Genomic DNA, 72,089 nt, shown 5'->3' with positions numbered 1-72,089 from the left:
CTACTCACGCATCATCGGAGAGGTCATGGTGTTGATGAAGAAGCCCTCCCTGTCCGAATCCCCCCTCCAGTAGGGCACCAGAACGTGCCCCAGATGGGATCTTGCGGGGACAGAAGCTTGCGGCGGCGGAAAAGTACTTTCGATGATCTCCTGATTTTTTGGGGATTTTTAGGGAATATATAGGCGCAACCCCTAGGGCAGAGGGTGCCCAGGGGGCCCACAAGCCTGTGGGCCGCGGCCTCCCCCCTGGCCGCGGGGTGGGGGCTTGTGGGGCCCCTGGGGCCCCCTTCCTTGGCTCTCAAGCTTCCCGATCTTCTTCCGTTACGAAAAAAATCTTTTCGGGGATTTTGTTCCGTTTGGACTCTGTTTCAAAATCTCCTCTGAAGGGGGTCAAAAACATGGAAAAAACAGGAACTGGCACTTGACACTGAGTTAATAAGTTAGTCCCAAAAAATATATATAAGGCATGCATAACATCCAAAGTTTGACAAGATAATAGCATGAAACCATCAAAAATTATAGATACGTTGGAGACGTATCAAGTATCCCCAAGCTTAACTCCTGCTCGTCCTCGAGTAGGGAAGTGATAAAGAATGAATTTTTGATGTGGAATGCTACCTAGCATAGTTGTCCTTTGCAACTTCTTTCACGTGACATGAATGTTCAGATCCGTAAGATTCGAAACAATAGTTTGCTATTGACATGAAAACAATAATACTTCAAGCAAACTAGCAAAGTAATCATGAACTTTCAAAATAACAAGGCCAAAGAAAGTTATCCCTACAAAATCATATAGTCTGGCTATGCTCCATCATCCTCACACAACTAATGTAAATCGTGCACAACCACGGTATTGGCCAAGTAATTGTTTTCGCACTCTTACTTTCTCAAACTTTTTATAACTATCACGCAATACATGAGAACGAGCCATGGATATAGAACTATAGGTGGAATAGAGCATAGTGGTGGATGTGAGACAAAAAGGAGGAGATCGTCACATTGACTCGGCGTATCAAAGGGCTATTGGGATGCCCATTAATAGATATCAATGTGAATGAGTAGGGATTGCCATACAAGAGATGCACTAGAGCTATAAGTATGTGAAAGCTCGAAAGGAGAACTAGTGGGTGTGCATCCAACTTGCTTGCTCACGAAGACCTAGGGCAATTTGAGGAAGTCCATCATTGGAATATACAAGCCAGGTTATATAATGAAGATTCCCACTAGCATATGGTAGTGACAAAGCAAGAAGCTCTCAGTCATGAAGAACATGGTGCTATTATGAAGCACAAGTGTGGAAAAAGATAGTAGCATTGTCCCTTCTCTCTTTTTCTCTCTTTTTTATTTGGGCTCTTAGGCCTCTTTTTTCTATTTTTTTTTCTTTTCTCTTTTTTTATTATTTTTGACCTCTTTGCCCTCCTTTTTTTCCTCACATGGGACAATGCTCTAATAATGATGATCATCACACTTTTATTTACTCACAGCTCAAAGCTCAAAATGATGATGACTCTATAGGAAATGCCTCCGACGGTGTACCAGGATGTGCAACGATCTAGCTTGGCGTATGACGTTGAAACATCTCTCTAGCTATCTTACGATAATGCAATGGCAATATGAGAGTGACGACACAAGTCATGAGACGGAACGGTGGGAGTTGCATGGCAATATATCTCGGAATGGCTATGAAAATGCCATAGTAGGTAGGTATGGTGGCTGTTTTGAGGAAGGCATATGGTGGGTTTGTGCACCGGAGAGAATTGCGCGGCGCTAAAGAGGCTAGCAATGGTGGAAGGTGAAAGTGCATATATACCATGGGCTAACATTAGTCATGAAGAACTCACATACTTGTTGCGAAAGTTTTTATTAGTAATCGAAACAAAGTGCTAAACGCATACTCCTAGGGGAAGGGTTGGTAGGTGTTAATCATCGCGCGATCCCGACCTCAACACAAAGGATGACAATCAATACATCAATTATGCTCTGAATTCCTAACATAGCGGTTCACCATACGTGCATGCTACGGGAATCACTAACTTCAACACAAGTATCTCTAGATTCACAACACCCTACTAACATAGCTCTTAATATTACCAAATCCACGTCTCAAAACTAATTGAGAGGAATCAAGACTTCTCTTTCTACTCAATGCACATGAAGATGGAGGTTTTTGCATCCTCTTTGGGTACCTATCACCTTTGGGACTACTTTCATAGCATAAGCCAACTACCAAGTCACGCACCGCCGTGCTCTAAAAGATATAAGTGAAGCACATAGAGCAAAAGTATCTAGCTCAAAAGATATAAGTGAAGCACTATGAGCATTCTAGCAAAATCATGATGAGCGCATGTCTCTCTCTCTCAAAAAGGTGTGCAGCAAGCATGATTGTGACACAACAAAAATAAAAGACTCCTACGATACAAGACGCTCCAAGCAAAACACATATCATGTGGTGAATAAAAATATAGCTCCAAGTAATGTTACCGATGGATTGAAGACGAAAGAGCGGATGCCTTCCCGGGGCATCCCCAAGCTTAGGCTTTTTGGTGTCCTTGATTTTGGCTTGGGATGCCTTGGGCATCCCCAAGCTTAAGCTCTTTCCACTCCTTATCTCATCGTCCATGAGAACATCACCCAAAACTTGAAAACTTCACAACACAAAACTTAAACAGAAACTCGTGATAACATTGGCACAAGAAAACAAACTACCACTTATTTTGGTACTGTAGCAAACTTGAATTCCATCTATATTGGTGTTGGGCTACTGTATTCTCACTTTTCTATGGCTAGTACCCCCCCCCCTCGATACTAACCATAGTTTCATCAAAACAAGCAACCAACTCAACAAAAACAGAATCTGTCAAAAACAGACCAGTCTCTAGCAATCTGTATACTTCGTATACTTCTTGTACCTCAAAAAATCTGAAAAATTACGACTACCTGGGAAAATGGCATATAAACCAGAAGGAAAAAGAATGAACTAAAAATCTCTTTCTGAATAAAAATGAAAAATCATCTCGTGAGCGAAAAGTTTCTGTCTTTTTCCAGCAGGATCAAACAACCATCACCAAGACTAGTCATAAAGGTTTTGCTTGGCTCAAACACGAAAAAGAAACACAAAAAACACAATCATAACAGAATTATGATGGTGTGGACGCAACAAAACAGAAAGAAAAAGAAATAAATTTATTGGGTTGCCTCCCAACAAGCGCTATTGTTTAACGCCCTTAGCTAGGCATAAGGATTTCAATGATGCTCACACAAAAGACAAGAATTGAAGCACAATGAGAGCATCAAAAAGCATGTGAAAATCACATCTAAGTCTAACATACTTCCTATGCATATGCATTTCATAGGAAAACAAATTGGCAAGACAACCAATAGTTACCAAATGCAAGGAAGAAGAAAGAGACGATAGCAATCTCAACATAACGAGAGGTAATTTAGTGATATGAAAGTTTCTACCACCATATTTTCCTCTCTCATAATAATTACATGTGGCATCGTATTCGAATTCAACAATGTAGCTATCACATATGATATTCTTTTCATGATCCACATGCATGCAAAGTTGACGCTCTTCTAAAATAGTGGGATTATCATCAACTAAAGTCATGACTTCTCCAAACCCACTTTCAATAATACTGCAAATATAATATTTATCATGAGGCTTAAACAAATTTTCAAGACTATAAGAAAAATCATCGCCCCACTCATGATCATTGCAACAAGTAGTGGACATGGCAAAACTAGCATCCCCAAGCTTAGGGTTTTGCATATTTTTAGCATGATTGTCACTAATAGAATTTATAGTGAAAGCATTGCAATCATGCTTTTCATCCAAGGAGCCCTCGTGAATCACTTCATGAATTTCTTCCTCACAATTGGATAAGATAGTCAAGTGCACTCAACTCACTAGCAATTGGATCAGCATAATTGGATCTCTTAAAGAGATTAGCAAGTGGATGAGGATCCATATCACTAGATTTTCAGCAAGCGAAGATGCAAGCATATTGAGGGCACATAGCACACAAGCAAAGGAAAGGCAAACGAAAAAGGCAGGCGAAGAAAAGGGCAAATGAAAAGGCAAACGAAAAAGGCAAATTGTGAAGTGGGGGAGAGGAAAACGAGAGGCAACTGGCAAACAAAGTAAATGCAAGAGATGAGTTTGCGACACCTACTTGGATGAGTTCTTGACTTGATCCTCCCCGGCAACGGGACCAGAAATTCTTCTGCTACAGTAACAAAAGTCCTTCCTTGTCGCTAGGAATTCTTCTGCTACGGTAACAAAAGTCCTTCCTTGTCGCTAGGAATTCTTCTTGCTACTTCTCTTGTTTTGCGTCGGGTTTTCCCTTGAAGATGACAGGGTGATGCAGCACAGGAGCAGTAAGTATTTCCCTCAGTTTGAGAACCAAGGTATTGATCCAGAAGGAGGGTCTCGTCAAGTCCAGAGTACCTGTGCAAACACAAACAAGCTTGCACCCAACGCTTCAAAGAGGTTGTCAATCCCTTCAAGATTGTTTGCAAAGTGAGATCTGAAGGCGGAAAGTGCAACGAAGTAAAAAAGTGTAAGGCTGAAAATATGGTGTGGAGTAGTCCCGGGGGCCATAGTGTTCACTAGAGGCTTCTCTCAAAATAGCAAATATCACGGTGGGTGAACAAATTACTGTCGAGCAATTGATAGAACCGCGCAAAGTCATGACGATATCTAAGGCAATGATCATACATATAGGCATCACGTCCGAGACAAGTAGACCGATACTTTCTGCATCTACTACTATTACTCCACACATCGACCGCTATCCAACATGCATCTAGTGTATTGAGTTCATGACGAACAGAGTAACGCCTTAAGCAAGATGACATGATGTAGAGGGATATTCTCAAACCAATGATGAAAACCCCATCTTTCTACCCTTGATGGCAACAACATGATGCGTGCCTCGCTACCCCTTCTGTCACTGGGTGAGGTCACCGCATGGTATGAACCCAAAACCAAGCACTTCTCCCATTGCAAGAATCATAGATCTAGTTGGCCAAACAAAACCCACAACTCGAAGAGAATTACAAGGATATGAAATCATGCATAAGAGAGATCAGAAGAAATTCGTATGTAACCTGATCATAAATCCACAATTCATCGGATCTCGACAAATACACCGCAAAAGAAGATTACATCGGATAGATCTCCATGAAGATCATGGAGAACTTTGTATTGAAGATCCAAGAGAGAGAAGAAGCCATCTAGTTACTAGCTATGGACCCGTAGGTCTATGGTGAACTACTTACGCATCATCGGAGAGGTCATGGTGTTGATGAATAAGCCCTCCGTGTACGAATCCCTCCTCCGGCAGGGCACCAGAACGTGCCCCAGATGGGATCTTGCGAAGACAGAAGCTTGCGGCGACGGAAAAGTACTTTCAATGATCTCCTGATTTTTTTGGGATTTTTAGGGAATATATAGGCGCAACCCCTAGAGCAGAGGGCGCCCATGTTGGAAATATGCCCAAGAGGCAATAATAAATTAGTTATTATTATATTTGTTTGTTCATGATAATTGTTTATTATCCATGCTATAATTGTATTGATTGGAAACACAATACTTGTGTGGATACATAGGCAAAACACTGTCCCTAGTAAGCCTCTAGTTGACTAGCTCGTTGATCAAAGATGGTCAAGGTTTCCTGACCATAGGCAAGTGTTGTTACTTGATAACGGGATCACGTCATTAGGAGAATCATGTGATGGACTAGACCCAAACTAATGAACGTAGCATGTTGATCGTGTCATTTTGTTGCTACTGTTTTTCTGCATGTCAAGTATTTATTCCTATGACCATGAGATCATATAACTCACTGGCACCGGAGGAATGCCTTGTGTGTACCAAACGTCACAACGTAATTGGGTGACAATAAAGGTGCTCTACAGGTATCTCCGAAGGTGTTTGTTGAGTTAGTATGGAGCAAGACTGGGATTTGTCACTCCGTGTGACAGAGAGGTATCTTGGGGCCCACTCGGTAATACAACATCACGCACAAGCCTTGCAAGCAATGTGACTTAGTGTAAGTCATGGGATCTTGTATTACGGAATGAGTAAAGAGACTTGCCAGTAAACGAGATTGAAATAGGTATGCGGATACTGACGATCGAATCTCGGGCAAGTAACATACCGAAGGACAAAGGGAATGACATACGGGATTATATGAATCCTTGGCACCGAGGTTCAAACGATAAGATGTTCGTAGAATATGTAGGATCCAATATGGGCATCCAGGTCCCGCTATTGGATATTGACCGAGGAGTCCCTCGGGTCATGTCTACATAGTTCTCGAACCCGCAGGGTCTGCACACTTAAGGTTCGGCGTTGTTTTATGCGTATTTGAGTTATATGGTTGGTTACCGAATATTGTTCGGAGTCTCGGATGAGATCACGGACGTCACGAGGGTTTCCGGAATAGTCCGGAGACGAAGATTGATATATAGGATGACCTCATTTGATTACCGTAAAGTTTTCGGCATTACCGGGAATGTACCGGGAGTGACGAATGGTTTCCGGATGTTCACCGGGGGGGCAGCCCACCCCGGGGAAGCTCATAGGACTTAGGGGTGCCGCACCAGCCCTTAGTGGCTTGGTGGGAAAGCCCAAGAAGGCCCCTGCGCAGGAGAGAAAGAAAATCAAAGAGAAAAAGGGGGGAGTGGGAAAATAGAGAAGGACTCCACCTTCCAATCCTAGTTGGACTAGGATTGGAGGAGGGATCCTCCTCCCCCCACTTCGGTCGACCCCTTGGGGATCCTTGACCCTCAAGGCAAGGTCCCTCCCCTCCCTCCTATATATACTGAGGTATTAGGGCTGATTTGAGACAACTTTTGCCACGACAGCCCGACCACATACCTCCATGGTTTTTCCTCTAGGTCGCGTTTCTGCGGAGCTCGAGCGGAGCCCTGCTGAGATAATATCACCACCAACCTCCGGAGCGCCGTCACGCTGCCGGAGAACTCATCTAACTCTTCGTCTCTCTTGCTGGATCAAGAAGGCCGAGATCATCGTCGAGCTGTACGTGTGCTGAACGCGGAGGTGCCGTCCGTTCGGCACTAGATCGGAGCGGATCGTGGGACGGTTCGTGGGATGGTTCGCGGGGCGGATCGAGGGACGTGAGGACATTCCACTACATCAACCGCGTTTCTTAAACGCTTCTGCTTTGCGATCTACAAGGATACGTAGATCGGAAATCTCCTCTCGTAGATGAACATCACCATGATAGGTATTGCGTATGCGTAGGAAATTTTTTGTTTCCCATGTGACGTTCCCCATCAGTGGCATCATGAACTAGGTTGATGCGTAGATGTTATGTCGAGTAGAACACAAAAGTTTTTGTGGGTGGTGATGTGCGATTTGCTGCCCTCCTTAGTCTTTTCTTGATTCCGCGGTATAGTTGGATCGAAGCGGCTCGGACCGACATTACTCGTACGTTTACGAGAGACTGGTTTCATCGCTACGAGCAACCCCGTTGCTCAAAGATGACTGGAGAGTGTCGGTTTCTCCAACTTTAGTTGAATCGGATTTGACCGAGGAGGTCCTTGGAGAGAGGTTAAATAGCAATTCATACATCTCCGTTGTGGTGTTTGCGTAAGTAAGATGCGATCCTACTAGATACCCATGGCAACCACGTAAAACATGCAACAACAATTAGAGGACGTCTAACTTGTTTTTGCAGGGTATGCTTGTGATGTGATATGGCCAACGACGTGATGTGATATATTGGATGTATGTGATGATCATGTTGTAATAGTTAATATCGACTTGCACGTTGATGGTACGGCAACCAGCAGGAGCCATAGGGTTGTCTTTAAACTAACGTTTGTGCTTGCAGATGATACGTCCATATTGCATCATGCTTTCATGTTGATATTTATTGTTTTATGGGCTGTTATATTACTTTGTGGTACCATATTTATGCCTTTTCTCTCTTATTTTGCAAGGTTTATTTGAAGAGGGAGAATTCAGGCAGCTGGAATTCTGGACTGGAAAAGGAGCAAATCTTAGTCCACTATTCTACACATCTCCAAATGCCGTGAAAAGTTACGTGGATTTTTTTGGGATTATATAAAAAAATACTGGGTGAAAGAAGTACCAGAGGGGGGCTGCCAGGGCGCCCAAGCCCTGCCACCGCCACCCCCCTGGTGGCGGAGGGCAAGCTTGTGGGCTCCCTGACGGCCCACTATCCCCCCTCTTTTGCTATATGAAGGGTTTCGTTCCAGAAAAAAATCAATCGGGAGCTTTTTCGTGGTTTCGCCGCCGCCACGAGGCGGAACTTGAGCAGATTCAATCTAGAGCTCCGACAGGACGATCCTGCCGGGGAAACTTCCCTCTCGGAGGGGGAAATCGTCGCCATCGTCATCACCAACACTCCTCTCGTCGGAGGGGAGGCATCTTCATCAACATCTTCATCAGCACCATCTCCTCTCCAATCCCTAGTTCATCTCTTGTAATCAATCTCCGTCTCACGACTCCGATTGGTACTTGTAACGTTGCTAGTAGTGTTGATTACTCTTTGTAGTTGATGCTAGTTGGATTACTTGGTGGAAGAGTTTATGTTCAGATCCTTGATGCTATTCATTACACCACTGATCATGATTATGATTATGCTTTGTGAGTAGTTACTTTTGTTCCTGAGGACATGGGATAAGTCATGCTGATAATAGTCATGTGAATTTGATATTCGTTCGGTATTTTGATATGTTGTATGTTGTCTTTTCTTCTAGTGGTGTTATGTGAACGTCGACTACATAACACTTCACCATATTTGGGCCTAGAGGAAGGCATTGGGGAGTAGTAAGTAGATGATGGGTTGCTGGAGTGAGAGAAGCTTAAACCCCAGTCAATGTGTTGCTTCGTAAGGGGCTGATTTGGATCCACTAGTTTAATGCTATGGTTAGACGTTGTCTTAATTCTTCTTTTGTAGTTGTGGATGCTTGCGAGAGAGGTTAATCATAAGTGGGATGCTTGTCCAAGTAAGGGCAGTACCCAAGCGCCGGTCCACCCACATATCAAATTATCAAAGTAACGAATGCGAATCATATGAACATGATGAAACTAGCATGATAGAAATTCCCGTGTGTCCTCGGGAGCGTTTTTCCTCCTATAAGACTTTGTTCAGGCTTGTCCCTTGCTACAAAAGGGATTGGGCCACTTTGCTGCACCGTTGCTACTACTTGTTACTTGTTACTTTTTGCTTGCTACGTTTCACCTCGCTACACAATCACCTGTTACCGCTACTTTCAGTGCTTGCAGTTATTACCTTGCTCAAAACCGTTTATCAGAGCCTTCTGCTCCTCGTTGGGTTCGACACTCTTACTTATCGAAAGGACTACGATTGATCCCCTATACTTGTGGGTCATCAAGACTCTTTTCTGGCGCCGTTGCCGGGGAGTGAAGCGCCTTTGGTAAGTGGAAATTGGTAAGGAAACATCTATATATTGTGCTGAAATTTATTGTCACTTGTCACTATGGAAACTGTTCCTTTGAGGAGTTTGTTCGGGGTATCTTCACCACGAACGGAAGCACGAGGAGTTGTTCCTCAACCTGAGGTACCTACTGAAAATATCTTTTATGAAATTCCTTCGGGTATGCTTGAGAAACTGCTGGCTAATCCTTTCACAAGATGGATCTTCACATCCACACTTGCATCTGATCTATGTAGATGAAATTTGTGGTTTATTTAAGCTTGCAGGTTTGCCCGAGGATGAGGTAAAGAAGAAAGTCTTTCCTTTATCTTTGAAGGATAAGGCGTTGACATGGTATAGGCTATGTGATGATACTGGATCATGGGGCTACAATCGGTTGAAATTGGAATTTCATCAAAAGTTCTATCCTATGCATTTAGTACATCGTGATCGGAACTTTATTTATAACTGTTGGCCTCGTGATAGGGAAAGCATAGCTCAAGCTTGGGGGAGGCTTAAATCAATGCTATATTCATGCCCCAATCATGAGCTCTTGAGATAAATCATCACTCAAAACTTTTATGCTCGGCTTTCTCATGAAGATCGTACCATGCTTGACACTTCTTGTACCGGTTCTTTTATGAAGAAGGATATTGATCACAAGTGGAATTTATTGGAGAGAATCAAACGCAACTCTGAAGATTGGGAGCTAGAGGAAGGTAAGGAGTCAGGTATGAATTTCCAGTTTGATTGCGTTAAATCTTTTGTTGACACAAACACCTCTAGAGATTTTAGCGCTAAGTATGGACTTGACTCTGAGATAGTAGCTTCTCTATGTGAATATTTTGCTACTCATGTTGATCTTCCCAAAGAGAAGTGGTTTAAGTATCATCCTCCTGTAGAAAGCAACATAGTCAAAACCAATCTAGTTGAGGAGAAAGTCATTGCTTTTAGTGATCCTGTTGTTCCTTGTGCTTACACTGAGAAACCACCATACCCTGCTAGGATAAAGGATTATTATAAAGCTCCAACTGTGATACGTAGGGGTTACATTAGACCACTTCCACCCCCTGAGGATATTAGAGTTGAACCTAGTGTTTCTATTATCAAAGATCGTTTAGCCGAAGACGTAGACGGGCATGTTATCAAATTCTGTGAGGACTCCGCTAGAATTGCTAAACCTCACGCGAAAGACAATTACAGACCTGTAGTTGGCCTGCCCGTTGTTTCTGTCAAGATAGGAGATCACTATTACCATGGTTTATGTGATATGGGAGCTAGTGTTAGTGCAATACCCCGTTCTCCATATGATGAAATCAAAGATGAGATTGCACCTGCTGAGTTAGAACCCATTGATGTCACTATTACGCTAGCTAATAGAGACACTATCTGCCCTCTGGGAATTGTGAGAGACGTAGAAGTCCTGTGTGGTAAGACGAAGTATCCTACTGATTTCCTCGTCCTTGGTAGTGCACAAGATAGCTTTTGTCCCATCATATTTTTTAGACCCTTTCTCAACACTGTCAATGCTCACATTGATTGCATTAAGCAGACTGTCACAGTTAGTTTCGAGGGTGTGTCTAATGAATTTAACTTCTCTAAGTTTGGAAGACAACCCCATGAAAAAGAGTCATCTGGAAGGGATGAAATTATTGCTCTTACCTCTATTGTCGTACCTCCTACGGATCCCTTAGAGCAATATCTGCTTGAGCATGAAAATGATATGCATATGGAGGAGAGAGATGAGATAGATAAAATTGTCTTAGAACAATATTCTATTCTCAAGAATAATCCGCGTGTTGAACTGCTTGGGGATCCTCCCCCACCAAAGGGTGATCCAGTGTTCGAGCTTAAACAGTTGCCTGATACTCTTAAGTTTGCCTATCTTGATGAGAAGGAGATATATCCCATTATTATTAGTACTCTCCTCTCAGAGCACGAAGAGAAGAAGTTACTAAAAACTCTGAGGAAGCATCGTGCTGCTATTGGATATACTCTTGATGATCTTAAGGGTATTAGTCCCACTCTATGTCAGCACAAGATTAAAACCGATCCTGATTCAAAACCAGTTGCTGATCATCAAAGGAGATTAAATCCTAAGATGAAAGAGGTCGTTAGAAAAGAAATATTAAAGCTTCTGGAAGCATGAATCATTTATCCTATTGCTCATAGTGATTGGGTAAGTCCAGTACATTGCGTACCTAAGAAGGGAGGTATCATCGTCGTTCCTAATGATAAGGATGAACTAATCCTACAAAGGATTATTACTGGCTATAGGATGGTGATAAACTTCCGGAAACTGAATAAGGCAACTAGGAAAGATCATTATCCTTTGTCGTTTATCGACCAAATGCTGGAAAGGCTATCAAAACACACACACTTCTGCTTTCTAGACGGTTATTCAGGTTTCTCGCAAATACCTGTTGCACAATCTGATCAGGAGAAAACCACTTTCACCTGCCCCTTCGGTACCTTTGCTTATAGACGTATGCCTTTTGGCTTATGCAATGCACCTGCCACCTTTCAAAGATTTATGATGGCTATATTCTCTGACTTTTGTGAAAAGATTGTCGATGTTTTCATGGATGACTTCTCTGTTTACGGGTATTCCTTTGATGATTGCCTCAGCAACCTTGATCGAGTCTTACAGAAATGCGAAGATACCAACCTCTTCTTGAATTGGGAGAAGTGCCACTTTATGGTTAACGATGGTATCGTCTTAGGACACAAAATTTCTGAGATAGGCGTTGAAGTTGATAAGGCTAAGGTTGATGCAATTGAGAAAATGCCTTGCCCCACAGATATCAGAGGTATACAAAGTTTCCTAGGTCATGCTGGTTTCTATAGAAGGTTCATTAAAGACTTCTCTAAGATTTCTAGGCCTCTTACCAACCTCTTGCAGAAGGATGTACCTTTTGTTTTTGTTGAGGATTGTGAGGAAGATTTCGAAATACTTAAGAAGGCTTTGATAACCGCACCTATTGTTCGACCACCTGACTGGAACTTGCCCTTTGAAATCATGTGTGACGCTGGTGATTATGTTGTTGGTGCTATTCCAGGACAAAGAGTTGACAAGAAGTTGAATGTTATTCACTATGCTAGTAAAACTCTAGACAGTGCCCAAAGAAACTATGCCACTACGGAGAAGGAGTTTTTAGCAGTCGTGTTTGCATGTGAAAAGTTCAGATCTTATATAGTTGACTCCAAAGTCACTATTCACTCTGATCATGCTGTTATTAAGTACCTTATGGAGAAGAAGGACGCTAAGCCTAGGCTGATCGGATGGGTTCTCCTGCTACATGAATTTGATTTGCACGTCGTTGACCGAAAGGGTGCTGATAACCCTGTAGCACATAACTTGTCTAGGCTAGAGAATGTCCTTGACGACCCACTACCTATTGATGACAGCTTTCCTGATAAGCAATTGAATGTCATCCGCACTTCACATATAGTGCACCGTGGTATGCCGATTATGCAAATTATATTGTAGCCAAATACATACCACCCAGTTTCACCTATCAGCAAAAGAAGAAATTCTTGTTTGATTTGAGACACTACTTTTGGGATGATCCTCACCTTTATAAGGAAGGAGTAGATGGTGTTATTAGACGTTGTGTGCCTGAGCATGAACAGGGACAGATCTTGCAGAAGTGTCATTCCGAAGCCTACGGAGGACACCATGTTGGAGATAGAACTGCCCATAAGGTATTGCAATCAAGTTTCTATTGGCCCACTCTCTTCAAGGATGCCCGTAAGTTTGTCTTGTCTTGTGACGAATGCCAAAGAATAGGGAATATCAGTAAGCGTCAGGAAATTCCTATGAACTATTCACTTGTCATTGAACCGTTCGATGTCTGGGGCTTTGATTATATGGGACCCTTCCCGAGTTCCAATGGGTACACTCACATCTTAGTTGTTGTGGATTACGTCAATAAGTGGGTAGAAGCTATCCCCATTAAAAATGCTGATCACCACACCTCTATTAAGATGATAAAGAAGTCATTTTCCCAAGATTTGGAGTCCCTAGATATTTGATGACTGATGGCGGTTCACACTTCATTCATGGTGTTTTCCTCAAGATGCTCGCTAAGTATGATGTCAATCATAGAGTTGCATCTCCTTATCATCCTTAGTCTAGTGGTCAAGTGGAGTTGAGTAATAGGGAGATCAAGTTGATCCTACAAAAGACCGTCAATAGATCTCGAAAGAACGGGTCTAGCAAACTTGACGATGCACTATGGGCTTATAGGACTGCTTATAAGAATCCCATGGGTATGTCACCGTATAAAATGGTTTACGGTAAGGCCTGTCATTTACCTCTTGAGCTGGAACACAAAGCTTATTGGGCAATCAAAGAGCTCAACTTCGATTTCAAACTTGCCGGTGAGAAGCGGTTGTTTGATATCAGCTCGTTAGATGAATGGAGGGCCCAGGCATATGAGAATACCAAATTGTTCAAGGAAAAGGTTAAGAGATGACACGATAAACGAATACAGAAACGAGAGTTCAATGTAGGTGATTATGTGCTGCTATACAATTCTCGTTTGAGATTCTTTGCAGGCAAGCTTCTCTCTAAATGGGAAGGTCCTTATGTTATCGAGGAAGTATATCGTTCCGGTGCCATCAAAATCAATAACATGGAAGGAAATTTTCCTAGAGTGGTAAATGGGCAAAGAATCAAACATTACATCACTGGTACTCCCATAAATGTTGAGACCAATATCATCAATGTCATAACTCCACAGGAGTACATAAGGGATGTTTATCAGCCTGTTTCAGACCCTGAAAATGAAGAGGTATCTGTTTCGGTAAGAAATTGGACTCCGACGCTTTCCCAATAGGAAATTTTCTCCATTTTGGAATTTTTGGAAAATTAGAAAAATAAAAAGCAGTCCGGAGAGCGCACGAGGCGGCCATAAGCTTGGACGCCGCCACCTACCCCCTGGTGGCGGAGGGAGGGCTTGTGGGCACCTCGTGTGCCTCCCGGACTCCGTTTTCTTGCGGAGCACTCCTTCTGGTCCAGAAAATATCAATATATATTAGCCCGAAGGTTTTGATCTCCGTATAGCACAGTTTTCCTCTGTTCTCGTTTCAAGCTTGTTGTCTGCCGCAGATTTAGAGCAAAGATGTCTCAGGAATCTGTTGGGGAGAATGATCTTCACCAAGTTCATGAAGAAGTAGATGTTGATCTGAAAATAGTAGAAGTCACGGAAGCCAGGAACGAGGCTAAGGAGAAAACCCAAGCTAGGGAGGAAGTTCAACCTACGTTCAACATTAAAGACGTTGAAGGAGTAGATTTTCTCCAACCCTTCCTCCACGTGTTGTCTCCACCCTTGATTGAACTCTTGAGGTTTTGCGAAACAACTCGTGCTCGCAATATTTCCCTTTCTCGTGAAGTTGTTTTGCTGGAAAACCATGTCACAGATCTCAAAGGTATAAATCAAAGATGGATAGCTCTCTTGGAATCAAAGGCAACAACTCCAGCACCATCACCACCAAAGGAAGACAACTTAGCATTGGTATGGGCAATCCCCTTGGCTTCTGCCAAGCTTGGGGAAGTTGCCCTGGTATCGTATCACCTTTTTATCTTTTGCTTTTACCTTTGTTTTAGTTCTTTCCTTTTCAGTTTTTATTTTCTTCTCTTAGAGGAATAAGTCTTTAGTTTTTAGTTTGAGTCTTTTTCTTTGCTCCCCCGATGTATTCGAGCTTACGAGCTATATAATAAAGAGTATCTTAGTCAAGGGCTCTGCTTTGTGTCGTGATCAAAAGTATGAAAAGAACGATAGCATAAAAGATCATGAGACGATCTTACGGAAAGTGATAACTTCACATATGACACGTATGATGATTGAAACTTGTTGAGAATAAATCAACATAGACCTCAGTCATTGTTGCAATTAATAAGAAGTAATAAGGAAAGAGAGATTCACATATAAATATATCATCTTAGACACTTTTTACAATTGCAAACACTCACCAAACTATTGCATGCCTAGAAGTAGATGTTGGACAAGGAAGACAACGTAATGGATTGTGTTTGCTTGGCTCTGAACAATGTTCTATGATTAGAGATCCCTTAGCATGTGACGATTGCTTCCACCTCATGTTAGCCAAAACTCCCGCACCAAGTAGAGATACTACTTGTGCATCCATAAACCTTCAACCCAGTTTTGCCATGAGAGTCCACCATACCTGCTTATGGATTGAATAAGATCCTTCAAGTAAGTTGTCATCGGTGCAAGCAATAAAAATTGCTCTCTAATATGTATGATCTATTAGTGTGTGGAAAATAAGCTTTGTACGAACCTGTGATGAGGAAGACATAAAAGCGACAGACTGCATAATAAAGTTCTTTATCACAGGAGGCAATATAAAGTGACGTTCCTCCGCACTAAGAGGACACGCATTCAAACCCCAAAAGCGCATGACAACCTCTACTTCCCTCTGCGAAGGGCCTATCTTGTACCTTTACTTTTTGCCCTTGTCAGAGTCATGGTGATCTTCACCAATTCCCTATTCTGCCTTTGTCTTGGCTACCGTCACATGCTTGGGAAAGATCTATATTCATATATCAACTTGGAGTTGAGTACTTATGCTTTATTATTGTTGACTTTACCCTTGAGGTAAATCGTTGGGAGGCAAAACTATAAGCCCCTATCTTCCTCTGTGTCCAGCTGAAACTTTGACACCATGAGTACCACGTGAGTTGTAAAAATTGTGGAAAACAAAAGAGATGATTGAGTATGTGGATTTGCCTTACAAGCTCTTATTTGAGTCTTTCTGATGTTGTGATAAATTGCAATTGCTTCAATTACTTTGGACTATTGTTGGTTACTTCTCGGTAAGGTTTTTGCTTCATGCTTTGCTTTGTGAAGGAATTTTTACTTTCCCATAAGAATCTTTATGATGTATTGCTATCCTATGTGTGATCATGATGCCCTCATGTCCATATTATGTTTTATCGACACCTTTGTCCCTCAACATGTGGACATGTTTATGGAACTTGGTTTTCGCTTGAGGACAAGCGAGGTCTAAGCTTGGGGGAGTTGATACGTCCATTTTGCATCATGCTTTCATGTTGATATTTATTGATTTATGGGCTGTTATATTACTTTGTGGTACCATATTTATGCCTTTTCTCTCTTATTTTGCAAGGTTTATTTGAAGAGGGAGAATTCAGGCAGCTGGAATTCTGGACTGGAAAAGGAGCAAATCTTAGTCCACTATTCTGCACATCTCCAAATGCCCTGAAAAGTTACGTGGATTTTTTTGGGATTATATAAAAAATACTGGGCGAAAGAAGTACCAGAGGGGGCTGCCAGGGCGCCACAAGCCCTACCACTGCCACCCCCTGGTGGCGGAGGGCAAGCTTGTGGACTCCCTGACGGCCCACTATCCCCCCTCTTTTGCTATATGAAGGGTTTCGTTCCAGAAAAAATCAATCGGGAGCTTTTTCGTGGTTTCACCGCTGCCACGAGGCGGAACTTGAGCAGATTCAATCTAGAGCTCCGACAGGACGATCCTGCCGGGGAACTTCCCTCCCGGAGGGGGAAATCGTCGCCATCGTCATCACCAACACTCCTCTCGACAAAGGGGAGGCATCTTCATCAACATCTTCATCAGCACCATCTCCTCTCCAATCCCTAGTTCATCTCTTGTAATCAATCTCCGTCTCAGGACTCCGATTGGTACTTGTAAGGTTGCTAGTAGTGTTGATTACTCTTTGTAGTTGATGCTAGTTGGATTACTTGGTGGAAGAGTTTATGTTCAGATCCTTGATGCTATTCATTACACCTCTGATCATGATTATGATTATGCTTTGTGAGTAGTTACTTTTGTTCCTCGGGACATGGGATAAGTCATGCTGATAATAGTCATGTGAATTTGATATTCGTTCGGTATTTTGATATGATGTATGTTGTCTTTTCCTCTAGTGGTGTTATGTGAACGTCGACTACATAACACTTCACCATATTTGGGCCTAGAGGAAGGCATTGGGGAGTAGTAAGTAGATGATGGGTTGCTGGAGTGAGAGAAGCTTAAACCCCAGTCAATGCGTTGCTTCGTAAGGGGCTGATTTGGATCCACTAGTTTAATGCTATGGTTAGACGTTGTCTAAATTCTTATTTTGTAGTTGCGGATGATTGCGAGAGAGGTTAATCATAAGTGGGATGCTTGTCCAAGTAAGGGTAGTACCCAAGCGCCGGTCCACCCACATATCAAACTATCAAAGTAACGAACGCGAATCATATGAACATGATGAAACTAGCATGACAGAAATTCCCGTGTTTCCTCGGGAGCGTTTTTCCTCCTATAAGACTTTGTTCATGCTTGTCCCTTGCTACAAAAGGGATTGGGCCACTTTTCTGCACTGTTGCTACTACTTGTTACTTGTTACTTTTTGCTTGCTACGTTTCACCTCGATACACAATCACCTGTTACCGCTACTTTCAGTGCTTGCAGTTATTACCTTGCTGAAAACCGTTTATCAGAGCCTTCTGCTCCTTGTTGGGTTCGACACTCTTACTTATCGAAAGGACTACGATTGATCCCCTATACTTGTGGGTCATCAGCAGATGCGTTTACTATATTGCTAGGACGTAGCTTTAGTAGTAATAGCATGAGTAGCACGACAACCCCGATGGCGACACGTTGGTGGAGATCATGATGATGGAGATCATGGTGTGGCGCCGGTGACAAGAAGATCGTGTCGGTGCTTTGCTGATGGAGATCAAGAAGCACATGATGATGGCCATATCATGTCACTTATGAATTGCATGTGATGTTAATCCTTTATGCATCTTATCTTGCTTAGAACGACGGTAGCATTATGAGGTGATCTCTCACTAAAATTTCAAGACGAAATTGTGTTCTCCCCGACTGTGCACCGTTGCGACAGTTCGTCGTTTCGAGACACCACGTGATGATCGGGTGTGATAGACTCAACGTTCACATACAACGGGTGCAAAACAGTTGCACACGCGGAACACTCGGATTAAACTTGACGAGCCTAGCATGTGCAGACATGGCCTCGGAACACAAGAGACCGAAAGGTCGAGCATGAATCGTATAGTTGATATGATTAGCATAGAGATGCTTACCACTGAAACTATTCTCGACTCACATGATGATCGGACTTGAGATGGTGGATTTGGATCATGTACCACTCAAATGACTAGAGAGATGTACTTTTTGAGTGGGAGTTCTTAAGTAATATGATTAATTGAACTAATTATCATGAACATAGTCTAATGGTCTTTGCAAATTACGATGTAGCTTGCGCTATAGCTCTACAGTTTTTTATATGTTCCTAGAGAAAATTATAGTTGAAAGTTGATAGAGCAACTTTGCGGACTCAGTCTGTAAAACTGAGGATTGTCCTAGTTGCTGCGCAGAAGGCTTATTTCCTTAATGCACCACTCGGTGTGCTGCACCTCGAGCGTCATCTGCGGATGCTGTGAACATCCGACATACACGTTTGTGATGAATACGCGATAGTTCAGTGCAAAATACTTAATGGCTTAGAAGCAAGGCCCCGAAGACGTTTTGAAACATCACGGAACATAAGAGATGTTCCAAAGAGATGAAATTGTAATTTCATGCTTGTGCCCTTGTTAAGAGGTATGAGACCTCCGACAAGATTCTTTGTCCACGAAGTAAAGGATAAAGCTCAATCATTGAGCGTGTGCTCAGATTGTCTGAGTACGACAATCACTTGAATCAAGTGGGAGTTAATCTTCCAGATGAGATAGTGACGGTTCTCCAAAGTCACCACCACCAAGCTGTGAGAGCTTCGTGATGAACTATAACATATCAAGGATAGATACAATGATCCTTGAGCGATTCGCGATGTTTGACACTGCGAAAGTAGAAATCAAGATGGAGCATCAATAGTTGATGGTTAGTAAAACCACTAAGTTTCAAGAAAGGCAAGGGCTAGAAGGGATACTTCGTGAAACAGCAAAACAGTTGCTGCACTAATGAAGAGACCCAAGATTAAACCCAAACCCGAGACTAAGTGCTTTTGTTTTGAGTGGAACGGTCACTGAGGCGGAGCTACCCTAGATGCTTGGTAGATAAGAAGGCTGGCTAAGTCGACAGAAGTATATTTGATATACATGATATTCATGTGTACTTTACTAGTACTCCCAGTAGCACGAGGGTATTGGATACCGGTTCGGTTGCTAAGTGATTAGTAACACGAAATGAAAACTACGGTATAAACGGAGACTAGCTAAAGGCGAGGGGACGATACGTGTTGGAAGTGCTTCCAAGGTTGATGTGATCAAACGTCGCACGCTCCCTCCACCATCGGGATTAGGTGTTAAACCTAAATAATTGTTATTTGGTGCTTGCGTTGAGCATGAACATGATTGGGTCGTGTTTATTGCAAAGCGATTATTCATTTAAAGAGAATAATGGTTACTCTATTTTGCTTGAATAATCACCTTCAATGGTTTATTAAATCTCGATCGTAGTGTTACACATGTTCATGATATTGGTGCCAAAAGATACAAGGTAATGATGATAGTACCACTTACTTGTGGCACTGCTGCTTGAGTCATGTTGGTATAAATTGCATGAAGAGGCTCCATGCTGATGGATCTTTATACTCAGTTGATTTTGAATAACTCGTGACATGCAAATCATACCACATGAGCAAGACCTTGTTTTCGTTGAGATGAAACAAGATAGTAACTTGTTGGAAGTAATACATTTTGATGTATGCAGTCCAATGGGTGCTGAGGAAAGCAGTGGATATCATTATGTTATTACTTGAATGACGATTTGAGTAGATACATGAGTATTTACTTAATGAATCACAAGTCTGAAATATTGAAAAAGTTCAATTCTGTTTCAGAGTGAAGTTCGTCGTAACAAGAGGATAAACTGTCTACGATATGATCATAGAGATGAATATCTGAGTTGCGAGTTTTGGTACACAGTTAAGACAATGTGGAAGTTGTTTCGCAATTCAAGCCACGAAGAACACCATGGTGTGATGGTATGTCCGAACGTCATAGCCGCGACCTATTTGATATGGTGCATATTATGATGTCTCTTACCGAATTACCACTATCGTTTATGGGTTATGCATTATAGACAACCGCATTCACTTTAAATAGGGCACCGCGTATTTCCGTTGAGATGACACAATATAGACTATGGTTTAGAGAAACCTAAGCTGTCGTTTCTTGAAAGTTCGGGGCTGCGATGCTTATGTGAAAAGGTTTCAGTCTGATAAGCTCGAACCCAAAGCGGATAAATGCATCTAGGATATCCAAAACAGTTGGATACATCTCCTATTCAGATCCGGAAGCAAAGTGTTTGTTTCCAGAAATAGATCCTTTCTCGAGGAAAGGTTTCTCTCAAAAGAATTGAGTGGGAGGGTGGTGGAACTTGATGTGGTTAGTGAACCGTCACTTCAACCAGTGTGTAGTAGGGCGCAGGAAGATGTTCCTGTGGCGCCTACACCAATTGAAGTAGAAGCTGATGATAGTGATCATTAGAGCTTCGGATCAAGTTACTACAAACCTTGTAGGTCGACAAAGGTCACGTTCTACTACAGAGTGGTACGGTAACCCTGTCTTGGAGGTCATGTTGTTGAACAACAATGAACCTACGAGTTATGGAGAAGCAATGGTGGGACCGGATTCCGATAAATGGCTGGAGGCCATGAAATCCGAGAGAGGATCCATGTATAAAACAAAGTGTAGACTTTGGAAGAACTACCTGATGGTAGTAATACTATTAAGTAAAGATGGATCTTTAAAAGGAAGACAGACAATGATGGTGATAAGTCACTATTAATAAAGGCTCGACTTGTCGCAAAGATGTTTTCGACAAGATCAAAGAGTTGACTATGATGTGACTTTCTCACTCGTAGCGATGCTAAAAGTCTGTTGGAATTATGTTAGTAGTTGTTGCATTATTTGTGAAATATTGCACATAGGAAGTCAAAACATTGTTTCCTCGACGATTTCCTTGAGGAAAGATTGTATGTAATACAATCAGAAGGTATTTTCGATCCTAAGGATACTAACAAGTATGTAAGCTCCGGCGATCCTTTATGGACTGGTGCAAGCATCCCGGAGTTGGAATATATGCTTTGATGAGATGATCAAAGCTTTTGGGTTTGTACAAGGTTTATGAGAAACTTGTATTTCCAAAGAAGTGAGTGGGAGCACTATAGAATTTCTGATAAGTATATGTGGTTGACATATTGTGGATCAGAAGTAATGTAGAATTTCTGTAAAGCATAAAAGGTTGTTTGAAAGGAGTTTTTCAAAGGAATACCTGGATTGCGCTACTTGAACATTGAGCATCAAGATCTATGGAGATAGATCGAAATGCTTAATAGAAGTTTCAACAAAGATGCATGCCTTGACAAGTTTTTTGAAAGAGTTGAAAATAGATAAGCAAAGAAGGAGTTCTTGGTTGTGTTGTAAGGTGTGAATTTGAGTAAGACTCAAAACCCGACCCCGGCAGAAGAAAGAGAAAGGACGAAGGTCGTCCTCTATGCCTTAGCCGTAGACTCTACAGTATGCCATGCTGTGTACCGCACCTGATGTGTGCCTTGCCACAAGTCTGTTAAGAGGTACAGAGAGTGATCCAGGATTGAATCACTGAACAACGGTCAAAGTTATCCTTAGTAACTTATGGACTAAGGAATTTTTCTCGATTATGGAGGTGGTTAAAGAGTTCGTCGTAAAGGGTTACGTTGATGCAAGCTTTGACACTGATCCGAATAACTATGAGTAGTGAAACGGATTCGTATAGTAGAGTAGATATTTGGAGTATTTCCGAATAGCACGTAGTAGCAGCATCTATAAGATGACATAAAGATTTGTAAAGAACACACGGATCTGAAAGTTTTAGAACCATTGACTAAAACCTCTCTCACAAGCAAGACGTGATCAGACCCCAGAACTATATGGGTGTTGGATTCGTTAGAATCACATGGTGATGTGAACTAGATTATTGACTCTAGTGCAAGTGGGAGACTGTTGGAAATATGCCCTACAAGCAATAATAAATTAGTTATTATTATATTTCTTTGTTCATGATAATCATTTATTATCCATGCTATAATTGTATTGATTGGAAACACAATACTTGTGTGGATACATAGACAAAACACTGTCCCTAGTAAGCCTCTAGTTGACTAGCTCATTGATCAAAGATGGTCAAGGTTTCGTGACCATAGGCAAGTGTCGTTACTTGATAATGGGATCACATCATTAGGAGAATCATGTGATGGACTAGACCCAAACTAATGAATGTAGCATGTTGATCATGTCATTTTGTTGCTACAGTTTTTCTGCGTGTCAAGTATTTATTCCTATGACCATGAGATCATATAACTCACTGGCACCAAAGGAATGCCTTGTGTGTACCAAATGTCACAACGTAACTGGGTGACTATAAAGGTGCTCTACATGTATCTCCGAAGGTGTTCGTTGAGTTAGTATGGATCAAGACTGGGATTTGTCACTCCGTGTGACGGAGAGGTATCTCGGGGCCCACTCGGTAATACAACATCACACACAAGCCTTGCAAGCAATGTGACTTAGTGTAAGTCACGGGATCTTGTATTATAGAACGAGTAAAGAGACTTGTCAGTAAACGAGATTGAAACAGGTATGCGGATACTGACGATCGAAACTCGGGCAAGTAACATACCGAAGGACAAAGGGAATGACATACGGGATTATATGAATCCTTGGCACTGAGGTTCAAACGATAAGATCTCCGTAGAATATGTAGGATCCAATATGGGCATCCAGGTCCCGCTATTGGATATTGAGCGAGGAGTCCCTCGGGTCATGTCTACGTAGTTCTCGAACCCGCAGGGTCTGCACACTTAAGGTTTGGCGTTGTTTTATGCGTATTTGAGTTATATGGTTGGTTAAGGAATGTTGTTTGGAGTCGCATATGAGATCACGGACGTCATGAGGGTTTCCAGAATAGTCCAGAGACGAAGATTGATATATAGTATGACCTCATTTGATTACCGGAAAGTTTTCGGCATTACCGGGAGTGACGAATGGGTTTCGGATGTTCATCGGGGGGCAGCCCACCCCGGGGAAGCCCATAGGCCTTAGGGGTGCCGCACCAGCCCTTAGTGGGCTGGTGGGCAAGCCCAAGAAGGCCCGTGCGTAGGAGAGAAAGAAAATCATAGAGAAAATAAAAAAGGGGGGGAAGTGGGAAAATAGAGAAGGACTCCACCTTCCAATCCTAGTTGGACTAGGATTGGAGGAGGAATCCTCCTCCCCCCACTTCGGCCGACCCCTTGGGGCTCCTTGAGCCTCATGGAAAGGTCCCTCACCTCCCTCCTATATATACTGAGGTATTAGGGCTGATTTGAGAGAACTTTTGCCACGGCAGCCCGACCACATACCTCCACGGTTTTTCCTCTAGATCGCGTTTCTGCGGAGCTCGGGCGGAGCTCTGCTGAGATAAGATCACCACCAACCTCCGGAGCGCCGTCACGCTGCCGGAGAACTCATATACCTCTCCGTCTCTCTTGCTGGATCAAGAAGGCCGAGATCATCGTCGAGTTGTACGTGTGCTGAACGCGGAGGTGTCGTCCGTTCGGCACTAGATCGGAGCGGATCGTGGGACGGATCGCGGGACGGTTCGTGGGACGGTTTGCAGGGCGGATCAAGGGACGTGAGGACTTTCCACTACATCAACCACGTTTCTTAAACGCTTCTGCTGTGCGATCTACAAGGGTACGTAGATCGGAAATCTCCTCTCGTAGATGAACATCACCATGATAGGTATTGCGTGTGCGTAGGAATTTTTTTTCTTTCCCATGCGACGTTCCCCATCAGCCCAGGGGGCCCACAAGCCCGTGGGCCGCAGCCTCCCCCCTGGCCACGGGGTGGGGGCTTGTGGGGCCCCTGGGCCCCCTGCCTTGGCTCTCAAGCTTCCCGATCTTCTTCCGTTACGGAACATATCTTTTCGGGGATTTTCTTCCGTTTGGACTCTGTTTCAAAATCTCCTCTGAAAGGGGTCAAAAACATGGAGAAAAACAGGAACTGGCACTTGGCACTGAGTTAATAAGTTAGTCCCAAAAAATATATAATAGGCATGCATAACATCCAAAGTTTGACAAGATAATAGCATGAAACCATCAAAAATTATAGATACGTTGGAGGCGTATCAACAGCCTCGAGCGCCCGGTTGCTTCACCACCTCGTCCGTCTTCTTCGGAGTGAGTTCGCGCTCAAAGACTTGGGGCCTCTCCACTATTTCCTCGGTATAGAGGTAACGCGGCGCCCCAACAACTTCTTCTTGTGCCAGCAGAAGTACGTGCATGACCTCCTCGAGCGCGCCGGGATGGACAACTGCAAGGTCGCGCCCACGCCCGTCGACACCAAGGCCAAGACCTCGGCGACCGACGGCACCCTTCTTCCGGACGGATCCTTCTGCCACAACATCGTCGGTGCGCTCCAATACCTGACGCTCACCCGCCCCGAACTGACGTAAGCAGTTCAACAAGTGTGCTTACACATGCACGCGCCGCGGGACGTGCACTGGGCATTGGTGAAGCGGATCTTGCGGTACATCCCTGGCACTCCTTCGTTGGGGCTCACCTTACATGCCTCTTCTTCGCTCGACATCGTCGCCTACTGCTACTGCAACAAAAGACCTTCCAACGGCACTAGCTACTATCATGGAGAACTTTGTATTGAAGATCCAAGAGAGAGAAGAAGCCATCTAGCTACTAACTACGGACCCGTAGGTCTGAAGTGAACTACTCACGAGTCATTGGAGGGGCGATGATGATGATGATGATGAAGCCCTCCAACTCCAAAGTCCCCTCTGGCACGGTGCCGGGAAGGGTATCTAGATGAGATCTCGCGGAAACAGAAGCTTGCGGCGGCGGAAAAGTATTTTCGAGGCTCCCCTGATTTTTTGCGGAATATTTGGGAATTTATAGGCCAAAGACCTAGGTCAGGGGGCGGCCAGGGAGGCCACAAGCCTGCCCACCGCCGCCTCCCCCCTCGTGGCGGAGTGGGGGCTTGTGGGCTCACTAGATCCCACCTGGCTTGGCCCAAAGGCCCCCTGGTCTTCTTCCGTTCGGGAAAAAATCATTTCGTGGTTTTTCTTCCGTTTGGACTCCGTTCCAAAATCAGATCTGGAAAGAGTCAAAAACACGGAAAAAACAGGAACTGGCACTTGGCACTGAATTAATAAGTTAGTCCCAAAAAACATATATAAAAGGTACATAAAACAACCAAAGAAGACAAGATAGCAGCGTGAAACCATCAAAAATTATAGATACGTTTGAGACGTATCAAGCATCCCCAAGCTTAACTCCAGCTCGTCCTCGAGTAGGGAAGTGATAAGAATGAATTTTTGATGCTTTCATGCTACCTAGCATATATGTCCTTTGTAATTCCTCTTATGTGACGTGAATGTTCAGATCCATTAGATTCAAAGCAATAGTTTGCTATTGACGTGGAAACAATAATAATTCAAGCAAACTAGCAAGGTAATCATGAACTTTCAAAATAACAAGGCCAAAAGAAAGTTATCCCTACAAAAGCATATAGTCTGTCTATGCTCTATCATCATTGCACAATGAATTTAAATCATGCACAGCCCCGGTATTGGCCAAGTAATTATTTCACACCTTTACTTTCTCAAACCTTTTCAACTCTCACGCAATACATGAGCGTGAGCCATGGTTATAGCACTATAGATGGTGTGGAATGTAGTGGGGGTTGCAAGACAAAAAGGAGAAGATAGTCACATTAACTAGGCATATCAATGATTGTGGAGATGCTCATCAATAGATATTAATGTGAATGAATAGGGATTGCCATACAATTGATGCACTAGAGCTATGAGTATGTGAAAGCTCTTAAAGAAAACTAGTGGGTGTGCATCCAACTTGCTTGCTCACGAAGACCTAAGGCAATTGTGAGGAAGCCTATCATTGGAATATACAAGCCAATTTATATAATGAAAATTTCCCACTAGCTATACGGTGGTGACAAAATGAGAGACTCGCAATCATGAAGATCATGGTGCTTAATATGCACAAGTGTGGAAAAAGTGGTAGCATTGTCCCTTCTCTCTTCTTCTCTCATTTTTTATTTGGTGGGCTCTTTGGCCTCTTTTTTGTGGACTTCTTTGGCCTCTTTTATTTCCTCACATGGGACAATGCTCCATTAATGATGATCATCACACTTTCAACTCAAAACTTAGAGTAACGATGACTCTATATGGAATGCCTTTGGTAGTGTACCGTGGCAATGATCTAGCATGGCATAGACATCAATGGAAACATCATGCTAGCTATCTTACGATCATGCAATGGCAATGTAGACGTGGTGGCACATGTCATGGTGGTAGTTGCATGACAATATATCTCGGAATGACTTTGAAAAAGCCATAGTAGGTAGGTATGGTGGCTGTTTTGAGGGAGGCAAATGGTGGGTTTTGTGCACCGACGAAAGTTGCATGGCACTAAGAAGATGGTGATGGTGGAAGGTGAAAGTGCATCTAAACCAGGGACTCAACATTAGTCATGAAGAACTCATATACTTGTTGCTAAAGTTCTATTAGTAATCGAAACAAAGCATTCAACACATACTCCTAGGGGAAGGGTTGGTAGGTATAAACCATCGCGCGATCCCGACCGCTACGCAAAGGATGACAATCAATAGACTAATCATGTTCAGATTTCATCACATAGCGGTTCACCATACGTGCATGCTACGGGAATCACTAACTTCAACACAAGTATTTCTAGATCCACAACACCTTACTAGCATGACTTCAATATTACCATAACCACAACTCAAAACTAATTGAGATGAATCAAACTTCTCTAACTATTCAATGCACATGAAGGTGGAAGTTTTCGTATCCCTTTAGATAACTACCCCTTTTGAGACTACTTTCAAAGCATAGATCAACTACCAAGCCATGCACCGCTGTGCTCTAAAAGATATAAGTGAAGCACATAGAGCAAAAGTATCTAGCTCAAAAGATATAAGTGAAGCACATGTGAGCTGAATTGTCTACCAAAAGATATAAGTGAAGCTCGACAAAATCATGGTGTGTGCATGTCTCTCTCTCTAGGTGTGTAGCAAGGATGATTGTGACACAACAAAATTAAAAGACTCCTACAATACAAGACGCTCCAAGCAAAAACACATAACATGTGGTGAATAAAAATATGGCCCCAAGTAACGTTACCGATGGATTGAAGACGAAAGAGGGGATGCCTTCCCGGGGCATCCCCAAGCTTAGGCTTTTATGGCATCCTTGAATCTTTTGGGGTGCCTTGGGCATCCCCAAGCTTGAGCTCTTGCCACTCTTTATCTCTTTGTCCATAAGAACTTCACCCAAAACTTGAAAACTTCACAACACGAAACTTAAACAGAAACTCGTGGTAACATTAGTACAAGAAAGCAAACCACCACTTCCTTAGGTACTGTAGCAAACTTAAATTCTACTTATGCTGATGTTGGGTTACTGTACTTTCAATCTTCCATGGCTAATATCCCCGATACTATCCATAGTTTCATCAAAATAAGCAACCAACACAACAAAAAACAGAATCTGTTAACAGCAGACCAGTCTGTAGAGATCTGTATATTTCGTATACCTCTGGTACTTCAAAACTTCTGAAAAATTATGACAGTCTCAAGAATTTACGTAGCAATTAGAAGCAAAAATAATCAACTCAAAAGCTCTTACAGAAAAAAAATGAAAATTCTTTTCGTGAGTAGAAAGTTTCTGTCTTTTCCAGCATGACCAAACGATCATCCCCAAGACTAATCGTAACGGTTTTTCTTGGCACAAACGCAAAAAGAAACACAAAAACACAATCATAACAGAATTATGAAAGTGTGAAAAACACAAAACAGAAAGAAAAATGATAGATTCGTTGGGTTGCCTCCCAACAAGCGCTTTTGTTTAACGCCCTTAGTTAGGCATTGAATGATGCTCTCACAAAAGACAAGAATTGAAGCACAACGAGAGAATCCTAAAGCATGTGAAAATCACATCTAAGTCTAACATACTTCCTATGCATAGGCATTTTATAGGAAAACAAATTGTCAAGACAACCAATAGCTGCCATATGCAAGGAAGAAGAAAGAGACAAGAGCAATCTCAACATCACGAGAGGTGATTTGGTAACATAAAAGTTTCTACCAAAATATTTTCCTCTCTCATAGCAATTACACGTGGGATCATTTTCAAATTCAACAATATAGCTATCCCATAGGATATTATTTTCATGATCCACATGCATGCAAAGTTGACGCTCTTCAAAAATAGTGGAATTGTCATCAAATAAAGTCATGACTTCTCCAATCCCACTTTCAATATTGTCGCAAATATCATATTCATCATGAGGTTTGAACAAATTTTCAAGATCATAAGAAAGATCATCACCCCAATCATGATTATTGCAACAAGTAGTGGACATAGCAAAACTAGCATCCCCAAGCTTAGGGTTTTGCATAATTTCAGCATGATTATCACTAATAGAATTTATAGTGAAACCATTGCAATAATGCTTTTCATCCAAGGAACCCTCGTGAATCACTTCATAATTTTCTTCCACACAATTTTCAGATTCACGCCTCTCAAGCAAAACTCCATAGAAATAGTCAATTGCCCTCAACTCACTAGCAATTCATTCCACATAAGTGGGTCTCTTAAAGATATTAACAAACGAGGATGCAAGCATATTGAAGGCACATGGCACACAAGTGAACAAAAAGCAAGCGAGAAAAAGGGCGAACGAAAAAGGAAAAAGGAAAACGGCAAATGTGAAGTGGGGGAGAGGAAAACGAGAGGCAACTGGCAACAAAAGTAAATGCAAGAGAAGAGTTTGTGAGACCTACTTGGATAGATCTTGATTTCTCTTCCCCAGCAACGGCGCCAGAAATACTTCTGCTACTGCAACAAAAGACCTTCCAACGGCGCCAGAAATAGGCACGTCGAAGGGAGAATACTTGGCTTGATCTTTCTACTGCGGCTACGCCTTAAGGGACTTCCTAGGCAAGTATGCAAAGGATTTCCCCCGTGGCCTTGGAGCCTTGCGTTGGTGTTCCCTCGAAGCGGAAAGGGTGATGTAGCATAGCGGTCGTAAGTATTTCCCTCAGTTTGAGAACCAAGGTATCAATCCAGTGGAGGAGTATCTCAAGATCCTGCACAAACACAAAAACTTGCTCCCAACGCTATGAAGGGGTTGTCAATCCCTTATAGATTGTTTGCCAAGTGAGAACTGAAAGCAATAAAGTAACAAAGCAAAGTAAAAGCGGAGATGTAAACGATGGATGTGAATAGACTCGGGGGCCGTAGTGTTTACTAGTGGCTTCTCTCATGAAAGCAAGTAGACGGTGAGTGAACAAATTACTGTCGAGCAATTGATAGAACCGCGCAAGTCGTGACGATATCTATGCAATGATTATTTCTATAGGCATCTACTACTATTACTCCACACGTCGACCGCTATCCAACATGCATCTAGTGTATTAAGTCCATGAGAACAGAGTAACGCCTTAAGCAAGATGACATGATGTAGAGGGATAATCTCAAACCAATGATAAAAACCCCATCTTTTTACCCTTGATGGCAACTACTTGATGTGTGTCTTGCTGCCCCTACTGTCATTGGGAAAGGTCACCACATGGCAGAACCCAAAACCAAGCACTTCTCCCATTGCAAGAATCATAGATCTAGTTGGCCAAACAAAACCCAAGACTCGGAGAGACTTACAAGGATATCAAATCATGCGTATAAGAAATCAGCAAAGACTCAAATATATATCATAGATAATCTGATCACAAATCCACAATTCATCGGATCTCGACAAACACACCGCCAAAGAAGATTACATCGGATAGATCTCCATGAAGATCATGGAGAACTTTGTATTGAAGATCCAAGAGTGAGAAGAAGCCATCTAGCTACTAACTATGGACCCGTAGGTCTGAAGTGAACTACTCACGAGTCATTGGAGGGGCGATGATGATGATGAAGAAGCCCTCCAACTCCAAAGTCCCCTCCGGCAGGGTGCCGGGAAGGGTCTCCAGATGAGATCTCGCGGAAACGGAAGCTTGCAGCGGCGGAAAAGTATTTTCGAGGCTCCCCTGATTTTTTGCGGAATATTTGGGAATATATAGGCCAAAGACCTAGGTGAGGGGGCGGCCAGGGAGGCCACAAGCCTGCCCACCGCCGCCTCCCCCCTGGTGGCGGAGTGGGGGCTTGTGGGCTCCCTGGAGCCCACCTGGCTTGGCCCAAAGGCCCCCTGGTCTTCTTCCGTTCGGGAAAAAAATCATTTCGGGGTTTTTCTTCCGTTTGGACTCTGTTCCAAAATCAGATCTGAAAAGAGTCAAAAACACGGAAAAAACAGGAACTGGCACTTGGCACTGAATTAATAAGTTAGTCCTAAAAAAGATATAAAAGGTACATAAAACAACCAAAGAAGACAAGATAGCAGCGTGAAACCATCAAAAATTATAGATACGTTTGAGACGTATAACCTACTCCGATGCGGATTGGGCTGGCTGTCCCGACACCCGACGCTCTACCTCAGGCTACTGCGTCTACGTCGGCTCGTTGCTCATTTCCTGGTCGTCCAAACGACAACCGACGGTGTCCCCCTTGAGCGCCGAAGCAGAGTACCGTGCCGTGGCCAATGCCGTGGCGGAATGCTCTGGGCTCCGACAGCTCCTTGGAGAGCTGCAATGTGCTGTCCAACACGCCACCGTTGTCTACTGCGACAACGTCTCTGCTGTCTACCTGTCCGCCAACCCGGTGCACCATCGGCGGACCAAACACATCAAGCTTGACATACACTTTGCATGGGAGAAAGTTGTGCTTGGGGATGTTCGCCTTCTTCATGTGCCTACCTCTCAACAATTCGCCGACGTTATGACTAAGGGGCTGCCGGTGTCGGTCTTCGAAGAATTCTGATCGAGCCTCTGCGTCTCCGGCGACGTTTCGTTTGGGGGGTGTTGAAGCACTCGTCTATACCGTTGCTCACGACAACCCTTCTCTTAGCGCATGCATAGGATGAGCTACCCACTCGCCCACTCCCCTCCTTCTTGCTCGGGTAGTTAGGCTGTTAGGCTAGCTTATCCTCTCCCTCTGTACATATATAAGTATGTGTTGTGTCAATGAGAATCGGTGTGCAACAAATTATTTCTTTCTCCCTTGCTTTACAGATATAATTCAGAAGTTTGCGGGCAGTGCCTACAGATGCACTGACAGCGTCCGTGAGTGTTTGAGAAACCGTATTTATCAAGTGTGGCTCTAGATGCTCTAACTTTCTCCACCAGTGCGTGCGTGATTTTACCACGGGTTTCGTCAAATTTCGCCTCATTCGAGAAGTCAGGAGTATGTATATATGTGCAGTAACATAGCTACTAACATAGTCTTGGGACTAGCAAACATGGTGATGTGACAAGTAATTAAAGAAGAGAGAGAGGATTAGAGTAACATAGGTAGATATCGTAACATGTTAAATTCTATGCTACTATGTGTCATGCATGTCAATAAATGAGATCACCTATGATACTAGTTTATGATACTCCCTCTGTTTCTTTTTAGTCTGCATATAAGGTTTGGTTAAAGTCAAGTTTTGTAAAGTTTGACTAACTTTATATTAAAAAATATCAACATTCATAACATGAAATCAATATTATCAGATGCATCGCGAGATGTATTTTCATACTATATAATTTTAGTATAGTAGATATTATTATTTTTTATATAAATTTGGTCAAACTTTATGTTGTTTGACTTTGACCAAATCTTATACGCGGAGTAAAAAGAAACGGAGGGAGTAATATGCACTATGAAGGTAGTATCATACAATAGTAACATATGCATAATACTACTACTAGCAAAAGAGCCCGTGCGTTGCAACGGGAGAAAAAAATACCACACGCTTTTAATCTTTTTATAATGATTTGGATTTATTAAAATAATAAGCTAACTAACTAATGTAGTTAGTCCTATCCTATTTTGTTGAGAAATCAACCCGTCCATTGTTAATTCCACCATAATGAGAAATTGAGCGGAACAAGCAAAGCAAAACAAAGAGCCTACGTGAATTGATCAATGGATTGTTATCTTATTTCACTCATGAGATAGAGAATGTGGGATCAGATGACAAATTGAAGGTGGTGTTCCATTCTCTCTCTCTACAACAACGCAATCTTACATTCAATACATTCATTCATCAGCAAACAAATTTCCACAAAACAAAATTTCTTGCCGGTGCTTGGCACACGGTTGGAGGCATGGGGAGGGGATCTCACGAGATGATGAGTTCCAGTCGGAGGAGGGGATAAGCAAGGGTTAGGCGCCTCTATCTGGCCATAAGGAGTCGCCGTTGCCGCGCCATAACCTCGGAGTTCCCCGTGTGAGCCATGGAAGCCCACCTCCACCTGCAAGTACTTCACTCCGCCGCGCCTTATCCGCGCGCCGCTGCCGTTCTGCATCGAGCAGACGCATCATCCCAAGTCGTTGTAGCTGTCGCGTTGATTTGATCCAGAAGCTGTGCTAGAGCGCCGAAACGGGGGCAGCAAGCGGGCAGAGGTACGACCGCGGAGGCGGGTGGGTTGAGATCGACAGCAATGGTGGTTGAGGTCGGCTGCGGCGGCGAGTGGTGTGACAGCGGCCTCGGCACAGGCCAGGGTGGACCAGGGTCGACGCGATGCGCTCGAACGCCGCAACGGGGGCAGCGAGCGGGGAGAGGTACAGCCGCGGAGGTGGGTGGGTTGAGATCGGCAGCGGTGGCGGTTGAGGTCGGCCGCGGCGGCGAGTGGTGTGGCGACGGCCTGGATATAATTTTTGCAGCGAATTATTTTTTCCTTTTGCGTTGCAGATAGATGATGAGGTGCGGGTTGAATAACAAAAATACAGGGGCTTTTTTTTTTATAAAAATGGCGTGGTGGTCGATATGTTACTTTTCACTAGGAGCAGCCTAAAACGCTGAATATATCCGGCCGTAATTCGAGGCAGTAAAATTATCACACGACAATTTAATTACTGGAGTACAGTACGTAGTATTAGTAGTTATTGTGGAGTGTAGTGGTTGGTTCCGGTGCTGGTAATGACTTCACTGTAGCCTGCCTAGCTAGCCTGCCCCGACATTTGCCGCAAAAAGAAGTATTTTGTCCCGGCAACGAAACGCAGGCTGGTCGATGGTGGAGCAGCGCCGCTAGCTGGCTGGCTTGGCCCTGTGCCGTCGTCTTCCTCCGAGGACACGGGAGGTAATGACGCTGCCCATCGTATGCCCAGCCCCGTACCGATCTCGCTGTCAGACTGGCAGTGCATGACTCCATGCCGTGAACACCAAGAGAGCCACTAGTGTGTTTGCGTGTGTGTTAATTTCACGGCCGTATAAACATCGTACCCGTACCCATGGTGGCTGGCAGTGGCGGAGCCGAGTGGGTGGCATCGCAGTTCACGCCGGGGGCCTTGGACCCTTGCTCGGACGAGGAGACAGGCACGAGGAAGAAGAAAAGCCACGCGCACCGCATCGCAGATCACGCGCCAAAGGGAGAAATCGGCCGGGCTGATATAGATTACAAAATTGTGGGTGGAGGCTAAACTTCAGCATTTCCGAGGATGGAACTTGTCTGCCAGCGCCGCATATGCGTGGTCGTGCTCTGCTCTCCCTGTGTTTGCCTTTTCTTCCTGATTTCCTACGGCAGGGTGTGCCCTCTACATGATGTACATAAAAGGGAAAAAAAAGAAGCGGTGTGCATTTTTCTGAAGGAAAGTGTGCCGCATCTTCTTCATTTTTTTTAATGAGGATGTACTCCCTCCATTCCTAAATATAAGTCTTTGTAAGATTTCACTAGTGGACTACATACGGATGTATATAGATATACTTTAGAGTAAAGATTTAATTATTTTATTTCGTATGTAGACCCTTAGTAAAATCGTTTAAAAGATTTATATTTAGGAACGAAGGGAGTATAAGAATAATGCAGCGGCTTAACCAGTGAAGGAGGGCAGCGGCGAAGCATGGTAATTGGGAACGGTTTGCATGATAGCATATGTTGGCCCAGGGTGACAAGTTTAGCTTGTAAAATTGATGAATCCATTTCAGCTCAGTTTTTGCAAGGATTTGCTATGCTTGCAAACTAAACTTCATTTTCTGGAGGACGAACCGTTAAGACTGGTCAGTGTGGAATAACTTCGACCATTAACATGCATATGTTATTCTTTTTTTTTTTTGCGATGAAACATATGTATAGAGTAACATATGTGGTGTCATGTAACACTTCATTCATTAAATTTTATATTATAGACTCACTTTGTCTTCACACGTGTGATGTTACTCATAGTGTGAATAACTAGTCATATTATTTAATTTATATTTTTCCTTATTAAATAATTGTCACATAAACAAATTTATTGAGTTAAACCTTATGTTACTCCTGAAGTTATTTCCTCTATGGGTAGTATAATAATGAGAAGTTTTTAAAGCTAGCTAATAACGAGAGTTGTGGTCCTGTGCTTTTATTATGCCCACTTATGGGCTGCTATTTCGGCAGCCCATACTCCTATCTAGACAATTCCTATTTGGTGCATTCCGTGGAAAATACTCGCCCCTTCGCATAGGCGCAAGTGACTCAACTTATATAAACGAACATATGGCTTGACGTTACTATCAGGATGCCGTCATGTATAAATCGTGTGTCTGTTAACACTTGGCTTATATATAAATTGTGTGTTTTCGTTGTGACTCTCAGCTTACACCTGATAAGCCGGTCCTTAGTAAGTTGTATGGTATAAATCAGGGAAAACACTCGGCTTATATATAAACCCAATGTAAACTGTTATAAGTCTAGTGTTTCGGGCACTCAGCTTATTAATTTTTTTTCTTGTAGTGCATGTTGCAGAAATTTAAACATAGGTCAAGTAGCGAATGAGATAGGCCGGCCCATTCAACGAATAGAACATGCTACATGACCTGGATTTTTTTAGCCTACTTCAATTAGTTTTCATCTCTTTTGATTTCTTTCTGTTGTTTCTTTTATCAGTATTCTTTGTTTTTCCCTTTTTTCAAATGTCTTCTTTCAAATAAATCTTTTGAATTTCAAAAAATTCTTGTAGTTTAAGTTTTCATTTTTAATTTCAAAAAAAATATTCTTGCTCAAAAAGTTATTAATTTTTTTAAACATTCGGGTTTCAAAAAATTTGCAGAATCTTAGAAAATATCCACATTTTCAATATATTTAAAAACAATACTAGCGAACTTTAATAAATATCACTGTCTTAAAAAATGATTAGAATTGTTTTAAAAAACATGTTTCTAGAAAGCGTGCAAAATTTTAAAATAAGTTCATGTTTAACATATGTTCTCAAAATTTTAAAACCCGGTGACTAAAGTAACACGGTTCACTAAAGTACCCTCCTAGCTCGCTCGCTAGCAGTTCGCGGATGGACCAGCCCACCAAGATAAACCGCCTTTGTTTTGCAAGCCTTCTATTTGATGCAAATAGCACAAAATAGGAGGCTTCATCTAACAGGTCACACCCGACACCATGACATGCATGAGATCCCGAGCCTACCACAACAATTGTGCCCCTCCTCAAAATTTGATGGGGCCTGTCTACAGGTCGCTTGCAGCAAGTGCTATCCTCGCCTCGTCTACATGTTCGCTGCTCGCCTCTATTGGGTTGCCCCGTGAATCACACTTACCTACCAATGTGCTTCTCGCATGCCTTGAGCCTCGCAGCGGTGCGTTGCAATCTCGTTCCTCTTAACAAAAAAACTTATCATGCTCTTTACTATGGTCAACTTACAAATTAAAAAAACTAAATCCTGTGCAACATTTTTTTGAATTCCTAAAATGTCTTAATAAATATATAAATAAATGCGTGACTTCCCGAAAACATTGCATAAAATTTTGAAAATTTTCGCACCACTCAAGAAAATATCATAACATTTATTTATTTTCACATATTTGAAATATTGTTCATGACAATACTAGAAAATGTTCATGAAATTTTTATGACATTCGAGCAAAGTTTGACAAAAAGTGTTCTTGACACGTAAAACTTATTCACCCCAAATTGGAAAATATTTATATTTTACTTATAAAATGTTCACCATGAATTTAAAAAATGCAACATGTATTAATTTTTTAAACATGTATCTGAAAAATGTTTAATGCATATTAAAAAACCATTCATCGTGTATGTAAAAAGAGGTCAACGTGTTGTTTATTTGGTGTTTGTATTTTTTAGTAGGTATTTTTAAAGTTTATTTGGAAAACAAGAATACTTTTTTGAAACACATATAAATCTGTAAAAAACACTGGGAAATACAGAAACACCGGACCAAACCTTTCAAAACCGGACTCTATATCTCACTTCTAGGAAGACGTAAGCCAACGTCATCTAAAGAGTAGCATGGTTGTGTATTTCTTCAATCTGTTTTTTTCTACTTATTTCATTTTTTTATTTTTTTTCACAAAAATTCTAAATTTATATATTTCATGGCGAATTACAAAAATTATTTTGAATAATAAACAGTGTTAAAAATGTTTGTGCAACTTTAGAAAATGTAGATATCATTTAAAATATATATTTTAGTGCGTATGTAAAAAATGTTTAACACATATCCGAAGAAAAAGTTGAAAAGGATGGGTTAAAAAAGGTGGAACATGTATCTGGAATATGTTAAATGAATATTAAATAAATGTTTTATATGTATATAAAAATGTACATTGTGTATGAAAAAATAAACACGAAACTATTATTTGAAAAAATTATTAAACATGTTTAAATCATGTTACTCATGTATATGAAGAAAATGTACAATGTATGTGTCAAATGTAGACAACAAAAATATACATTCTGAAAAAAGGTTTGTCATGTAGTTGAAAAATGTGAAACATGTATACAATTAATGTTTCATATGTATACACAAAATTTAGAACCTACATAAAAAAATACTTAGAAAAAATATATTAAAAAAAATGTTAATCACGTATGTAAAATTTAATAATCATGTATGAAAAATGTTATTGTTGTATACAAGAAATGAATATATTTGTAAAATTATAGATCGTGTATTTTAAAAATGTTTAAAAAATGCTCTTTATGTATATTAAAAGGTACATTGTGTGTGAAAAAATAGACATGTGTTAGAAAAGGAAATAGAAAAATAGCTAAGTAAATTGAAGAAAATAATGGAACAGAGTGAAAAGATTAAAAAAACAAAGAAAAGAAAACCCAAAGAAACTAATGTAAAACAGTAAAACTATTGGTACATTATTGGTCCGGCCCTAAAATGCTGCCTGTAGGCGAGATGTAATACATCTTTTTACGGACAATATATAGCTTACGCGCCCAAAATCATACTACTAAACAGTGGCCACCTACTTGCTACTGGGCCATTGCCCGTATAGGAAGCATCCTAGAGGCAAGCTTTTGTTTCATAGCGGCTAATCACTGACAATATAATTTCAGCTTATGAATTATTGTATTTTATAAAGATAAATGGATCAAAGAATAACAATTATCGTGCTCTAAAGCTTGACATGATGAAATCGTAGGATATAGTTGAATGGTCACATCTCAGGGTTATCATGGAGAAGCTGGGTTTTGCTCGACAATGGATATCTGTTATCATCAGCATGATGAGCTCATTATCTTTTGAAACATGTTCAATGGAATAAAATCAAAGGAATTTAAACCTACATGAGGTAGTCGAGAGGGAGACCCTATCTCTCCATACCACTTCTTGTTAACATCAAAGGTCCTTTCGTGCCCGTTAAAAGTCTCAAAAACAGTCATCCTAGCTCAGCGGTATCAAGATGACACTAACGACTCCGTTGGAGAATCACCTTCTTTCGTAGATGACAACATACTATTTTTCAAGGCGAGTATTAATGGAGCTGAAGAGGTATCAAACCTATTGGATAAATATTTCATAGCGTCGGGACAGAGAATAAATAGAGAGATCCTCAAGTTTTTTAAGCAAAGGCTCTCCGAATGACGGAGGGGGGTTGAGTGAAGTGGGTAGGGTTTGGTCCGACAAACAGATGAAAACAAATATATATGAAATCGGATGGACCAGCGTGGTCTGAGTCCGACATGGCGAACGCGCGTGAACGTCCTATATCCGGATTGATTTTTCATGATCGATCGATGACCGTACCGTCTGCCCGGACGGACGCCAGGTTTGGGACGCGCGACTCTAGATGCTCTTAGCACGAGCTAGTAGGTCAGGAAATGGTAGTACTTTGTTTCAGAAGAGCAGTGCGCTGACTGTGTGCATCGTACTGAGCTCTTCGGTCGGCAGTGGTCGAAATGCAGTTGTCGTGGATTGAAATGCCTAAAATCTCAAGTTGTGCTGTTCTTGGGCAATTCCTTTTCCTGTTCTGATCAAGATTTTGCTGCCTAAAACATCTACTACTCCTGTTAGTCTTGGCTTCAACCGTGGCAAACTAGCAGAGGAAGGCTAGCTTCCAAGCCTGCATTGAAGTTAGAAAACCACACCCAACATCCTGAAGAAAAGGAAAAAGACTGGACACAAATTTAAGAACCACCGAAAGATTCACTTTATTTTGCACTTGTGCACTTCTGCATCCACGAACGCGACATGCTGCTTATTCATTCATTCACACGACGACCCAATGAACTAACTAGCGTTCATGGGAAGACGCAGTAGGCGCCTCCATGGATGGTTGGCAGGTTGCACTGCCCGGGCAGGGCGAGCGTTCTGGCGAAGTCCCTCTTCACCTCCGCGGGGCACTCGGTCGCCAGCGGCGGCAGCTGAGGGGGCGCGCCTTGGCTTTGACTGGGAGGGAACGCCCGGTCGATGAAGACGCGCAGCCCCTCGCAGCGGCAGTTGGACGAGATGCCGGCCAGCTCCCGGCAGCACCAGTCCTTCATCACCTCGATGGGGAGCAGCGGCACGGCGCCGCAGGTCTGCGAGGCCACGTAGAAACGGCAGCCCTGGAGCGGGTTGACGGGGAGACCCATCCCTTCGTAGCAGGTGTAGATGCTGGTGGCGGTCGCGACGCCGGCCAGGACGGAGAAGATGGCGACGGCTGAGAGGAGGTGCTGGCTGCAGGACGCCATTGGCGTTTGCTGTGTTTTCTGTGGTGGAGTGGAGCACCGCGCTTGTGAGCTGGGGTTGCGTTTGCATACACATGTATATATACTGAGACGAATGAGTACTAGAGGGAAAATGAAGCTGGTAATATTGGATGTGGCTCATGTGATGGTGATGAACTGGAGCGCAGTTGATGGATCTGTTGGAACAGAATTTGGCTGCCGATGTGTTAAGGGTCATGTGGTGGTGATGATGATGATGAACTGGTGGGCGAATCCGTTGGAACAGAATTTAGCTGATACGATGATGGATGTGTGTTGCGTGACATATATGTGATCATGATGAGCTGCCGCGCAATTGATTAGTTTGTTCGGAGCAGATTTTGGAGCGAAATGCAAGCTGGGCATTGCGTGGAGGAACATTAAGAGATTTCGCCCTTCCAATTTTAGCTTTTCCATGAACTTAATTTGGAGGTAAATGCAAGCATATATGTCTGTTGGCACATCAACACACAAGACAAGGAAATAGAACTAGCCAAGCATTTCCAAGTGACTGTCTCAAAGCGATCCAGGTTCGCTGCCTTTGTGTGGCAAAGGTAGCGCCGCTGCCTTTCCCACGCGTAAGCAGTACGATCTCGATCAACGCTTCAGATTGTGCTATAGTGCAGCGTCTACACGAGCAAACATCGAACATGTGCACCTACGAACAGTTGGTGCGACAGTACATCAGTCTGAACCATCGGTTTCCCATCGCACGCTTTCCAGTGGGTAGGTCAGGATACTGTAGCACTGAACCACGCAAAGGCAGCGAATCCGGATACGTCTCGAAGGTAGATATTTTTTAAAGAAATCTCGAAACTATATTATCGATTTTATAAATTGCATTTCAGTGACCTTAACGGCCTTGTGTCGGCTGAAGAGGTAATCTTCGGTTGGCGGACAATGCCAAAGGGCTAGTTTTCATCCGTGCCTCAATTGAAGAGGACGTTTACGTCCATGTATATATCGAATATGGCCTTGCATTGTGGCTCTTGCCGAAAATCTTCTCTTCGGCCCCTCTTACGCCGAATAGGGCTTCTAGGTCCACTCCCTCGCTCAACTTCTGATTTTCGAATGAAGTTGCATGTTGTCCATATACAGGACGAAGAGTAGCTCTTCTGTGTTGTCGTAGATGACAAGTCTTTTCTTTTTTCCTTTATTACCTTTCACCATTCCCTCTCACACCCTTTTCATTCCCTTCATCGCTCTCACGCCATTTTTCATTTGTGCCATCCCACTCCTACCCTTTCTCTTCCCACCATCACCTCACTTCTCCACGTCGCCCAACGATTCGTTGTTGCTTGCTGAATTGTTCATATGTGTTGTTTCAAATTATGTATATAAACAAATTAAAACTTGTAATAAAAGCTACAAAAGAACTAAATTTGTACAACAAAAAATAGCTAAGGTTATACAAAAAAAAAGAACTAAGTTTCTACAACAAAAATAAACTTAGTTTATACAACAAAAAAGTCCAATCCTATTTGATGTGCCTATCTAAACTTGAAGTCTACCCTCCAAAATCCACGGAGGGAGACACAAATAAACAAATTATGCTCAAAATGCTACATTAGGAGTTCATTTTATTTATTTGTCTCGCATTCTAGACTACACTACCAAATTAAGTTGAACTAAAATCATTAACATTCCAGACATTCAAAACATTTCTATTCAAAATGCATTATTAAATCGGATTTTACATCCGATTATCACTAAAATTTCTACACAAAACAATCCATGAAATCAAATTTCGATTCTATATAACACGAAGCAATCCATTATATATATGTACTAAAATATCTATATAAAGCAATCCTAAATCAACATATAGATGAATCCAACAGATATGGAAGGAGATGCAATGGGAGGGGAAGGAGAGGATTCAACCTTGCTTGTTGGCGACGGGGCGACGACAGGCGGTGACGTCGCGACGACGGGTGGCGGCTGGTCGAGGGGTAGTTAAAATGAAAGGGCATGTGGACTAGGTCTTTTACTAAGGTGTGAAAGTTGACTAAGGTGGGCCTTTGCTGGCGTGGGTCTAAAATACAACGCCATAGCTAATAACCATCCGAATAAAAGAAAGACTAATTAAGTTTAATGAAATACTAGTTTAAAGCGGAAATATAATGTCTCACGCATAATAATTTGGCACGCCAGTACTAATTAATTATCTACGGTGTGCACAGAAATGCAATGTCACCACTATCTTTCAGATGGTGAGTACAGATAGGCCAATAGATTTGTGGCGTGTCCAAAAATATCCACGTCAGCACTTACCGTTTACAACTGGCGTACCAATTTAACCGACGACGACGCTATTTGAAAAAAAATAGTGTTGACGTTGTAGGAAAATGATGCGTTATCAACAAGAGTTGTGGCTAGTCATTTCTTCACCAGTGGCTCCATGTCGGCCGCGCCCTGACACCAAGATGATGAAGCCGACACGTCCGCTGGCGTCGCCGGGAGCGAGGAAGAGTATAGCATGGGAGACCACTCGTGCTTGGGTCCCACGAATACCACTACACCTTCCCTTTTGTAGAAGCCAAGCTTGTCGGGCTCGTCATCGTCGACTGATTAGCTGCTTGCTCGCTTCACGGAGGCGGAGCTTCACTTTTTAGAGCTCATGGCTGACCAATGATCATTTATACGGAGTTAGATTAGGGTTTAGCTCAAATATGTCGTAAAGCACCTGGTTTGATGTAAATATTATTCAACTTTGAATGAAAATCATTTGGTTTGTCTAAATTTGCATCAAATTTGTTTATGTTTTTTAAATTCCTTTTGAAATGTAACTGGACAATTGTGGTTACGGTTGGATGAAACGCTCCCGCATCGGTGTCTGTGGATGTTCTCATTGGTCCGCGAAAAGATGTGCTGCTCAATTTAGAGCGTTGGAGATGCCCTGAGTGAGGCGTAGATCAAAAGAAAGCTTAGGAGTTAAATTCACCGATACTTGTCTTGTTTGTTCACTTTGATCCATGTACTCAAGAACTTACTCAATATGGTCACAACACATTCATCTTGATGATTATACGGTCACCGTTTGAATGTAGAGCTTCGTATTTTCTCTATGTTGACCGGTCGACTCTCCTCCCACATGGGTCCCATCTATCAATGAATAAAAGATTTTAGAAAGAAAGAAAATGATAAAATATGACGCAAGTGCGAAATCAAACTGGAGACTTCACTGCTAGGGGTTGCACGCATAAACCACACGACTATGCAAGAACACACACATGCTGGCACACACGTGCACGCAGTGGCGGAGGCAGATTATTTTATATGGTATGGCCAAGGCAAGCTGCCATGCATACAACAACTCTAAGTTTTAAAATTTCTTCCAACACCAGCGTGCATATAGCTTGAATTTGACATTTTTTAGGTGTGGCAGATGCCTAACCTTGCGAGATTGCTGCCTCTGTCGCTGCGTGCACGCAACATATGACACACACTGACACACGCAGGTATGTTGTTTTTTTCCTTTTTAGGACCGCTAGTGCACGCTCACTATAAAGTAACACATGATTCGGTTTTTTGTACAGCTCACATCAAAATATATTTTATAATGATTTTTTTTCTTGCCGGTGATTCATATTCATAATGAATATTAAATAAATGTTTTATAACCACTCACTACAATTACTTGTGTATTTATTTTCAGCTTTTCTACATTATTTGTTTTTGATTTTTTTTTAAACATGAAGCCTGAGAGCCAAAAAGCCTCACTCGTTTATTAGCAATTTAGCATACTATAAACATATTCATCCTAATAATAATGCAAGAACGATAGATAATGAAAAAAACTTTTTTTTGCAAATCAACATAGGGTTTTTATTCCATAGTGATAGTGTTACAATCATCAGCGACTAAACTACGGATACATGGAGGTGGGCGCCCCAACCAGCAGGCTGTGCTATCCCCACATCTACCAAAGTTCGCTAAACAATGTGCAACCCTATTCTGTTCTCGAAGAATTTTGACAGGAACAAAAGCCCTAATGTTCATATACTCCCTGATATCCGCCACCAAATGTCCATAAGCTGATCTGTTGGGGGAAGCATCCGCAATCATCTTGAGTGCCTCTACACTGTCGGATTGAAGGATGATTGTAGCTTGCGAATGCTCCGTTGCTAGCTTGAGCCCTTCTTTGATTGCTTGCAGCTCAGCCTCAAGGGCATCATTACAATGGAACAGCTTACGGTATGAAGCAAGTATTACCGCCCCTGTACTGTCCCGCAAAATCATGCCCGAACCAGCCGATCCATCTACAGCCTGGAATGATCCATCAACTGACAGTGCTACCTCATGTTCTGCCGGGTGTGGCCAAACCAGTTTGCGCTTAGGAACATATCGGTGAACTGCCTGATGCCCCATATCGAACACTGGAGTCTTTCCTTTCAGGATCTCGTCAACACTTAACGAGATATGTTGGTACATATTATAATAGTTAGAAAGAAAAGACCGGGAAGTATCCACCGGGGGGTGGTTTTGCCATGCATAAGCTCATTCCGAAGATGCCATATCCGCCAAAGTACCATAATGATCCTGCTCCTGATGTGTTCATGTGATTCAGCAAGCAAATGTAGTAACCATTCTGATCCAGTGCATGGAATATTCACCCGATTAGGTAGTGGCCACGAGAGCTGCATTGTATCCCACATTAGAGCGGCATTAGGGCAGACCAACAACGCATGAAATGACGATTCCTCCTCTCTATCACAGAGACTACAGTGGCCGGAGTTCCCAATGTGACGTCTGAACTTTTCTGCATTTGTGGGTAGAGAACCTGAGATAACCTGCCATGCAAAATGCCTCATCTTAGGGGGGGCATCAGCACTCCGCACCAGCTTCCAGATCGGGCGATCGCCAGTGGGTGCATCGCTTGCAGAACCCGGATTAACCTGGTCCCTTACCGATGACATAGCAAAATGATAGGCACTACGGACTGTAACATTCCCAGATTTATCCCAAGGCCAGGAGATAAAGTCTTCCTGTTGGTTAGAGGAGGTGCGTATCTTCAGGATGGTATCGATGTCTCATTGGCAGAAGTGTTGGTGTAGCAGGTTTAGCTGCCAATGCCCCCGATCATCAAGGAAGTTCTGGACTCTGTTAAGCCGGCAATTCCGTTTAGGTAGAATAGGAGTAAACGGAGGGCCCCTAGGAATCCAAGGATCCCTCCAAACTCTAATGCTTGCCCCATTGCCAACCCGCCAAATCATTCCATGTTTAACTAGTTGCAACCCGTGCTCAATGCCCTTCCAAACTGCTGAACTGTTTGCTGGGAAAACTGTGTCCATTAGACTGCCATTAGGAAAATACTTTGCTCGGAGGAGTCTAGCGCAAAGCGAGTCTGGTGATGTTAAAAGTCTCCAAGCCTGCTTTGCTAGCAATGCCTGGTTATAGGCGCACATATCTCAGAAACCAATACCTCCTTGGGCTTTAGGAAGTGTCATGCGCTCCCAAGCAACCCAAGCCATCTTCTTCTTCCCATTCTCCACTCCCACCAGTACTGTCGCATCATTTTAGAAGGGTCATCACAAACAGAGAAAGGTAGCTTAAAGATGCTCATGACATAGACCGGAATAGCTTGGGCCACAACTTTTATAAGGACCTCCTTGCTCGCAAAGGAAGAGTATTTTTCACTCCAATCCACCAAGCACTTACTCAATCTGGATTGCAAGGATTCAAAGCGTCCTTCATGCATTCTCCCTTCTGGTATTGGTAACCCCAAATACTTTGGCTCAAATTCCTGCTGTGTGATACCTACGATCAACTTAATCTGCTCTGCAACTTCAGATGGACAGCCTTCGGAAAATAGGATGGAGCACTTAGAGGGGTTAATAAGTTGACCCGTAGCTGAGGCATAAGTGCTCAAAACATCCGAAACAATCGACGCCGAATCAGTAGTTGCATTGAAGAAAAGCAGTGAATCATCCGCAAATAACAAGTGTGAGATAGCTGGAGCTCTTCTACAAATTTTAATAGCTTCTAGTCCCCTTTGTTGGACTGCCTTATTTAACAGAGAAGATAGGGAATCAGCCACGAACAGGAATAAAAAGGGTGATAACGGGTCACCTTGCCTTAGACCACGTGAGGGTGAGAACTGCTCCAGAAGACGTCCATTAAACTTCACTGAATACCGCACCGACCGTACACACTCCATGGTTTGTTTAACCCATTGGGGAGCAAAACCCCATCTCAAAAGTGCTTGCTCAAGAAAGTCCCAATCAACCCGATCATAGGCCTTTGATAAATCCAGCTTGAAAGCACAAAGATCCTTGTTCCCTGGAGAAGTCTGGATATGGTGGATGCACTCAAAGGCAATAATGGAATTGTCTGAGATTAATCGACCTGGGATGAAAGCACTCTGATTCTCAGAAATAAGCTCTGAAAGAAACGGTCTGAGCCGATTTACCATGCATTTTGACACTATCTTATATATCACATTACATAAGGATATAGGGCGGAAGTCTTTAAGCGAGGCCGGGTGTTGGATCTTTGGGATCAGAACAATGCTCGTATCATTAACCCCCTCTGGCATATGACTAGTAATGAAGAACGGTCGAACAGCTGCAAAGATTTCTTCCTTCAGGAAACTCCAGTTTTTCTGATAGAAATGGGACGGAAAACCATCCGGGCCTGGTGCTTTCAACGGGCCAATTTGGAATAGCGCATCGGATATTTCTTTGTCAGAGAGGGGTGCAAGCAAACTCTCATTCATTGCATCCGATACTTTAGGTTCTATCACCGCAAGAGCTGCCTCCGGCACTATCGTAGGGTCCTTCGTATATACTTCTTTGAAATAAGATGCAGCCATACGTTCCATATCTGATGGGGAATTGCACCACGACCCATCAAACTTCTGTAGTCTCCGAATATTGTTTTTCCTAGCTCGCCACACCGCTTGCCGATGGAAGAAGTTTGTGTTCCGATCCCCCTCCTTCAGCCAGACAATACGGCTCCGTTGCAGCCACATCATCTCCTCCCGATATAATAGCTCGTCCATGGTTGCCATCTTCTGACGGATCAGAGTACGATCCATGCTATTGAGCTGCAAAGTTTCTAGTTATGTACGCAAGCTCTCGATTTGCTTCTGCACCTGTCCAAAGTTCTCCTTGCTCCACTTCCGAAGATCTGTCATGACCGTCTTCAGAGACGTGGCCACACTACCCAAATAACCCACAGGACGTGATCGCGACCACGCCCGCGAGATTATGTCCGGGAGTGTTTTATCTCGCTCCCACATGATCTTGTATTTCGGAGATCCTTTGCGCCTGCGATCCTCGGTGACATCCAGGGCAAGCAATATGGGGCAGTGATCGGAGCGTGGGGAAACCAGATGTTGCACCCTCGCATACGGAAACTCCTCCCGCCATTCTTCCGTTGCACACGCCCGGTCTAGCCTCACCCGGACATTACCCTGCCCAGTCTGACCATTATCGTATGTGAAAGGTGCTCCCGAAAATCCCAGGTCCATCAGCTCACAGACGAACAAGGTGTCCCGAAAAGCTTCCATCTAGTTCTCACCTCTGGTGGTCCTGGAGAAGTGTTCATGTTGCCAAAGAGCCTCGTTAAAATCTCCACAAACTACCCACGGCAGGGCCGAGATCCCCTTTAATCTGATCAAATGTTCCCACATATACTGGCGACGTTCAACACGTGGTTCCCCATATACGAAGGTGGACCTCCAACTTTTCCCAGAGCCTTGATCTACTATACTGGCACCAATGTATCTTTTGCAAGAGTAAAGAATTGTCACTTGGAGGGATTCATCCCAAAAGAGTGCAAGACCACCCCCCCTTCCATCACAGTCCACACCACAAAAACCTCTCAACCCTAGCTTCCACTTCATTCGTTCAACTTTCGCACTTGGCTGTCTTGTTTCCGCAAGAAAGACCAAGCTTGGGGAATGGGCTTTTACAAGAGCCCCAACTTCACGAACTGTTCGACGGTTCCCCGACCCCCAATAGTTCCAAAATAGGTGACTCATTGGGACTGGCGGCGCTCCGCCTGGGAGCCCGCCGAAAGATTTTCAGATGTTGATTGTTCACCAGCTATCTTAGCTCGTTTACCACCCGAGCTGTTGCTCGGAGACGTTGCCTCCCCCGTTTCTTTACCATCCGTGATCAGAAGCCGTCCTCCAGCAGGGATAGATAAGCCCTCTACCGGGGGAGACACTACCCCTTCCTCCATGTTTAGCCGCTTGTGAGATGTCTTGTCGAGATCCATTCTATGGTTTGGGATGGTTTATGCGGACTAGACGTCGTGTCCTTCAGGTCCCCGTCACCCAGTCCTCCTTCCTTCCTTGCTGTTGGTTTGGGAATTGATAGATCAGCATTTGACTTTTTCCCACTACGGTTCCCCTCCCAATCCTGACGAACACGGCCCGGAGGTTCTGCATACAGATAGTCACCGAATTTCAGATCTTTCTCTGCAAACACCCCATTGCCGCACTCCTTATGCTCATGCCCAATGATTCCACAGACACTACAAAATCTTGCAAGCTTCTCATACCTCACCGCATACACACTTGGTTCTTTCCTTTGACAATGCTAACAAACCTAGTAAGGGGCCTCCTGATATCATGTCTCACCGTGACCCTCACGTAATCCCCACGAGAATTACCATTAATCCTGGTTTCTAGCACTTCTCCAGCAGATCGCAGGAGCTTCACGATTAGCTCGTGCCTGCAATATCCAGCTGGCAACTTATGGATCTGGAGCCAGATTGGTATATACAATATCGGCACCACTTCAGCTTTTGTGAATCCATCATACTGAGTTAATAAGACCGCCATGTTACGGAACAGCCATGGCCCTTGGTCCATGATACGATCCCAATCACCAAGGCAATACACCTGAACCACAAAAAGGTTGGGGCCTATTGGCCTGAACCGAACAGCCTAGGAGCAGTTCCACGCTGCGCGCATCTCTTTGTAAAAGGCAGCTTGGCTGAAGGTCTTCGTGGTTTGAACCCTAGCTAGGGCTATCCAACGAATTTCGTTTAGCAGCTCCGGGGCTTCCTCTTCGACGACAACATCCTCGAATTCCTCCTCCTGCAGATCTAACTTATCAAAGAAATCATCCAAGTCATCATCTTTCCCTTGGGATCCACGATTTGTGGACGAGAAAGCGTCTGACGTCGACGCCATGACGAACGGCCGAGAACCTGCACCACGCGCAACCCTAGACCCCGCCGGCCAGGACACGGAGGCGAAGGGAGGGGAGTTTTGGGTGGAAGGGTTCGGCGATGATCAATCCGTGAGACGGCAAGATCGATGGTAAGGTGGACTTGCGGCGGGGAATCGCCGCAAGGATATAAACCCTAGCCTATGCTAGGGGAGAGTTGGCGCCGTCGAAAAAAAAAACTTAATAGGTGAGAGCAGAGAGTACGAGAGGTTAAACATTCCCGAATTATTCTCTTGATTAATACTGTTCATTGCTATTCATTTAAGATAATTAAATGTTCGCTGCGTGCCCCTAAAAAAAGTGTGTTGTGTTCGTATATCTTACCTACTAATAAAGCAAATATTGCTTCTGTCGTACGTCATTTAAATTGCCCCTAAAGTTGACTAAAATTATCCACCAATGCCACCTATAAGTCATAAAAAACGTTTCAAACAGGAAAATCTCCGGACTGGGCCGGCCCATGTAGGCACCTCCTATATTACGCTCTGGGCGTTAGAAAAAGATGCAGCACACCTGTTTGGGCCGGCCCATGCGTGGGTCCCTGTTTTTTTTTGGTTTAGTTCTTTTATTTTGCTTTTCAGTTCCATTTTGTTTTGTACTTTAAATAATTTAGAACTTCAAATAATTTTTCTAAATTTTAAGAAACTGATAATTTCGAAAGAAAATATTCAAAAAAACATAATTTTTTTAAGAATTCAAAAACAACTCAGGAGTTTTGAAAAATGTTTGCATATACAAAAAAATGTTTAAATTTTGAGAAAATGTCCATAAAATATATAATTCAATGATTTTAAACAAAAGTCCGTGTAAAAATCTTGAAAACAGTTTGTGCCTCTGTTTTTAGTCTCTTTTTTTTTAATTTTTCCGTTCCAATTTTTTAATTTAAATAATTTAGAACTTTGAATTTTTTTTGCAATTTATAAAACTGAGAATTTTGAAATAGAAGTTTGAAGAAAACATAAAATGTTTGTGAATTCAAAAAATGCTCGGAGTTTTTGTAAAAATATTTGCATATTCAGAAAAATGTTCATAATTTTGAGAAAAATCTTGGTGAAAACAATAAAAGTTCATGATTTTCAAAAAAAAACTGTGTATTATTTTTTGAGTGCAATTGAAAAAAATGTTTGCTAATTCAAAAAAGTTCATGCATTTCAAAAAATGTCTTAAAATTTAAAGACATAACATGATCAGCATCATTGAAGATTTAATTGTTTTTCTCCCGTTGCAACGCGCGAGCTCTTTTGCTAGTTGAAATAAAAGAGATTGCTCAGTAGAAAAGAAAAAAAGCATGTCGTGCGCAGCCGGTTAGCGCGAGTGAATCTGGCGGTGCAGTCTCTGGTTCAAATCCCCACTTTCCCAGGAATTTATCCTTCTCTTTATTCTTTTCTCTATTCACTGACAAGTGGACCCAGATGGGGTGGGGAGTTAATTTTTTTTTTTGCATCGAATGGGGGTGGGGAGTTGACCGGTCAACATAGAGAAAATACGAAGCTGTACGTTTAGATGATGACCGTATAATCATCAAGATGGATATATAGTGATCATACTGACTAAGTTCTTGAGTACATGAACCAAAGTGAATCAGCGAGACAAGTAGAGTGACCACGTGTAAATTTTACTCAAAGCTTAAAATAGGAGAAACATAAAGAGGCATTTTGGCTCTCGGTGCACATGCTCCTGCATAAACAGTAATAAAAAATAGTAAATATTTAAAAATAGTAATATTTTTTATAGATGTTTATGTTATTGTCGCAAGTATGCTTCACAATTTTCATGGGAAACGGAGCAGTGCGAGAAAAAAATTAAGGGTGAATTTAGGTGTAACATTTGGTGTTTGATTTTCTTTTGCACCGACCAAAATGTGCCTAACCTTTTTACCTAAAAATTTATAGATAGCATCTGGATGGACTATGAACATATATAATTTTTGTTCGGACTTTTTGACATTTCAAAAATCATTTCCATGCACAGAAACACGTGCATCCAGGAGCCAAATTGGATTTCCGAGAAATTAACCTGTTTAATCCTTACCATTTCACAAAGATTTACCATTCTAGAATTTTTGCCGGGTGGCCGGTGACGTACTTGCCAATCAATCGATCAGTGCCACTCGAGTGCCCGATCACAAGCATTGGCAAGATTGGCAAGTAATCACTTGTTATCTTTTATCACGAATTAATAGCAGAATCTTCAGTTTCACGCACAAGATGATCTCCCCCTCATCCCCAGCTTTCCAATACGTAGAACCTACCCTTAATTCCATGCTTGATGCAGAAGGTAATTAATTGCACATAATTACTGCAGCAAGCTGGTAATTAATATTCGTCAATAATCAGCACTTCATATCATATCCTGGTTTGCCAATTCGTCTCACCATTAACTTCGGCAAAATCCCCTATTATATGTATCCACGCATAGCAATTAGCAGCAGAAGCAGCAGCAGCCAATCCTTGCATTGGGAGTTGAGCTCCACAGTGATAGGTCACAATGCCTGCGACGACGACGGCGATATCTCGTGTCCTTCTGCTCGTCGGCGTCGTCCTGACGGCCCAGCTGTGCGGTTGCACGGCGTACGGCGGCGATGGGTTTAGCGTGGAGTTCATCCACCGCGACTCCGTCGGGTCGCCGTTCCACGACCCCTCGCTCACCGCGCACGACCGCGTGCTGAAGGCGCTCGGGCGCTCCTACGCCCGCGCCGACGCACCGTCGGCCCACGGCGTCGTGTCCGAGCTCACCTCCACGCCGTTCGAGTACCTGATGGCCGTGAACGTGGGCACGCCGCCCACCCGTCTGCTCGCCATCGCCGACACCGGCAGCGACCTCGTCTGGCTCAACTGCAGCAAGAAGGGAGCCCACGGTCCTGGCCCGGTGTTCGCCGGCGACACGCCCACTCCCCCGCCGCCGCCGCCGCGCGTCGTGTTCGACCCCTCCAAGTCCAAGACGTACCGCCTCGTGGGCTGCGACTCCGTTGCGTGCCGAGAGCTCCCGGACTCCTCCTGCGCCGCCGGCGACAAGTGCACCTACTACTACTACTACGGCGACGGCTCCGCGACGAGCGGCCTCCTCTCCACCGAGACCTTCACCTTCGCCGACAACGCCCGCGGCAAGCGGACGACGCGCGTGCCCAACGTCAACTTCGGCTGCGGCACGACCTTCGTCGGCTCCTTCATCGGGGACGGCCTCGTCGGCCTCGGCAACAGCAACCTGTCCCTCGTCACGCAGCTCGGCGCGCACGCCTCGGTCGGCCGGAGGTTCTCCTACTGCCTCGTGCCCTACTCCATCAACGCCTCCTCCGCTCTCAACTTCGGCGCCCGCGCCGCCGTGACGGAGCCGGGAGCGGCCACGACGCCGCTGGTCCCGTCCAGGGTGAAGACCTACTACACCATCGACCTCGTGTCCGTCAAGGTCGGCCACGCGACCTACAAGGCGCCGCACCGGTCGTCCCCCGCCATCGTCGACTCCGGCACAACGCTGACGTTCCTCGACAAGGCGCTGCTAGACCCACTGGTGAAGGAGCTGGCCGGGCGGATCAAGCTCCCGAAGGCCGCGCCGCGGGCGGACCTCGGCCTGCCGCTGTGCTACAACGTGAGCGGGCTACGGGAGGGGCAGATCGCGGCGAAGATCCCTGACGTGAAGCTGGGGCTGGGCGGCGGCGCGGCGGTGACGCTCAAGGCGCTGAACACGTTCGTGGTGGTGCAGGAGGGGACCCTGTGCTTGGCGATTGCGCCGGCGCCGGAGCGCTTGCGGACGTCCATCATCGGGAACATCGCGCAGCAGAACATGCACGTCGGTTACGACCTCGACAAGCGCACCGTCACCTTCGCCGCAGCCGACTGCGCGAGATCCTACCCCGCCAACGCACACGCACCGGCCCATGCCCACGCCCACGCACCCGCCCCCGCCCCGGCACCAGCCCCCTCCGGCTCCGTGTAGGCGTGTAGCCATAAATCTGTTCACCATTACTCAAATTTTATGAAATGATCACCAATACTAGCAGTCCGTATTTTTACGAAGGGGGGAGATTTATTTGCTTGTGCCCGCGTGCGTCAACATTGTGAAACAAAAAACAAAGGACGTGTGGCTAGCGGCGCTGGAGCATTTTTTTTTTTACAAAGTACCGACCCAAACGCTTATATGCACGCGGATACACGGGTCCTTATAAAAGCACACACGTACATCCTACCCATATAAGCATTTTTGAAAAACTAAGACGGCATACATCTTGAAATTTACGAAGTTCGTAGCCACCTCGTCATCGAAGGAAACGTCTCCTTTCACTGAATGTGCATCGCCGAAATTGCTGAAATAAATCCAGAAATAAATTAGAGCACCAGGATTTGAACCCTGTTGGGTTGAGGATACCACAGTCCCTTTAACCATTCAATCATAGATTGGTTCGCGTTGGAACGCCCGTTGGTAGGATCAAGCGCACTTACAATATGAAAAGAGCACCCAACCTACGTGTCCTACACGGTCCATTAAAAAAGAAATCTTGTCCACACGTGCATTTATTTGGGATCCAAAAAGTTTTAAAAAATGTAACTTTTTATTTATGCGTCAAAAATTCAGTTTCATTTTCACACCTGGGTTTCTCATGACGAGTTTGATAGATTTCGTCGAACTTTTTTTTGAGACAATTTTGGGTACGATGGAGGCAACTTTACTCCTATAGGAAAACAACTTCATTTTTTTGACTAGCAGGTCTATGTATTAGGTTGGTTTGTGTAAAAATAAGAAAATCACACAAAGCATGAGGCACCTTTTATGCTACATATAAGCATCTTCATTGCACCATGTGTATCAATGTATTTTGCTAACATTATCCCAATTTGCGTATCGTGTTTCCTCAGTTGCCTGCCGTGGATGTTCAGTTGCCTATCACTGAGGCCCAGTCACGTACAACCATTGATGCCCAGTTATCTGCTATTGGTAATTCGTTATCTATCATTGCTGCTCAGTTGTCTAACTTTACAAATTAGTTACCTAGAATATTGTGAAGTTGCTTATCACAAGACAACTCATGTGTACTCTCAGTCTAACTTTGTTTCTAGACAAAAGCAACCACATATGAAAAAGTCTAAGTTCACTATTGATGGCGTTAATGGAGACAAAACAAGGACAATGACTTTGAGATCGTTATGCACTCGAGTATCACACAAAACCGTTAGCAACTTTTGGGGTGTTTTTGGTGCAACTCCAGTGCATTAAACAAATAACTCATGTGTTTTTTCATTATTATATCTGGAGATTTTAATAAATTTTGTGAGCAACTCGTGCAAGTATTATGAACAACTTGTGTGTGTTTATGGGCAACTGTCTGATCAACACCCCTATAGAACTTTCCATCTGCCCCCACTTATGCAACTATTCAACACCCATGACCTGGCTCGTCAACATCCATGCGTCGCTCAGTAGTATTGCGGGATAATCCCCTAGAAAAGGAAAGCACAAGACAACCATCCATCCCCTTAAAGAGTAGTGAAACATCATATCACAGAAAGAGTAAAAAATGGCATGACAAAAAACATTGTTGAGGAAATCGTTAACTGGTAGCTGCTCGGTTGGCTAGTGAGTAGGGGATTAATAGGCTAATCGGCAAGTTAATCAGCCATTTAATTATAGTTAATCGGCCGATTTATCAATTAATTGGCTACTCGGTGACCAAACGAGTAGGGATTAATCGGCAAGTTAACTGGTTAACCGGACGAATTCTTGAACAGGGACAAAAAACACATAGGGTTATCCAACTTTTGTACTATTTTTGCACCCAACTTCATGCGAAAAAATATGATCAACTTGCATAGATTTGTTGGCAAACCGTGTGATATGCCCCCTATGGAACTTGTGATCTCCCCCTAGCAACTCGATGTATCACTCTGTGCAACTTCTACTCATCTTGTGTGTATGCAACTATACACATTTGCATATAGCAATTGTTCTTGCAAACTCTAAGCAATCCCCCCCCCCAAATCCACACAGCTGTTCTAGCAAGATCCAAAAGAAACTATTCATAGCAAAAAATTCAAGCAATTACCCTAGCAAATCCAAGCAATTGTATTACCACAAGAAAATGCAAAATTGTTTCTAGGAAAACCAAGCAAGTTCTACCAAACCACAATGCAAAATTGTTCTAGCAAAATGGAGCAACTTTCCAACAAAACCAAGCAACTATCCTATCCAATCCAAGCAACTACATTACTAAAAAAAAACTATGGTAAAATTGTCCTAGCAAAACCAAGTAATCTCCCCTAGCATTACTACTCGGATTGTCTAATTTAGGCGGGAAAAAACGTACGGCCAACTTGAATAGCCTTCGTGGACAACTATGTGACCCTCCCCCCATACAACTTATCTATTCTACCAAAAATCCAAAACAACTCAATTACCAAGAAAACAAAAAATGAAGAAGTGTTCTAGCAAAAGAATTGAAGTAATTTTCCTAGCAAAAAAATTGGACAGTTCTAGCAAAAAAAATTGTTCAAAATGAATCCAAGCAACTGCCCCAACAAATCGAGAGAAATTAAAAATGATAATTAGTAGCCTAACAATGAAGCCCAGGTGCATGTCATCGCTAATTAGTTGGCTACGATACTAGGAGAAGTTGCCTATAGGTGTAACCGATGTTGCATATACTCTAAAACATAGTGTTAGCATACTTAATAGTGTGATAGACAACTTATGTTATTTTGATGAACATGATAGTCAAGGCAGGCAACTTATAAGGACTTCCTGTTGATAGGCAATCATAGTAGGCAAACTAATAAGAAGTTGTTTTCCTATAGTACTAAAGTTGCCTCTTCAGCATTCGAAGTTGCTCTAAAAAAAATCATTGAAACATATCCATATGGGATCTAGTTTTAAAGAACTCACCGCGAGAAACCAACAGTGAAAACAAATCTAAATTCTGATACTCGAACAAAAAGTTATGGCTTTTCAAATTTTATAAAACTCAAATAAATACACGTCCTTTTCCTTTCTTAGCTGATTTGTGCAACTTAGAAAACATTCGAGTAGATGAAGACTAGATGTTTTCCTTTTTATAGTGTAATGATGACACAAGATGCTAATTTAGGACAGTAAAACTGAACCTAAAGCGAGCCCTCTGAGTGTTTTGGTTTTTTGGCCGTCCATTTTGACGATCGGGCCGTTTCTAGCCGTCGGATGTGATGTATACAGCCACCTCCAACACACTTTTTCATCGTCGGCCCGACTGTCCTAATGGGCCGCTGCTCCGGTGGCTGAAACCGTGTTATCTGGTGAAATGGGCCTATTTTCTCAGCCCATCCAGGGTCCAAAGCGGTCTATTGCTGGTTCGTAAATGAAATTGTTCGTTCAGGGGGATCCTGTCGAGGCGTTGATTCGATACCAGGCGATGGGTTCATCCCTTCCATCCCAACCCCTCTATTCTTCAATTCCCACCCGCGACCTCTGGTCTCTCACTCCGCTATACAAGTTGCGTTGCCTTCGTTCTCGGCCGGCCGGCCGGCTGCCGCCTCATCTTCACGTAGCCACTGTCCTCTTCTTTACCCTTAAGATTTCAACACAAAGGGGATCCAATCTCAGATCGGTTGAGGCTCTACACCACTAAGGACCGAACCAAAATTTTCCTTCGTGTCACGCCATCGTTGGATCCAACCTCCCTTGTGTACCAGCAGGGCGCCGGTAATGGTGAGCTCCTCCTGGATCCACAACCCTAAATTTGGCATTTTATTTTGGATCCACGATATGAGTTGCAATGACCTCCTTCTGGCGGCTCAGAGGGGGGTGACATGGACACGATGAAAAGGATGTGTTCATCCTCAATATTTTCTTGTCCGAGAGACCGGTGGCCGGTGGCATAGTTACCAACATGGTGTTCCAACATCGTACACGGTGAGATTTCAGTATCATTTATGTACCACGATTTTTCCATGGATTCACTTTTGAGATTAAATCCAAATTTCGCTCAAGGGGATCTAGCGACACACGCCCAGAGAAGCGACCGGTCTACGTCGATCCAGCCCCGATGAAAGGTGGATCGAGCCAAGGTGAGGCTCACACTTGTCGACCGAAGGCGCGTGATCCAGATTCAGTCGATGCGCTTGAGGGCTCGTGGTGAAACGACTCCTCCATCTTCGCCCAGTCGCCGTCCATCTCCAACCTTCTCAGCTCGTTCCCGTGTCTTCACGTAGGTGAGATCCTCGTTCCCCTTCTACTATCCTACATTTTCTGATCTTGCTGTTATACGTTGGCTAGACGTACATGTTGCTCTCCTGGCCTTCCCTTGATTTCTTCAGCCAAGTGAGCTCTTGTTGTGCCTGTCGTACGGTGTCCGTACAGAGCGAGCCAGTGCGAAAACGTGCCATTAGGGCCTAGCAGTTTTTTAAACTTTTGGCACTTCATAACGTGTTGCACCCTTCTGCTTGTGTTCAGAGTACTGACACAACTCCTACTGGAAACATGACAGATGGTGAACCCCAATTTCAGAAGAACTATCGAAAGAAAGTGTTGATCATAAAAATGTGATCTACTATAGTAGTAATGTTATTTTCTTATAGTGGGTGATATGATTTCCCCCCTTATGAACCTATTGTAGTTGTAATTTCAGGCCCCCCTTATGAACCTACTGTAGTTGTAATTTCAGGCCCTCCTTATGAACCTACTGTAATTGTAATTTCAGGAGAATGCATGTATAAGTTATATCATAATATACTCTTTATACTGCAATCTTCAGTTTAGTTCTCACGTGTGTGTTTTCTGCAGTTTTAGTGAAAGCTTGATGATGTTGCATCTTCAAGTGCCGTTGATTGCTATGCATCCGTTAAATCAACTAAAATTTCTATTGATTTTGTAGCTAATGTCATGGCAACTCTTTGCATTGATTTCATATAATTAAGGTGCAGATCCATTTACCTTCTACAATCATTATTATGTTTTAGCATCATGATTCGGTTTATAAAATGTTAGAAAAATCTTGATAGGTGGTTGGGTTAGAGGCCTTGGAACATCCCGACTGCAGCGGTTGGAAATCTAGAATAACCCAACAAATAATTATATTTGAGTATGTGAAATGAAGCAGAAGTTAAGTGTTCCACTCATAACAGAAATGTTCATTTATGCTTATGTAAAGATATTTTTATTATTCTACCAAATTCCAGCGAAGGGCATCCCATTTATGGTTTTTATTATATCAGTTACTTGATTTCCTAACTAACTGAAATCCTTGTTAGCATTCTTCTTCATGAGTGTGATGCACTTCACACAAGAAATGTGTACCTGCACCAGGCCCGCCTAATTCTTCTTTGTTGTGGAACATGGCGGCCCTTTGGGTGGAGAGATGAATGAACATTTCATTAATGCACAATGTATACAATCTATAGTGACAATTCATGTCTCATGTCTCATGTTTATTTTTTGTGTGGCTTATTATGTGTCTTGCAACCTGGATTGGTTTTATTGACTGAATACATTGATGTGTATGTTGTCAGTCCAAGCAATTTGTGTATGTGAACCTTACTTTTTTTGTTGAAGTATATATGAGAGTTCCATTGATTATTGACTAATATAAAGTTATGTTTGTACAAGTATAATATATTTCATGTGCCCATAAATATTTACAAAAATTCCTATCATTTATCATATTAATAGACAGGCGCAGCAACGCGCGTCATCAATGATCTAGTTACCCTTTATGACTGGTCTGCTCGGGTACAACCCGTGCTAAGTGAGTTTTTTAGAAGTTGTTTTGTCGTGTGATGCATGTGCTTAGAAAACCTAATTAGTGCAGTGATAAGTCCCAAACGTATCTATAATTTTTGCTTGTTCCATGATATTTTGGATGACATTGTTATATGTTTTGCTAAACTTTCATACCTTTTTACACATATTTGGACTAACCTACTAACTCAGTGCACCCAGTGCTAGTTTCTGTGTGCTGATGTCTTTTTTTTGCAGGGACTTTTACCCCAATTTACAGAGTCCCAAAAATATCGAGAAAAATATATAAAAATCAGCATGACTGAAGCTTCCGGAGCACCAAAGGTGGGCTATACGGGAGCCAAGGCCTACCCAGGCGGCCTCCCTACGCGGCCTGCCCCCTGGTCGCGCCCACAGGTCGTCTGGATGGGTCCCACCTTCTCTGACGCCCTCCTTTGGCCTATATTTACCCCTCTAATCGCAAACCCTTCCATCATATCCAAAATCGCAAATTTCTCCATTGTTCCGCAGCGCATCGCTTCTGAGATCGGGAGCGTGAGAAGACCTCTTCCCGACACCCTGCCGGAGGGAGGATTGACCTCCGGGAGCTTCTCCACAGTCATGGACGCTTCCCGGACGTGACGTGAGTAGTCCTCCTTGGACCATGAGTCCATGATCAGTAGCAATGTGATGTCTTCTCTCCAATCTTGTGCTTCAATGATTAGCCCCTGTGAGCTGCCCTACATGATCAAGGCATCTATGTAATTTTCGTGCTATTGCTATGCTTGGTTTGCTGGGATCCGATGGATTATGAGATTATGCTCAGATTGTGATGAGTTATATATTTGATTATCCTTTTATATTATGTTCTTTAGTGATTCATGCATGTTCTCCGTTGCTCTTTATTGCTTTGGCCGAGTAGTAGATTGTAACTCCAAGAGGGAGCGTTATGCATGATTATGGGTTCATGCCCCATGATGTCTAGCTTGAGTGACAGAAACATAAGACTAGGGGATGTGCTGTTGCCACAAGGGAGAAAATAACGGTGCTTGTGACCGCGGTTGCAAGTATTGTTTACCTTACGCAAAGTTCGTTAATCCAGTTGTCCGTTGCTTTGAGTTTACACTTTGGGTGGGGCTCGCAACTTAATACGAGCGAGATGTTGTGGATAGATATCTCAAGGTGGATGATTAATAAGTAGATGATGACGAATAAACAGTCTACTTGTCTTGGCGTACTACCCATTACTCTTGAGCCTCTAACTTTTTAGTAGCATAATTAACATTGTGGTGCGTTTATAACTCTGTCAATTGCCCAGCTGTAATTTGTTTACCCATGCATAGTTGGCTATCGTATTTTGGGTGAGAGACATCACTAGTGAGCATCATGTGACACCGGTCCACATTACCACCATTGCTTACACCTCCACCATTTACCGTTTTTATTTACTTTTCAGTTGCAGTCACTATTACTATTCCCGCTTGTGTTTTGATCCTTGGCAAACGACAAGGCCGGAGAGATTGACAACCTCTTTCTACCCGTTGGGAGCAAAGTTATTTTTTGTGTGTGCAGGTCCATGTCTTCTGCTAGCGCTAGAGCAGCGGGCACCTGCTTGTTGATCCTCGGAGTCCTCCTGGTTCGATAAACCTTACAGTCCCCATGTAAGGGAAATCTGCTACTGACTACATCTCCACCTTTCACTTGGGGTAACCAATGAGGGGCGAGAAGTATATCCATCAACTCGTCATCAAGCAAATTTCCGTTGCCGGGGCCTCCAGTCTTCAAGATAGGGGAGTTGCACACTATCTTTTACCTTTGCTTTTAGTCTTGTTAGTTTTCTTTCTAGTCTTTGCTTTAGAGTCTTATACCCAAAAACCACCAAAAGATAGTTGCTTTGTTCTTGCTTGTTGCTGGTGCTATGGGTTTAACTGAGAACACCTAGTTGTGTGACTTCACTAGTCACAACAACAATGACTTTATCTGCACTCCTATTGCTGCTCCCGCCACTGAGGCGACCTCCTATGAGATTAAACCTACTTTACTGAACCTTGTTATGAAAGATCAATTCTCCGATGCTGGAGATGATGTTGCTTTGCACTTGAATAATTTTGTTGAGCTTTGTGATATGCAAAAGTATAAAGAAGTAGATGGTGATATTGTTAAACTTAAGCTTTTTTTCCTTTCTCCTTGAGAGGAGGAGCTAAAGTGTGGCTTCAATATTTGCCTAGGAATAGCATAGATTCTTGGGATAAGTGCAAAGATGCTTTTATTGGGAAGTTTTACCCGCCTGCTAAGATTATCCAGTTAAGAAGTAACATTATGAATTTTAGGCAACTGGATAATGAACACGTTGCCCCAAGCTTGGGAATGTATGAAATATCTCGTTAAGAATTGCCCTACACATGGTTTGACTACTTGGATGGTTATCCAAAGTTTCTATGCAGGATTTAACTTTACCTCCCGGAATCTGTTAGACTCGGCCGCAGGAGGAACCTTTATGTCAACTACACTTGGTGCTGCCAGGAAGCTATTGGCTGAGATGATGACAAATTATTCTCAATGGCACACCGAGAGAGCTCTAACAGGTAGGAAGGTAAACTCTGTTGAGGAGATCTCCTCCCTTAATGATAAAGTTGACATGATCATCTCTTTACTTACTAAGAAAGCTCCTATTGACCCTCATGATGTTCCTTTAAATTCTTTGGTTGCTCAAGAAATAGAGCAAGTTGGTGTTAATTTTATCTCTAGGAACAACTTTAATAATAATGCTTATGGGAGTAATTTTGGTAGCAATCCTAGACCGTTTCCATCCAACTATGGGAACAAGAACACTTATCCTAGCACCAAAAACTCCACTTCTGAACTAGAGAGCATGCTTAAAGACTTTATCACTTCTCAAAAAGTCTTCAACAAGAGTGTAGAAGAGAAATTAGAAAAATTATATAGTCTCTTTTTGAAGGTAGACAACATAGCTCATGATGTAGAGATGCTTAAAATTAGAACTTCACCACTTGAGGAAAGGAAAACCACACCCATGAATGATATCCAAGTCCAGATTAATGAGAACATAAGAATGCTAGCCAAAATTAAAAATAGATGGGCTAGAGAAAAAGAAGAGGAAGATAGGATTAAGAGCCTTCCTACACACACTACCCTTGCTACTATACAAGTTGTTGAGGATCTCAAAACTATTAGCACCCATCACATCCCTAATCCCAATGGACCTATTAATGGTGATGCTAATACCTCAACTTTAGGACAAGAAGGTCCTTTGAACTTAGAGACTACCACAAAAATGAGCTTAGATGACATTACCACCACTTTAATTAATGGTAGTAATCTTGATTTTGATAATTGTAGTATTTCCGAAGTTATCACTTTTTTTTGCAAAGAATGGCTAAAGACCCCCACACTAGTACACTCAATATTGCCTTCACCGAGCATATTACCAATGCTCTTATCAAAGCTATGGAGGAGAAGATCAGGCTAGAGACTTCTATTCCTAGAAAACTAGAAGATGGTTGGGATCCTATGGTCAAAATCAAATTGAATAATATCTCTTGCTTTGCTTTATGTGATGTTGGAGCTAGTGCCTCCGTTATGCCCAAAAGAATGTATGATATGCTTGATTTGAAACCTTATGATCAATGTTCTTTTGGTGTTCGTCTTGTTGATTCTTCCATAAAGAAACCTTTAGGGAGAATTGATGATGTGCTTATTGTTGTCAATGATAATTATGTTCCGTTGATTTTCTTATTATGGACATTGAGTGTGATCCCTCATGTCCAATTATTTTGGGACGTCCTTTTCTCCGCACCGTTGGTGCTATCATTGACATAAAAGAAGGGACCATTAAATTCCAACTTCCCGTTAAAAAGGGAATGGAACACTTCCCTCGAAAGAAGATTAAGTTATCTTATGAGTTCGTTACTCGGGCAAGTTATTCTTATGGAGTTGATAATACTTGATCTTTTTGCATCATGCCTAGCTCAAAGGCATAAAAGAAAGCGCTTTTTGGGAGTCAACCCAATTTGTTTTACTTTCAGTTTTAGTGGTCTTGATACTTGTTACTACTGTAGCAACATCATTGTATCTTTATTTTCAAGCTTAGCCTCCGACTGCAAGAAAGTTCAAAACTTGTGACATGCTGTTCAGAAACAAAATCCGTCTGCCTGACGGAAAAATTCGCCAAAAATCACCAGATCATCTTTTTGATCTGAATGTTTTTGACAGCATGATCTATATAATTGTATTTGTGGCGTCTGTTCTGAGTTTTTTGATTTGAGTTGCAGAAGTGCCCCGAAATGAAACAATTATTTACTACGTGTTGTTCTGTTTTTCACAGATTCTGCCACGTTTTGCGTTTTCATCATTTTGCAAATCTTAAGCTTGCTTTTCCTTTGCAAAAACCTTTTGGAAATCTTGAGAAACAGTAGCTCTTCATGAAAATCTTTATTTCCAGTAGAGAATAAATTATTTTATCATGGACACTAACCACTCTAATCAGCTTATGATGAGTTTCGTATGAAGGGAGTTTTCAAGTATGCGATGGAAGATGATGAAAGAAGATCTAGGAGTGTCAAGCGCTCAAGATTGGGGATTCCCCCATGCACCCCCAAGAAATATTCAAGGAGACTCAAGCATCTAAGCTTGGGGATGCCCCCGTGCGTCGCCTTCTCCATCAACAATCATCAGTTCGTCCATCTCCATGCTATATTTTTATCACTTCATATGTTATGTGCTATGCTAGGAGCGTCCCGCTCTTTACTTTTTAGTTTGTTTTAGTTTTCCTTGCTGTTCATAACAAGTTGAAACCTAGCCTTCTTTGTTTGGAACAGAAACACGCTTCACTCCACCCTAGAACACAACATAGGTTTTCATGCTTATCTTTTTGTGTGTTCTTTATCTTTTCATAGATGTTGTCATGCTTTGCTCTTATTTTTCATGTTTTATCTTTTTAAGAGATTTTATTTAGGTTGGTTTCGGAACTCTCTTGAGTTATCATGCTTATCTTGTTTAGAGAGTTGGCTTGTTGCACTGAGTTGTGTTCTTGCATGAGTAGGTAACCGAGGTTGCTATTTAAGTATAATAGTAACTTCCAATAGTTTTGAGGTATTGATTTGAGTAATGTTTGGACTATTGGTGCCAAGAGCTTGACCCTATTAGTGATAGGTGTCGTATTTTGGGAAATCCTTGTGTTTTTCAAAACTAAAAAAAATAGTTGAGAACTCTAGCTACTAGATTGATCGCTAACCTCTGGAGGGGTTGGAATATATAGAGTACCCTCACGTTACCATGGGTCGAGGATGCGCAAGGATAACCAAACCGCCAAACACTCCTCCTCGGGGTACTTGTCTCTTTGTGAATCTCCTAACTAGATAGAGAGTTACCGATAATAAGTGCATGAGTTCTTCGGACTAATGTGAGTATTCGATTGTTGGCACTTCCACCATCCATATTTTGCTAGCCTCTTCGGTACCGTGCATTGCCCTTTCTCATCTTGAGAGTTGGTGCAAACTTCGCCGGTGCATCCAAACCCTTGGCATGATACGCTCTGTCATCATAAGCCTCATTATATCCTTCCTCAAAACAGCCACCATACCTACCTATTAAGGCATTTCCATAGCCTTTCCGAGATACATTGCCATGCAACATCCACCATCTCATGACTTGATCTTCATGACATACATGCTTTTCCTTGACCGAGGAGCCGCATGCTAGTTGGGCCTTGCCCTTATTATCGCTACATGACGCGCTAGTTTCATTGCATATCCTGCTACACTGGCACAGGCATACATTTGCATACATCATGATAGTTTTCATGTGTCTTTATGTTGAGTACTTCTTATAAAGTGTGAAGATCTTCTTTTATTCTTGTAAAACATAGAGTGTTGCCCTTAAGTGAGGAAAAAATCCCAAAGAGGACAAATTAAAAGATCCCAAAGAGGACAAATTAAAAGATCCCAAAGAGGACAAATGAGAGATAAATAGAAAGAGCCAAAGAGGCCACAAAAAAAAGAAGAAAAAAAGAAATAAAAGAGAGAAGTGGGCAACACTACTAATCCTTTTGAAAGATCCACACTCGTACTCCATTGTTATATTTGTACTCCATAGAGATTACCATTCATGCATAACTATGTGGGGACCCTTACACTATAGAACTTGGCTTGTATATTCCAATGACGAGCCTCCTCAAATGAGCTCTAGGTCTTCATGAGCAAGCAAGTTGGATGCACCCCCACTAGTTTCATTGGAGAGCTTACCTTAGCTCATATGTGCATCCCCTGCATGGCAATCCCTAGTCCTCACATCATATCTATCATTTGGCTTACTCTCGCCTATGGTTGTCCTCATTGATGTGAGCCTTTCACACTTCTTATGTCTTCCTTCCCCATCATTATTCTCTTTGCCATCCTAAGTGCCAACATATCTTGATTGCGCTCATCCATTGCATGAGTGCTCAAAGTCGAAAGGGAAATGATTATTTCGACTTGTGCCTTACTAGTGGTCTGGGGATGAGTCAAAATAAGATTCCGAAGGAGACCAAGTGTGAAGTTTTAGTAGGTTGAGTTCTCAATTAAAATATTTTTTATGCTCTAAACCCATCTCCCATTTCTTGCACGCAAACACCATTTGGAGACATTTGAGTCACGGACAACGAGAGCTCTTGCACCTTTATGTTCTTACTTTGCTATTTTCAATACTAGATATAGACTCTTGCTTGTTATTGTCTTGACATGAATTGCATATCTCACTTGCTTTACTTTGAAGTTCTTATATGTGTGTTAGCATGTCACCACAGAAATTATTTGTGTTATCATTTACCTACTTGAGGACGAGCAGGAATTAAGCTTGGGGATGTTGATACGTCCCAAACGTATCTATAATTTCTGCTTGTTCCATGATCTTTTGGGTGACATTGTTATATGTTTTGCTACACTTTCATACCTTTTTACACATATTTGGACTAACCTACTAACTCAGTGCATCCAGTGCTAGTTTCTGTTTGCTGATGTCTTTTTTTTCCAGGGACTTTTACCCCAATTTACAGAGTCCCAAAAATCCCGAGAAAAATATATAAAAATCAGCGTGACGGAAGCTTCCGGAGCACCAAAGGTGGGCCAGAGGGGAGCCAGGGCCTGCCCAGGCGGCCTCCCTGCGCGCCCTGCCCCCTGGCCGCGCCCACAGGCCGCCGCGGGTGGGGCCCATCTTCTTTGACGCCCTCCTTTGGCCTATATTTACCCCTCCGATCGAAAACCCTTCCATCATATTCAGAATCATGAATTTCTCCATCGTTCCACCACCGCAGCGCTTCGGAGACCGGGAGCGTCAGAAGACCTCTTCCCGGCACCCTGCCGGAGGGAGGATTGACCTCCGGGAGCTTCTCCACCGCCATGGACGCTTCTCGGACGTGCCGTGAGTAGTCCTCATTGGACCATGAGTCCATGACCAGTAGCTATGTGATGTATTCTCTCCAATCTTGTGCTTCAATGATTAGCCCTTGTAAGCTGCCCTACATGATCAAGGCATCTGTGTAATTTTTGTGCTATTGCTATGCTTGGTTTGCTGGGATCCAAGGGATTATGAGATTATGTTCAGATTATGATGAGTTATATATTTTATTATCCTTTTATTATGTTCTTTAGTGATTCATGCATGTTCTCCGTTGCTCTTTATTGCTTTGGTCGGGTAGTAGAATATAACTCCAAGAGGGAGCGTTATGCATGATTGTGGGTTCATGCCCCCTGATGTCTAGCTTGAGTGACAAAAACATGAGACTAGGGGATGTGCTGTTGCCACCAGGAAGAAAACAACGGTGCTTGTGACCACGGTTGCAAGTATTGTTTACCTTACGCAAAGTTTGTTAATGCAGTTGTCCGTTGCTTTGAGTTTACACTTTGGGTGGGGCTCGCAACTTAATACCAGCGAGATGTTCTGGATAGATATCTCAAGGTGGATGATTAGTAAGTAGATGTTGATGAATAAATGGTCTACTTATCTTGGCGTGCTGCCCATTACTTTTGAGCCTCTAACTTTCTAGTAGCATAATTAGCATTGCGGTGCGTTTATAATTCTGTCAATTGCCCAGCTGTAATTTGTTTACCCATGCATAGTTGTTTATCGTCTTTTGGGAGAGAGACATCACTAGAGAACATCATGTGACTCCGGTCCATATTACCACCATTGCTTACACCTCACCATTTACCTTTTTATTTACTTTTCAGTTGCAATCACTATTACTATTCCCGCTTGGGTTTTGTTCCTTTGCAAACTACAAGGCCGGAGATATTGACAACCTCTCTGTACTCGTTGGGAGCAAAGTTATTTGTTGTGTGTGCAGGTCCACGTCTTCTGCTACCGCCAGAGCAGCGGACACCTACTCGTTGATCCTCGGAGTCCTCCTGGTTCGGTAAACCTTACAGTCCTCGTGTAAGGGAAATCTGCTGCTGACTACATCTTCACCTTCCACTTGGGGTAACCAACGAGGGCGAGATGTATATCTATCAACTCATCATCATGCAGTTGCACTAATAAGTATTTGGGAAAAACAAATAGTACAAAAAATTGGTCATCCATACCCCCTCTATTGGCATCCACACTTCCTCCTAAAACATGTAAAGATGAAAGGTCCGACGAAGGGGAAATTCAATTTGGCTCCCGGGAGCACGTGCACCTGGACCCAAAAATAATTTTTGAAATATAAAAAAACAAGACAAAAATTTGATGTGTTGTTAGTCACATCCAAATTCCACCTGCAATTTCTGAGCCAAAAAGGCTAAGCATTTTGTCCTATGAAAAATTAAAAAAATGAACACCTAATGTTACCCCGGAATGTCATCCAAATTTGTTTTTTATTAACGAAACACGCTTGCACTGATTTGCATGAAAATTGTCAAGCATGTTTACGACACTAACACTAGAATCCACAAAAAATAGATTTTTTTTAAAACATTTGCTTTTTCGCGTTATTGTTCAACCGCAGCATGTTCTCCCAGGAGCTAAAACACCACTCCTCCGATGAAGGCACTACATATGCACAAAGACGGCTAGCCTATGGGCCCAGCCTCTATACCGTGTTAAAAAAGATGGCTACAAACTCTCTTCGTGGCTCTAGAGCACCAATCTCAAGTGCACACGCTGCAATGCTAATAACGTGCAACCTTACTACCACATTACCTCTTTATGTAGTACCAGAAACAACATCATCTTCACAACTCGAATACGAAATCTTTTTGGGTAATCTCTAATTTGGGGTGTTTTGTAAGAAAAATCCTATTTTAACTTTTAACCTATCCATAGTATTGGTTTGGGTCATCTTTAATTTGGGTTGTTTTGTAAGAAAGGAATTCAGTTTAAGCTATCCATACAAGGGAACATTGCCCTGGATAAGAATGAAGTTCCTACATTAATACCATATGGAGTACATATAAATCATTTTTTATCTTAAAACATAGTTACTACTACATAACAAGATCTAGTGTTGCCATGGACATGGAGCAGCTAGGTGTTGCTGATTTTAGTGAAAGAAAATCTTGTAAAGGAAATGAATTTTCATGAATGTGTCATATATAACAACATAAACCATGAATGTGCCCATGATTCAATGTCCTAATAAAGACATAATGCCTAGACATTCTCTTTTAACTTTTTATTTCATTTTGGCTTAGAAAATGTCACCATTGTGGCCGGGATGGCGTGGGACTATTTCTAGGAATGGACGTTGTAACAATATAATATTATGCATAACCATGTTCAATGTTAGTCTTATAAAATAGTGATAGTCGGATACAAAAAAATTGCACAAGATATTCTGTAGCCAACACAACAGTTGAGCAGTCCGTGAGAACTTAGTTGATACAGGATGGGTGCCCCTAGTTCGAGCTTTAGCGGGAGCGAATATCACAATGCTCACAAGTCAGAGAAATAGGCTCGACTCATAGTGCAACGCACGTAAAATAGGAGTGTGCTGTTTCTTTTCCTTCTGATATTTGCATTTTAGGAGTAAATTTTGTTTTTTAAATCATGTTTGCAAAATTACATTGCATACAATAATATTAAAAATATTAAAACAACAATATTGTTGTGATATATTGTTCATATCCGTTAAGAAAAGGTCGCCCTACTTCTAAACTTGCTTCGTATAAAAAGGTGTGTCGTGAATAATACTTATGAAGAATGTCCATACATGACAACGAAAATTCCGTGCATATCAAATATAAGTGTTGGGAAGACATCAAGTAAAATGTCAAATAAAATGTTCATTAATATTTGTTTCAACCGACAACTATCTTTTTTTCATTTTTTAGAATATATATTTTACAATATGTTCATTTATTTCAAATATTATGTTCAACAAGGTTCTAATACTATATCAATGCATAAAAGTTTTTCACATGGAAAAAATGTTTAAAAATATTATTTACATTCCTTGATTATATCCATGTATGACAAATAATATGTTCACCCTTTTCAATAAAATGTTTAGAACACTTCTATACAAATCCAAAGAAAATAATCCAACATCCATGATTGTATTATAAATTGAAGAAAAACATTTAAAAAAGCTCATATGAACCGTCCCATTTCCCATGAACAGAGACGACAAACTCCCTTGTGTGATTTGTTTTCTTCAAGGTGAAAATACTCTATCAAGAAAACTATTTGGCACATTTTATCACTTCCTATACAATTTGCAGTATAACATGAAAACCAACAAAACTAAAATAAATTAAAAAAAAACAAGGAAAGAAAAAAAAGAAATATCCAAAGTAAAATATAAAATTATGCAAGACTAATAGATCAGAGACACCATGCGTATATAAATCATGCAAAGAAGAAGAATTTATTTTACACAGGTCCTTCACATAGAAAACTTGAGCCACATCATTGTCCACGACGAATGGTTCGTCTATATACCCAAGATTGTTGAGATCTACTATTGTCATTCCGTACTGCGGGTCTACCTTTACCCTGTCTCCTGTCAGATTGACCCATTTGCACCGAAACAAAGGGACCTTAAAAGAACTTCCATAGTGAAGTTCACATATCTCCTCTATGTAACCATAATATATGTTCTTTTTCTCATTGTTGTACGTTGTACCAAAGCGGACACCACTGTTTTGGTTGGTGCCTTTTTATCTTGGGCGATCGTGTAAAATGTATTCTCATTTATCTCGTACCCTTGGTAAGTCAATATAGTCGAAGATGGTGACTTGGCCAACACGTATAACTCATCGTCAACAATGGTGTTATTCATGAGATCTGTTTGCAACCAACTGCCGAAAGTCGCCATGTGTGTACGTTTAATCCAGGAGTCAGACTGCTCCGGGTTCTTGGAGCATACAATATACATGTGTTTCTCGATATATGGAGCCACCAAGGTGAAATTTTATAGAACTGTGTAGTGTGCTTGAGTGAAAGAATGCTCGTCCATACATTTTATTGCTTTCTTTTCTAGTGTGCCTTTTCCACTCAATCTCCCATCATGCCGCAATTCACAAACACCAATCACGTTAAGGTGAGGAATAAAGTTAACACAAAACTCAATAACCTCCTCTGTTCCATAGCCCTTGGAGATGCTTCCTTCTGGCCTAGCACCGTTATGAACATATTTCTTGAAGACTCCCATGAACCTCTCAAAGGGGGACATATTGTGTAGCAATTCAGGACCCAGAATGGTAATCTCTTCGACTAGGTGAACTAGGACGTGCGAAATAATATTAAAGAAGGATGGTGGGAACACCAACTTGAAACTAACAAGACATTGGACCAAATCATCTTGTAACCTTGGTAGGATTTCCGGATTGATTACCTTCTAAGAAATTGCATTGAGGATTGCACATAGCTTCACAATGGGTACTTGAACATTTTTCGGTAGAATCCCCCTCAATGCAACCGGAAGTAATTGCGTCATAATCACTAGGCGGTCATGAGAGTTTAGGTTTTGAAATTTTTTCTCTGCCATATTTATTATTCCCTTTATATTCGATGAGATTTATCTGCCATATTTATTATTCCCTTTATATTCGATGAGAAGCCGGACGGGACCTTCATACTGCTCAAGCATTCAAAAAAACATTTTCTTCTCTTCTTTGATAAGAGCGTAGCTGGCAAGACCTTCATACTGCTTTGGATGCATGTCATCTTATTCATTCATACGTTGCTGGTCCTCCCATGCCTGCTGTTAGGGCATATTTCTCTCTAAGTGGTTTTAGTGATTGATGACAATGCATGTGCGGACTAATCGTGTGCATTGAGCATTTCAGATAATTCATATCGAGGCACAAGACGATTCGATGCCCCTCGGAATCTCTCGAAGATGGTTGCTTTCTACGTTTCTCTTTGGTGGATTTGAGTCGTAGGAAAGCCGTACTATTAAGAGGGGGCGCGTCAGAAAGGTTTGGGTGGAATCATCACATACACATTTAGTGCACCACCTTTCTCTTGCTACAATGGAGCTCCATCCCTATATTGGATGCTTATGCAAAAGGGCCAGCGGTAGTACGGTTGGTGTCAGCGGTAGTACCGCTGGCACAGGGTAGTACCGCTCTAAGAGCGGTAGTAATTTTTTTACTACCGCTCCATGAGCGGTACTACCGCCCTCAGGGCGATAGTAGTTTTTTACTACCACTCAGACGGACTTTTTCGCATACTTTCCCCCCCCCCCCATAGTAGTAGGCGGTAGTATTTTATTACTACCTTGGTTGGTGAGATGCAGAGCGGTAGTACCGTTTCTAGTAGCGGTAGTACCACTCCGAGAGCGGTAGTACCACTTGGGCTATTGCTCTGGTGGGTGGGTAACGGTTGGATTTTACCCCCCCACTATATATAGGTGTCTTCTTCCTCTAGAAGCTCACCTATTACATCTCCAAGCTCCATTGTTGCTCCATAAGCTTATTCTTGCCCGATCTCTCTCCCTAGCCAATAAAACTTGTTGATTTTCTCGGGATTGCTTGAGAGGGCCTTGATCTACACTTCCACCAAGAGATATTTGATTCCCCCACTAATCCCTTGCGGATCTTGTTACTCTTGGGTGTTTGAGCATCCTAGACGGTTGAGGTCACCTTGGAGCCACATTCCATTGTGGTGAAGCTTCATGGTCTTGTTGGGAGCCTCCAAGCTTTGTGTGGAGATAGCCCCAACCTTGTTTGTAAAGGTCCGGTCGCCATTGATAACCCACAAGTATAGGGGATCGCAACAGTTTTCGGGGGTAGAGTATTCAACCCAAATTTATTGATTCGACACAAGGGTAAGCGAAAGAATATTCTCAAGTATTAGCAGCTGAGTTTGTCAGTTTCAACCACACCTGAAAGATTAGTGTCTGCAAGCAAAGTATCAGTAGCAAAGTAGTATGATAGCAACGGTGCGAGAAAAGATCTGTTGACGGCAGACTATTCCTAACTTGTTGTATCAATGGCGCCTAGAAAATAGCACGTTTGACGGGGACTATTCCTGAGAATAATGCTTCCCCGACAACGGCTCCAGAAAAGTCTTGCAACACGTAACAGCAAAGTAGCAAGTAACAGCAGTAGTGACAACAACAGCAAGTAACAGCAGTAGTGACAGGAGTAGCAAGGAATAGTAGTAACCAGTAGCAGCAGAGTAACAGCAGTAGCAACAGTAGTAGCGACAAAGTAACATAGCAAGGACCAGTAGTAAAAGACTCATAGGCAGT

General features: G+C 42.6%; 2 protein-coding genes across 2 annotated transcripts; one reads left to right on the top strand and one right to left on the bottom strand.

The window, feature by feature from the left end:
* Positions 1 to 38,992: 38,992 nt before the first annotated feature.
* Positions 38,993 to 39,605, bottom strand: LOC123409813 (trypsin inhibitor CMc). The gene has a single exon (XM_045102685.1). It carries the CDS (start codon positions 39,537 to 39,539, stop codon positions 39,108 to 39,110), a length of 432 nt encoding a protein of 143 aa, XP_044958620.1. The 5' UTR covers positions 39,540 to 39,605; the 3' UTR covers positions 38,993 to 39,107.
* An 11,554-nt stretch (positions 39,606 to 51,159) lies between these two features.
* On the top strand, positions 51,160 to 52,742 carry LOC123410672 (aspartic proteinase CDR1-like). The gene has a single exon (XM_045103614.1). It carries the CDS (start codon positions 51,227 to 51,229, stop codon positions 52,670 to 52,672), a length of 1,446 nt encoding a protein of 481 aa, XP_044959549.1. The 5' UTR covers positions 51,160 to 51,226; the 3' UTR covers positions 52,673 to 52,742.
* The last annotated feature ends 19,347 nt before the right edge of the window (positions 52,743 to 72,089 follow it).

This window comes from Hordeum vulgare, chromosome 7H, assembly GCF_904849725.1.
Source record: "Hordeum vulgare subsp. vulgare chromosome 7H, MorexV3_pseudomolecules_assembly, whole genome shotgun sequence".
NCBI classification, from domain to species: Eukaryota; Viridiplantae; Streptophyta; class Magnoliopsida; order Poales; family Poaceae; genus Hordeum; species Hordeum vulgare.
Note: the sequence above shows the minus strand (reverse complement) of the source record. Positions and strands in the feature narration are given on the sequence as shown.

Excerpts from the sequence above, each read along its gene's own strand:
- LOC123409813 (XM_045102685.1), bottom strand. The coding sequence starts at position 39,539 with ATGGCGTCCTGCAGCCAGCACCTCCTCTCAGCCGTCGCCATCTTCTCC.
- LOC123410672 (XM_045103614.1), top strand. The coding sequence starts at position 51,227 with ATGCCTGCGACGACGACGGCGATATCTCGTGTCCTTCTGCTCGTCGGC.